This window comes from Phocoena phocoena, chromosome 11 (assembly GCF_963924675.1).
Source record: "Phocoena phocoena chromosome 11, mPhoPho1.1, whole genome shotgun sequence".
Taxonomy (NCBI): Eukaryota; Metazoa; Chordata; class Mammalia; order Artiodactyla; family Phocoenidae; genus Phocoena; species Phocoena phocoena.
In genome coordinates, this window is record NC_089229.1 from 87,768,886 (window position 1) to 87,840,974 (window position 72,089).

The window sequence follows — 72,089 nt, forward strand, 5'->3', positions numbered from 1 at the left end:
AGATCTACAAGTTGAGGAAAAGTTTGAGATTTAGACATTTTTGCCTAGGATCCTTAATAAACACTTGCTCCAATGTTTATTAAGTAAAATTAGACCTTTTTTCAATTGCATGGATCCAAACTATAAGGCACTTTGCTTCCCTGATAAGTGGGACTTGGGGGCTGGGGCCCATCTACTGCTCGACTGCAGTCTTACTAGAGAGGTTTAGATTTGGATTTCTTTGAGAGCAGACACAAGTGGTCAGTAACATTGCTGGGACTAGTGATAGGGGACAGCTTGGCTAGAAAACAGCAGCCCACCTGTTCCAGTTCCTTTGGGGGTATCCTTTGGGTGAAATGCTTGCCTAGGGCATTTAAGTCATTGCAGGGTAGAGTTCACAAGTCTCAAGGAAACAGGCCTCCACAGAGAGCTGCAGTACCCTAGAGGTTAAGAGTGTTAGGAGGTAGTCACACTCACCACCTACTATGTGCCTGTGTGAATTAACCAACTCAGGTCTTAGATTCTTCTCATGTAAAATGGGGTTACTACTAGTAGCAGCCTAATGATGAGAAGTTGTGTGTAAATCATCTAGCACAAGGTCCAGCCTGAAATAAGCACTTATATATGCTTGTAGTGATGACTTCACAAGAGCTGGACTATATAAGCTTGGGAGTCAAGCTTTTCCAGTTGATTCTTCGAAGACCGTGTTAGGTATCAGAAAAGCCTGGGGACTGGAGTAATTCTAGATTATTGTGTGTTTGGGGGGGATGGCTGTGGATCCAATAGTCCTTCATATGAGCTAGATTTTTGATATCTGTTGGTTTCATGGAACATCCAACCTTAATGTTACTTATTGAAATCTACCCGCTCAGGGTTGGTGTAGGACTGAACTGAGTTAGGTGAAGTATCATTCACAGAATGACTTTCATTTGCGTACCTTCTCCAGTTACAAAGAAAGTCAAAAGTCATTCCTGCACACACACACAAGCACACACACATACACAGCCTTAACCCTGGCCACCTCTATTAATACTTCTGGGGTGCCGCATTCTATAAAACCATTTTAGGTTCTAAAAGTGTTTCTGGCTTTATGATGGTCCTTACCATGAAATACATTTCCATCATCATTTTCTTGACTTACTGGTAAATATTCCTTGAATAAAATGATTTGGTAGACTTGTCCCTAATTTAAACCTGCATCTGGAACTCCCTGGAGGTCCAGTGGTTAGGACTCTGTGCTTTCACTGCCGAAGGCTCAGGTTCAATCCCTGGTCGGTGAACCAAGTTCCCGCAAGCTGTGTGATGTGACCAACCATCCCCCCCCCTCAAAAAACAAACAAACCCCCCCCCCAAAACTTGCATCTGCAAAGTGACAGGCATGTCTAGTGGCTTCTCAACTTTAGGCAAATAACCTCTGCCACCCTCCCTGCTCCCCCGAAACAAAGTAATCAGGTCAAGACAGTTACCACGAGCAAAAATCCTTTATATAATCCAGTTGCCTAACACACTTCTTGAATAAATGACGTATCCTAACTTAGGATACATCACCAGATTCAAGTCAGAGAGTATCCTCTGCCAGTCCATATGAGTGCGGGTCACTGGAAGATCTCTTCGTAGAATTCTTCTTAGGGCTTCGTTTGATAACTCCTGTAATTCTTCTAAGACTGCAGCTTGAAATTTATTCTCTTGCTCTTCCACAAGCCTCGTGAAATTTAGAGCCAGTTGAGCTTGGTTAACTACTTCCAAGCTTTCTTTCAGGTCCTTGGAGATTTCGACATGAAGGTTGACACATCTGAAGAAGTGAGCTTGCACAAAAATTCTCCCTGTTACCTGGGTTAGAAATGGATTGACTTGGAAAATCCATTTCGATTTCCAAAGGCCATTCCAGTAACCTCCTGTTTCGTAGCTGTGATCTTCAATGCAAGCGATCAAGAACTCTTTATTTTTCACCGTTTTTCTCAGCACATTGCAGTTTCCCTTTGGATAGTGGTCATTCACATACAGCTTTAAGGCACACAGAACAACAGTCCTCAGGTGCTCCGTCTCATTCAGAATGATGCCGTGACTTTGGATGTCTTTTAACTGGTTTTGAAGCAGGTCGAATTTGAAAGAAAGTTTGCTCTGGTAGTCAAAAAATCGGTAGTTACCCACTACGTTGTGGTGAGACAGGAGGACCGCATTCCCATCGATGGAGAGTGGGACATAATATTTTTGGCAGTGTTGGTGGCCTGCACACTCACCTAGATGGTGCATGAGTTTTTCATCATGGATAAGCAGACAGAGATCATCAAAGACATTTACAAATTCCCCTGGAGGAGCCTGCATTAACAGTCTGAGAATTACTTTTTCTTTCTCTTTCTTACTCAGATCGCTAAGTGACATGTTTGGTTGTAGCAGAAGCAGAGCTTCTGAAATAAACAGTGTTCAAAGATGAGAAAACATTCCATGGGACAACCTTCCCATCAAGGTGTTACACATTCAGCTTAAGATTACCATGTCTGACCATGAAAAAACAGGTTGTCTGGCAAACTCTGAGTCTCCTGATGAAGTCATAAAGAAGCTTTCTCTATGAGGTATGGAACTTTCAGTGATATCACATTAGGTGTTCAGACCAGAAGAAAAACATGATAGTCACCTGACAGCATGGTGCGTAGCCAACCAGCTATAAGAATTTTGAAGATTTTAAGAACTTAGCCTCCAGAACAGCCTTCTTCAAAAGTGGTGTGTCTCTGTGTGCATTGTATGTTGTCAGGGATCTAGAGAAGCAGCCCAGAGTTTCTAGAGTGTCTGGCAACCCCTTGCACCTTTTGGGGACCACAATGGCATTGATGTATAATCAGGCCCTCAGAATAACTGTCCCCAACCCAATGGAAGCATGCTATGCTGAAAGGTTTGAGGGGTTTAAACAAAACAGTAAAAATAAAATGAGGTACGATGGCAGTTCATGGGAAAATGCCAGACAGCAAGAGATGATGCCTCATTTATAAACATTGTGGGTTTGGAAATGGTCATAACATAAGCAAGAAACCAGAAAGTTTTAAGGGCAGTGAAGTGAAGAGACCACATGTTACGTATGGTTTCTGTGGGATTTAAGTGTTGAGCTAACTCCAAAGAACAAAGGCAACAAACCACTGTGTTTTCTGCTTTCTTTCTAGAAAAGGGGCAGTGGCATCAGTGGATGAGTTTCAAGAAATCCCTCTCCTGCAAAGGGGCAGAGTTAATTATATTTGGAACTTGTGGCAACTCATAATGGGGAGAAACTTCTAAGCGAGGAGAAACGGAACTACAGGTCATGAAAATATGGAGAACAAATATCCACTCAGAGTGCTTTCTGTTCCTCTTTCCTCTTTTGATTTATCCCCTTTCCTTGATTCTTTTCTCATTCTTTTTGAAGAGTCCTGAACTTAAGTTTCTCTCATTTAAGCAAAAACTGCTTCCTTCCCTTTCTGCCCTGAGCTTTTCTGAGTTTCCCTAGCTTCCTGTATCTTTTTCTTATAATAACATGAGCTTTGCTGTATTAAGTCATTGCCATTAGTTTGAAGGGTTTCCAGTTAGTTCTAACAATCTGAAATTGAGTGTGTTGTTGAACAATTTTTACCAATACCTTTCACGATTTTATAGATAGTCGTGTTAATTCTTCTTAACCTTAGTTTTTCAATTTGAAGTGTCCTAATTTTTGTAGTTTCTCTGTAGATAATAAGCAAGCTTGATTATTTTTGTCTTCTCTTTCATACTAAATAGACACCATGACATTTTTTTTTTTACTCTTTTTTATGGTCCTTAAAATGTTGCTTTTCTGGGGCATGCGTGTAGCCTGACATTTGGCTAATGTAGTGGTAATAATCATATCATAAATCATAAATGGTTTGAACTCATTTAATGCCCCCACCTTCTGGAAGTATTAATTTGACCACTTTTCAGATGAGGAAACTAATGCCGAGAGAGATCAAGTGTTGACGTTCAGCTGTCTCCCAAGTTCACGTCTTCAGAAGATAGACTGTATTTCCCAAGTAATAGCTTGATTTCTCAAATGTTAATTTTTATTGTTTTCCTGTAATTTTTATTGTGTTATACCCTTTCATACCTTTACCACAGAGTAGTGCCTACTTAGTTTTTTAAAAATATTATTTATCATAAAATTGTTTTCTCATTTAAGCCTGAGATAGACTCTCCTCTGAAAATAAAAACATTGATCTGAAGAGAGGTAAAATATTCTTTAGTCATTTTTTTTTTTTTTTTTTTTTTTTTTTTTTTTTTTTTTTTATGCGTTACGCGGGCCTCTCACTGTCGTGGCCTCTCCCGTTGCGGAGGACAGGCTCCGGACGCGCAGGCTCAGCGGCCATGGCTCACGGGCCCAGCCGCTCCGCGGCATGTGGGATCCTCCCAGACCGGGGCACGAACCCGCGTCCCCTGCATCGGCAGGCGGACTCTCAACCACTGCGCCACCAGGGAAGCCCTCTTTAGTCATTTTTAAGTACTTAATGACTTTCTGTGAGAATTTCCTTAACTTCCTTTTTTGGTGTCCTTTGTACATGGTTTTTGTCCATGGTTCGGGATGACTTTAAATATGGAAAAATTACCCTAGAAAAAACTCTGAAATTACTTGAAAAATTAGATATTCGGTGCAATACTATTCACGTGAAGTATATTTTTAAGGTGAGATAATATCCGCCCTCTGCACACCCCACCCTAGGAAGGACTTAATCCAATATTGGAAAATGTCGATAACTACTTGGATGCTTTCTGAAGAAAATACATATGAAAGATTAGTCTCTTAAGAATTAAAGCAATTAATTATGCTAAATATATTTATAATCAAGACAAAGAGTTTAGGTAAGAAGTAAAATGAATTGATGATAAAATTTGAAATCATGCCAGGTTATTAGTTTAGAACAGTCTGCTGAGAACGTGGGAATGTTCACATCAGATTAGGACTGGTCATCTGATTAGATCAAATCATATAAATGATGAAATGGTAAGTGGATTGGATGTTAGTGATTTATAGAAGGCATGGACAATCTTCAGAAAAATTGCATTTTTCTCACCTCAAAGCAGACAAGCCGTAAATTCTCTTTGTTTAAAGAAGAATTAGTAGGAAGGGAACCTGGATCAAGTCTGTCCCTAGAGGACAAAGGGAAAGATCATGAAAAAAAAAGAAAAAACCAAGTGATAGCTGAGTTTTGCACTAGGAAGATGGCAGATTTCTTGGCGAGTCAGGCAAGAACCCTAGACTGGCCAGCTCAGATAGTTAGGAAGATAGGCATCCTGAATATGATTTGGTTTCTTGAAAGTGAGTAGCCAGATAACACAATCTGGTTGAAATTGTTACCAACTAACACAAACCGGGAAGCTTGTGTTATCTTACCTGCGAGCTACTCAGTTAGCCTGATATAGTTTTAGGGATGTTGGCAGACGCAGGTTTCCAGTTCAGAGAAAAAAGCTTGGCACTCACAAAAATAGCACCTGCCAGCATATCAACATTTTGGTGCCATGTCTCCTAGCCCCGTTCCCAAAGTGTGATGTGAGGAGGGTCAGGTGACATGTGCGCGCGCGGTGGGTGGCATTACCTGAGAGGGACCTCAAGTTTAGAAAGCCAGAGCTTTTATTATGGGCTGTAGGCCTGTCTGATCTTTGCCCTGGAGGCTGTCATGATCATTATTATCCTGGACAGTAAACAAACCTGCAGTTTTCCTCTGGAGGGAGATACTATCTCTTCATTACATAAAACATCCTTGAAGAGCTAGTCCTGAAGAAAGGTGGTTGGTGCCTCTGCTTAGACAATAAGCAGAAACACACAGCAGACCCTACAAGCATTTTTCTCAATAAGATTTAGCCCTCATGTTTACGAACCATAAAGAGGAGGTTCGAAAAAGAAAAGCTGTACTTCTCAGGAGACTGCAGTAAAAGACAAAGAATTCAGAGCTGTTTCTATGAATCCAAGTAGCTTGTGCTGCAGTAAGCTATCAGAATTTTAATCAATTCATGTCTAATACCACAAGTGAAGAACACAAGTTTCTGTGAAAGACGTTTACACGTAGAATTTTCCCTCGGTGGTATTGCCCAAAGGGAGAAAGAGCTATCTGCTTTCTGGTTTAATGAAATTCACATTCAACACAATATAGAGGTAGTAATATGCTAAATCTGTATCAAATGTGAAATATTGAAAATCTTATTTAGTGATTATCAAGTTGCTTTGAATTATCTGCAAGATAGAGATAGCTGTTTGAAATCCACTTGAGTAAAATGCATGCCATATTGAAAAGCGTCATGTAGAATGCTAAACAGTTATAACAAGTAAATAAGTAGCTCATTAACTGAAATTTATGATTATTTGGACATAGCAGGATTGAAGGTCTATTTTGTTTAGCAAAACCTTTTTAAAGTAGCTATGAAAACAATGTTAATTATAGAAATTAGAGGGGCAGAGTTTGCTTAGAATACTTCAAAAAAAACCCTTTAAAATGAACTCAAATACTTTAGAAGCATAAATTACATATAAACAAGGCTGATGATTATGATAAACCATTCTCTTCTATTAAAATAATTCCCCTAGGCCCTCTAATAGAAAATACTCCTTTGCCTTAGGCTAAGTTGCTGTGTATGCATTAAAATGTTGATTAAGTAATATGCTCAGGGAAAATGTATTGGCTAACTGAATTTTCTGGAAAGGTGAAGACCAAGTTTAAACATCTGACTCTTTTGCTTTAACTTTTGTTGCTAATCTTTCCACACTTCAGGGTACACATTTTAGCCGGAGCAAATAAAATGAATCATAATGAATCTTTGTTTTTGGTGGCCACACACACACACAAAATGCTCAGCTGTTGTCATTAGCAAGCTCAATGGATGTGGAGATTGTTCAGTCTATTAGTTGTATAGTTGTATACATTTGTGCACAATTCTAGTTGTATAGTACTTGGCAAGCCAGAAATTTCTGAGCAAATGTCTTAACCTGCAGAATGGGGATACTAATCTAGTTATTTTGCAGGATGGTTCTGAATATTAAATAAGATATCATTTGTGAATGTACCTAGTACCAAGCTAGGCATAAAGTAGGCACTAGATAAATATTAGTTGAAGCTACTTGATGATCATTCAAAAAAATATAGAAAATTACAATACATTCATTGATTTCCTAAGAAGCTGACATAAATTCTGACATGAATTTATTTTCTAAGGTGAAATTTTATTATAAAATTTGAATAAAGAACATGTAAATTTATGACCCTGTCAAAATATTGTAAACTTCTTTTTACAGAATTAATTATTGAGTCATGGCTTGAGCAGCAGTTCTCTAAGTTTCTTTTTTATCCCTTTACTAAAATTTTTTTTGATTGCTTTATTATTATCTTTATAGCATGTCAGCTATTTTTAGGAAATATTATGTGCCATTTCAATACATATAGCTAGTCTTAGATTACACTCTTGATTTTTGCTGAGTATGAAATAGTATTGTCTTCAATTTCAAGAATTTTTATTATTATAGGACTAACCTTAAGTTTTCAAATTCTCTAAGCAGTTAGCAACCATTATTAAATCTACACTATGTGCATGGCACTCTGTTAGAAACAGCGGATTGTAAAAAATAAACTGTATGTCTCTTTTAAGGAGAAAAGAAATACAGAAATTATTGTTTCAGAAGTAGATTATAATAAATTTCCTAGTGCTATCAGGGAATCTGAGAAGACACAGACTCTAACTGGGGCTTTTATAAAAGATTCCATGGTGGGGGTGGCATTCTTGCTGGACCTTGAGGAGTGAAAAGCAATATGTGTAGATCACATTGCTAGAAATGGTTGAAGAATCAAAGGTAAGCAGCCATGTCTTGAGTGTAGGATGCTCCAATGGGAGTGGTGAGAAATAGCTGCAAACGCAAGTTATGGCCAGATGATAAAAATCCTGACTGGTAGGCCGTGGAATTTGGACTTGCTTTTGTAGGCAATGGGTAGCCATTGACATTTTTTGAGCAGGGAAATACTGCATATTTTAGGATAAATCTGGCAGCAGTATAGAATGGATTGGGAGTTAGAAGGCAGAGAGATGAGTTAGGATATTTCTCTGCTGCCTCTGCCCTACAAATCTGCAACTTGGGTCAATTGAGGCACTTACATTTGTGTTTTGTTCCACCTCGAGTTTATGATTTCCTACCTTAGTTGGTTCTCCAGAGTCTAAGTTTATTTTTAATCTTATCTGAAAAATAAATTGCACCATATCCTCTTCTAAATGTTACAGTCTCTCTTTTAGCAGATAAACTGAAAGAATCCTTTACATTTCTTCCTGCAACTTCTTCAGTGTTCCATTGCAATAAATTGTGCCTTCACACCTATTTTGAAAACCTCTTTATTTCAAAAATGCTAAATTCAATGGTTAGCTTCTCCATGCATTTTAGTTATCGCTCTTTTCTTAAACTTCTCTCTATTCTAACTCCTAAGACATAACTCTCTCCAAGTTTTTCTTTAAAATTTCATATCGTTCCTCCATCTGTCCTGTTAGCATTCCTCTCTGTTCTCCTCTTAAAGTTGAGTTCTTAATTTTCTTTCTTTTTACTTAACAAACTCTTCCTGAGCAATCTTAATGAGTCTTTCTCTGCCCCCACCGCCAATTTTATTGAGACATAATTGACATATAGTATTGTATTAGCTTTAGGTGTAACAGCACGATGATTTGATATATGTATATATTATGAAGTGATTACCATGATAAGTTTAGTAGACATTTATCTCTTCACATAGGTACAAAATTTTTTTCTTGTGATGAGAGCCTTTAAGAGTACTTTCTTAGCAACTCTCAAATATATGATATAGCAGTATTATCTATAGTTACTACACTGTACAGTACATCCCAGAATGATTTATCTTATGCCTGGAAGTTTGTACTTTTTGACCACCTTCATCCATCCTGCCCCTCTTCTACGCCCTAGCTGTTCTCATCCACTTCACCATAGCTAGAGAACCACTAATCTGTTCTCTAGCTATGAGTTCATTTTTTTTTTGATTCCATATGTACATAAGATCATACAGTATTTGTCTTTGCCCGTCTGGCTTATTTCACTTAGCCTAATGCCCTCAAGGTCCATGCATGACATCACAAATTACAGAATTTCCTTTTTTTTTTTTTTGTGGTACGTGGGCCTCTCACTGTTGTGGCCTCTCCCGTTGCGGAGTACAGGCTCCGGACGCGCAGGCTCAGCGGCCATGGCTCACGGGACCAGCCGCTCCGCGGTATGTGGGATCTTCCCGGACCGGGGCACGAACCTGTATCCCCTGCATCGGCAGGCGGACTGTCAACCACTGCGCCACCAGGGGAGCCCTCCTTTTTTATGGAAGAAAAATATTATATATATTTATATGATGTATACACACACACACATATATATCTCATACTCTCTTTATCCTTGTAGGTTGTTTCCATGCCTTGACTATTGTAAATAATGCTGCAATGAACACGGGGCGGTGCAGATAGCTTTTCAAGATAGTGATTTCGTTTCCTTTGAATGAGTGCCAAGAAGTGAACTTGTTGAATGATATGGTAGTTCTATTTTTAGTTTTTTGAGGAACTTCCATATTGTTTATGACCATTATTTCAACTCTTTATCAAGTAATTCACTTATTTATTTTAATAAGGTCTGTTTCTGGGGTTTTATCTTGTTCTTTTGTTTGGAACGTATTCCTCTGTTTCTTCATTTTCTTTACTCTCTGTCGGTTTCTGTGCCTTGGTTCTGGTTTGTCTCTCAACCTCTGTGATAGTGCAAGCAGCCTACTTCATTCTTAATGGCTCCCAGTCATTGAGGGTGTACCAGGACCTGGCAGTGTCTCATAACAGAGGATCAGGCAGCATCTAGATGCAGGCTGATTGGAAGCTGGACCCTCAGGCAGCAGCTTGTAAGGTGTGCAAATAGACATCTTTCAGGAAAAGACTGGAAGATGGGGGCATCAGTCCATCCCCTCTGACCGGAGCCCCAGAGGGACTGCCAGCCAAGGACTTTCTCTTTGTTTGGCAGGGTTCTGCTGAACCCGTGAACACAAGCCCCACTGGCGGCCAGAGCCAGGCTATCAAGGGGTGTGTCCTCTGGGAAACAGCTTGTGTGCACAAGCTCCTGGCCTTGGCGACAGTCTCCAAGGTATGGAAATAGGCCTTCTTCAGGAAAGACTGGGACTTGGGTGCCTCTGGCTGCTGTATCTGTGCAATAGAAGCAGAAGGAAACAGAAAAAAGAGAAAAAACCAAGTTTGCCAGGTAGTTTAAACAAGTATGTCAGAGTTTGGGAAGAAAGTTGCAAGTCATATGATTTCCTAGAATATATTCTGAATACTTTGTTTTTAGTGTAATTTCAGAGATAATTTTAAATGTTAAATTTTATTTTAAAATTTCTTGTTTTGATAGATCAGCTTTCTCATGTCATTTTTAAAGCAACATTTCATCTTTTTACTAACAAACTGAGCAATGGAGAATGGTGACAAAATGAAAAGGCTTAATTCTGTTTTCTAAAGTGTACTATCAGAATGACTAACAATAGAGTTATTTTAATATGTTCTTTTATCCTCCTGTATTCAGTCATTCATTTAAACATGTAATCACTAGCCTCCTACTTTAGGGTAGGTCCAGTACCAGGTACTGGGAATAAAAATAAGTATAAAATATCTACCTTCATGGGATTCATAGTCTTAAGGTAAAAGATACATTTTAAAATTATACATAAATAATGAAAGAGTTGTTTGGGAAAGTTCTTTTTGTAATGCTTGCAAAGAATAACCACTTAATGAGCTTCGTGGTTTTTCTTTTTTGTAAACAGGAGAAAGATGGCTTCATTACCCTTATTTTATGTTGTAAACTGTAAATGATTGATATGTAACATTTTTAAAAGCTATAGTATTTCCTGCAGTGGGGCCTGAGATTTTGCATATTTTCTGTAATATGTTTTTAAAAATAGTTTTCCTACACTCCCTAGCTTTAGGGAGATTTTTAGCTCCTTTATCCAATTAAATGAACATATTTCACCAGGATCATAAAATTGTTTAGGTGCTGGACCAAGTTCTGAAGACCTCAGTCAGACACTCTTATAAGTACTTAGGATACAAGAAACAGATGACAGACTTCCTGTCTGAGACAATTTGGCAATTCTAGAAGACAAGTAGAAAAAAAGGCTTTAATTCCAGTGTAATAAACCCTAGGAGAGAAGAAGGTACAGAATCGTATAAGAATCCTGAGTAGGACTCTCTAACATGGGCTGAGGAAGAGACACAGAGGGACATAAGGGTTGACTTCTAGAGAAGGACACTTTTTCAAGGATTAGTAGAAATTCGTAAGTTAAGAAGTACAATAAAAGAAGGGCATTCCAGACAGAAGAAACAGCCTTTACAATAGCAAGAGACAGCTTGATGTTTATACTGCAACTAATTCAGAGCACAGGCAGTGTGAAGTGCAAGGGAGAAGGTGAGGGAAGAAACCATCAGTGATGTCTTCAAGGGTCTTGGATTCCACACAATAGTTTGGATTTTGTCCTGAAGACAAAGGAGAAACACTGAGAAATTTAAGAGAGTTAAAGAGATCAGACTTGTATTTGACACAGTTTATTTCTGCACATATACTCTCAATACGTGCAATGGTGTATTGTTTTCTCTTTCCTCCCATTGCTTGTCCTTACTGTTTTGGAGTTAGTTCAGGTCCTGGTCTACCATGCCTGTGAGACTGGGGACAATTTACATAAGATTTTTGACCTTCAGTTCCCTCCTACAGGGGAGATATTAATACATTGGTACCCTACAAGTTGTGGCTGCTGTTACGTGCCTCAGTACTCAGATTTGAACCTTCCTTGCTTATCACTTTTCTTCTTCTTTCTTCCCTTCTGCTGACGCTCTGTCATCTTTCTTCTCCTTACTACTTACCCTTTGTTGCTTTCCTTTTCCTTTTCTCTTTCTATCAAAATTAGAACTTCCCATTTTCAGCGATACGATTCTCACCTCTTGTGTGTGGTTTTTCTTTTTTGGCAATTTGATTAATTTTTGACCCCTCATTTCCTTTGGGTTTGATCAATTATAGCAATTATTTGTATTTGGAATTTTGTTTCAACTTTATATCTCTAATTCTTTCTAGTATCAGATAACAACTTCAATCTCTAGGGAAAAACAAAACAGAACGAGTTACCAGAGGACATTTCAGATGGTCAAGTTTATATCCTGCTTGAAAGAAGCAGAATTTTCATTGCTTAGTGGATAAAGTATATCTTATTGTATGCCGCTATTCAGTAAGACAAAAGTTTTTAATTCATACAATTTTACATGACAAAATGTTTTGGGAATTACAGGCACACTTTGATTTTTATTGACTTGCTTAAGATCTTATGACAAATTATGAGCAAAATGGAGCTAAATTAAAAACAAAATTAATTCTGTAACATTGACTTATGTGGACCTCAAAATCCAGAATTTCAAAACAGTAAGTTGAACTTCATAGTCTACTGAGATTATTGATAATATGAATTATTTTTAAGATTTTGTAATTTTAGGGTGCTATTATTGTTTAATGAGCTCTGGAGACCCAACTTCTTATTTGACGACCACCGATTCCAACGTTCTTCCCAAGCTTATCACCGTCTCATTCCCAATGGGGCTCCATTCCAGCCCCTGCTTCTTCAAGCTGCTCTGTACGTGTAAATTAATGCTCCTCCTTGAACTAAGCTGGTGCTCTTCCTACTTGATTCCCAGCTCACACTGTTTCTTGGATTCCTCAGATCAAACTCTCCGGTAGCCACCAGTGAACTTTTCCTAAAAAAGTGAAGAGATCATTTCCAGCATGTTTATCCTCTGTTGTACCTTAGGGTTCTTTTATAGTTAAATTTGTCAAAAGATGAGACACTAGGCTGGAGGGTGTGAGGGAAACAGACATAGATGAGACCTAACAATACACTGATATCTCCATCCTCATAGCAACCTGTGACATAAGTAGTGCTATCTATCCCCATTTTGCAGATGAAGACTATGAAGCTCATAGTTTAATTTAGAAGTTCAAAATCCCACATACTTTGGAGCTAGAAATATAATGTCAGCTCAGACTGTCTACAGATTGTCAGCTTTTCACCACAATACAGTGGCCCTTTAACGGGAACTTTTTGTACTTAAGCTTAAGTACTTTGCAATGTATTGAGAAAATTAAAATATAAATGGTCTCTTTGGAAATTAAATGTCCTTCTAAGGTGCACTTCCTATACCTCAGTTTTTTATTTGTAAGTGATACTCTTAATTCTACTAGTTATTCTAACTCTCCCCAACTCCAGACTTTCTTGACTTCTCTCCCTCATGCATCTAAAATGTTAATGTGTTGAATCGTTCTGACTTCTCTCTTCATGATTTTACTGACACCTGTTCTTTAGTTTCTACTCACCACCTCCCACCTGGATGGCATCTTCTCTCTTCCCTTACCTGCAGTTCTCCTTCTCTTCCCATCAGTAATGCACAACTAATCACAACTAAACCTCTCCTATGCTAGTCATTTTCCTACTCAGAACCTCACAGTGATTCTGTTACTTTAAATAACTGGACCCAGCCCACTTTCCTGTCTCTTATCTCATAAAGTTCAAATGTGAATTTTCCAGAACAACCAGGTGAAGCTACTCTTTCTCATCGAAACTGACCTTGTTTGTCCCTCTCCCAGTTCCTTCAGTGATATGCAGATTCCACTTCCTCAAATTATTACCACCTATTGCAGCTTCTGTATTTACAGTGATCTTGAATGACTGATTTATTCTGACATTGATGGTGCAGGATGCCTATTGATGACATGGGGTTACATACTGTTTGGATGGTTTCAAGAAGCTACTCAAATAGAGTAGAATAGAAAAATGAAATGTGTAATTGAAAGATAACCTAGAATCCTCATCTTCTCCCATACTTCTTTCCATTCCAACTATGGCTATTGGGTTGTTTTTGTTTTGTTTTTTACAGAGAGGGTCTTCTTATTTCTGACCATTTATTTACAAACATCCACCCAGGAATAACTCCAGCATGTTCATCTCAAGCCTGTATCCCCCTCCAGATATTTAGATTCATATTTCTGACTCTGTAGGACACATGTCCCTGAAAGTTCCATGACCTCTCAGAGTCAACATTTCCCTCTGCAGTCCTGCACCCCTGCTGGATCACCTTTCCTTTCCCATTCAGACCGAGCAGATCTGAAACCACAGGTCTGTTTTCCCTTCATGATGGACCCATGTCCTAGATTTCAGTTTCCAAGTGCCCAAAACAAAGCTTTTCATTGAGGAAACCAACTAGGCAGGGACAAAACAACAGACTATAGTGAGCTCTATGGGATGGCATATGTTATCATCACAGTGAGGAGGAGGTCTGAGGTAAATCCTAATGGTTCTGGGATGTCCTAAGTCTGGAAGAATCTCTAGCAGCTTCGCCTGAATTCCGGCAAGTCTTTCCGGGTAAAGAACTGCGTAAGGGTTCTAACTCTCCCCAGGGGCAGGATACACTTCTTCACTTAAACTGGGCAGCTCTGGCCACTGGGTTTTAAGTGGTGATGATCCATTAACCTTTCCCCAACTTGGCACCATTTCATGCAGTTTTATGTATTTTATCTGAAATAAGAATCCAGTGTAACTTCTTTCCAGTATAAGTTGGTATATATGTTACACAAATACTCTAACGTCTTCATTTTGTGTATTTTTTCTGTTCACAATGTGAGCCCACCAGTCATTTTTTTTTAGTAGGATAATGACAGGCTGAAGCAAGGAAGAATCACCATAGAAGAATTTAGAACAATTTATCGAATTATTGCACACAGAGAAGAAATTATTGAGATTTTCAACACGTATTCTGAAAACCGGAAATTTCTTTTTGAAAAGAATCTGGCCCAGTTTTTGACACAAGAGCAGTATACACTTGACATTAATAAAAGTATTGCTTCTGAGATCATTCAAAAATATGAGCCTATTGAAGAAGGTATGCTTGTATTTCAAAGTTTTATCAAATATTTATATGCAAACTATTTTTTAAGATTTGCACTTATTAAATTCAAATTTTTGATTAGTTCAGATTTCTTATGGGTAATATTATATGTTGGCTGATTTAATTTCATATTTTACAGACAGCAGACGTATCTTTTAGAAAGCTTTGTTGTGTAACAGTGGCATTCTTTCATTGTCCTGTTCCTTTCTTTTAGCTGCTTCTGTATATCTCTCAAGTGTTCAGAGATTAGCTTACTCAGGAAAAGCAAAATGAGGATTCTGTTACAAGTACTGTAATGGAAGAAAGGGTCTTGATATTCATTAATAAGATAAAAACCCAGGTATAGGCACTTTTCCATTTTTATACACTATCTTATTGAAAAATATATGAATATTAAATTAGCTAAATGAAAACAATTCTAGGAAAGAATAAAACATTATAAAATCACTAATTTCCCTGTTGTTTATACACATAATTGTCTACAACATTTCATAAACATTAAAACATTTTTTCTTTTATTTTTTGAATGCAGTCATCTGGTTTAAGTTCAATGACCATTTTGGCTAGTGAGCTATTGTATAGTTTTTTGGTTTTTTTTTTTGTCATATAGTTTTTGATCTCTGTCTCATCTTTCATAGGCTAAAATATTTCAACTTTTTCCATTTATGTTTATTTTTAAATAAAATAATAATGTAATAAAATATGCACAAAAAACACTATTAAAGCATGCTGTTTAACCCTACAAAAATTAATAGAATAGCTCAAAATATTTATTAACAAGGGATATATGAAAGCCCAAGTTTTGCCTTTGAAAACTGGTTTATGGCCATCAATGCTTAACATATGATAATATGGGTCCTAACAAAACAAGACTTATTCCTTCATGGGCTCATACATTCATAATCTATTCAAATGTTTATCTGTGGCCACCGAGTATGGTTCTAGGAGCTGGGGATACAGTGGAGAACAAGGCAAACTAGGTTTCATATTCCTGATAGGGGTTGGAGGGAGATTGACAATAAATAACTAAACTTACAAATGGATAATTTCAGGGAGTGCTACGTACTGTGAAAAAAATAAAATAGAGAGTAGACAAGCATGAGGTCTAGCTCAAGTTGGTTGTTTTTTATTTTTTAAACATCTTTATTAGAGCATAATTGCTTTACAATGGTGTGTCAGTTTCTGCTTTATAACAAAGTGAATCAGTTATACATATGTCCCCATAGCTTGGTTGTTTAGGAGAGTCCTCGATGGGGATGCGATATTTGAGCTGAGACATAAGTGGTGAGAAAGAACTAGACATGTGACAAGAGAAGTGTTGGCCCTGAGTTGGAGAATCGAGGAACAAGAGGAGAACAGTGTGGTTGGAACCTGGAGAATGAGGGCTAACGGCGTTTGGACAGGGATTAAGTCATGTTGGTCTTGTTGGCCACAATTAAGATTTTGGCTCATGATTCAGTGCCACGTAAAGACCTTGGAGGCTTTTAAGTACCATGGTGGTAAGACTGAAGATAGTGCTAGTAAGAGTTTGGTCTGATCACGATTAAAACTTTGCAGGTTTGCAACAAGATAAAGAGCTTGCATCAGAACGTAAAAAAAGTACATCTCTAAGCACATCTGATGAGTCCAGCTGACTTCTTTCCTTTCAATAGCAAAGACTTTCTCTAAGAAAGTAGTGAATTGATTTAGGCTCTGGTTCAAGCCCTTTATGTCATTGCCACCTGGAAACAACCAGTTCACAAACAAGCGCTTTTAGTAGCATTATTCCAGTCAATATTCAAAAAAAAAAATTGCCACTGTTACCTGCAGGTGGTAAATTAAAAGATACAAAGGGATAATGGGATGGTGCCAGTGACATCTTGGAATTGTGTTTGTATTTTAACCATAATATTACAGTTCATCTATTTCATCTTTTGGGCCTTACGCTGCTTCCATTCAGATAGTTTCACACAGCCAAGACCTTGCATTTCATTTACATGGCTATTGATCACTTTAGAGACTTATTAAGGTCAATTTGAATTATGATCTTACAGTCCCAAATGCTGCCAAGTTTCTCAGTCTCATCCCACATTGATACTTGACATATGTCAATACCAAATAAGGAAAACCTCATTTTATTTTAAAAATAAAAATCCATGAGATTAATTCTTAGTCTGGTAGTTTTTAAAGGCATAAGTGGAGTTTGTTTTCTATTCCAGTACCAAAGATAGTTACTTAAATTAGTTAATAGTTCAAAAGGGCTATAGGCCAATCACTGCTAATTGCACTGGGAAGAAGAATAAATTCATGCAAATCATTACTATTAAAATACATGATGCCTTTGCCCCATACACTCACATGTTTCTAAATTTGCATAACTCTGAAATAGTTTGCATGACTGTAAACATCTTATGTATTTTCTTCTAGCTTTCATTTTTTTAAACCAAAATTGTAAGAGCATTTTGAATGCTGGCTTTTTCATTTTTATGGTGTCATAAACATTTACTTATGTCACTGTATATTTTTTTTCTGATACATTATTTGTAACGGCTGCTTAGTATTGTATCATAGCTTAAGATTTAATTTGTTTCCTCCCCTCATTTATTTTGCTTTTATAAATAATGCTAGTGTGAGCATTCTTGCACATCCATCTTTGTCTGAGGCTCTACTTCTGTAGTATAAATTCCCAGAAATAAAATTCTTTGCCAAGGATCAACACTCTCTATTCTAAAGTGAATACTCACACCAACTTTTAATTTGAGGCAAACTGAGTAATCAGCAACAAAAGCAACAGTAACTAACCTTTATAGAGCTAATATATAAAGTTAGTATGCAGGGATGGGTGTTATGATTACAGTAAGTCCCCTACATACGAACGAGTTCTGTTCTGAGAGCGAATTTGTTCGTAAGTCCAACAAAGTTAGCCTAGGTACCCAACTAACACAATCGGCTATATAGTACTGTACTGTAATAGGTTCATAATACTTTTCACACAAATAATACATAAAAAACAAACAAACACAAAAAATAAAGAGAACATTTTTAATCTTACAGCACATTACCTTGAAAAGTACAGTAGTACCAGCTACATCACTGCTGCTTTTACGCTTGCTTCTGGACATCCTGGGCTTGAAGTAAAGATACTGTACTACTTTATACAGTAATGTACAGTAAAGTATACAGAAGCACAACCACTTGTAGAGGATGCATGCACGTGACAGTGTACGCCAGACACATGAACTAACTTATGTGATTGGACATGCAAATGCAAGTTTGCATCTTTGAAAGTCGCAACTTGAAGATTTGTATGTAGGGGACTTACTGTACCACCATTCCAAAGATAGGGAGAAGTTAATTAACAGGCTCCTCATATAACAAATAAATGGATTTAACCCAAGCTGTCTCATTCCAGAGTCAGTGTTCTGCTTAAATAGATAATTTTGATTTATATGATACTGAGTATACAAGTTCAGAGATCATTTGCTAAAGATGGTAATATGCAAATGACTCAGCAATTGCATTTATAGGCATGCACCCAACAGAAACATGCAAGAATAGAATTGATAAACAAATTGTGGTGTACTCACACAATAGAAAGCTATATACAAATGGGAATAAAAAATGTCTAACTGTGTGCATCTACAAGAATAAATCTTATAAACAATGTCAAGCAAAATAAACCGGTCACAAAAAAATACATATTGTGTGAGTCCATTTATATAAAACACAAAAACCAGGGAAAATGGAATCTATGCTGCTAGAAGCCAGACCATTGAATACACTTGGGGGTGGGGTGTGGGTGGAGGAAGACTAGAAAGTTAGCAGGAGGCGGCCTTCTGGGGTGCTGCTCTGTTCTTTCACCTTGGTGCTGGTTACGTAGATGTTCAGCTTGTGGAAATGAATGGATCTATGACATATGTACTTTTCTTGTATGTACTTTTAAAATATTAAAAATCAGAGATTAAATAATATATAATCTACTTGAATGTTGATACAAAAGAACTAAATATAAGAACCTTAGAAAAATTTGCTTCCAAAGAAACATTAAAAATAGTATTAATATTAATTCTAAATGAATATTCTAGAAACAAACTCTGCTACTAAGTTTTAAAGTGAGATGTAATTTATATACTACTAATGATATTTCTGCATTCTTTTTATTTATTTTCATAGTTAAACAAGCACACCAGATGTCATTTGAAGGTTTTACAAGATACATGGATTCGTCTGAATGTCTACTATTTAATAATAAGTATGAAAGTGTTTATCAAGATATGACTCATCCACTGAGTGATTATTTTATTTCAAGTTCACATAATACGTACTTGATATCTGACCAATTAGTGGGACCAAGTGACCTTTGGGGATATGTAAGGTATTTCGATTTTTAAATCCATTATATTTTAAAGATGTTTGAAAGTTCCTGGTGGTGTCTACCTCAGTAGGTAATAATTCACAGTAAAAGAAGGCTATGCATGTTATAAAAACACATAGGGAAGAGGAATTTTGATTCGTGCATATCTTGGATATCCAATCTTTGGGTGGTTGTATAATTTATTCAATATATTATTATCATATACATCACTTCTAATCCTGTCTGCCAACCTCCTCTCCCCGGTTATTGGCCCTTGGAAGTTTCCTGAGCAATTTGGATACTTCGTATAGGAAAATATGTGAAGAAGACTTTAAAAATCTTATTTAGCTAATCAGAACATCTGGGGTTTCTAAAATAATATGGTTAAAATTAATTCTCAGACATCTCAGTGCTATAAGGAAAACCAACACATACATTATATAGTGTGGCATTTATAGATAATATATATACTTATATGTCAGACGGTTTACATAGATTAAAGGCAGTCTACGCCGCACCATTAATTTTGCGTTCTACAATGTGTCACACTGTTAATACCAGTTTAGTTTCAGCTTCAGTTTAGTCAGTCAGCTGAAGATACAGTGGTGAGCAAGATTTTCAAAGTTGCTACACTCATTTGTTCATGAGCACAGGCAGCTAATAAGCAGATAAACAAATCGATATTTCCAGGGACTGGTTCATATGGAGAAGATGAACTAAGGTAATTGTGGGGTGAAGGGTGTTACTTTAATTGAAGGGTCAGGAAAGGCTTCTCAAGAGGATATAGTTGTGGTCTGAGTGACGATAAAGAGGAAGTTTCAGGTCTAGTGGAAGGGCATGCTAAGTAGAAGAAATAATCAGTGCTTGGCATGTTCACATGAGAGAAAGACAGCAAGTGTGGGTGGAAACAAATAAATGGAGAATGAAGGGAGGTGAGCTTGAGGAGGTAGACAGGAGGGTCTTAGAGACCATGGAAAGGAGAATGGATTTATTCTAGTTGCATTGGAGGGAATTTCCTTGGGATAATATCATAATTTGATTTACTTTTTACTGTGGAGGAAAGACTGATGGTGCAAGAGTGGAGGTAGAAGATGCTTTGGGAAGACATAGTAGCAGTCCAGGTGATGACGATCATTTAGATGGTGAATTCATGAGGCAGCAGCTGAGATAGAGGGCTGAATGTGAAATTTTAGGGAGGCAGAGCCAACAAGGTGATGCACCCGGTGATTTGAAGAGAGGTATGAGGGAAAGAGAGTATCAGGATTTTGGACCTGATAACCTAGGATATGATGACATTATGGACAGAGGTGGTAAAGCCTGAGAGAGGAGGCCATTGTAGGTTGTGAGGCAAAAGCAAAAGTTCTGTGATGGCCATGTTCAATTTGAGATATCAATTAGTTATCAACGGGCTAGGTCAGATAGTCAGTTGAGTGTATGTGTCTGGGATTTAGAAGAAGTATCCAGACTGGAAAAATAGGATTGGAAGCCATTGGTATATAGGTGATATTCAAAGCTATGTGATTGGGTGATATTACTTAGGAAAAATCATAGAAAAGATATCTTATAGTCCCATGATAACATCAAACTTAGAAATTAATATTGCTTCTCCAGTTTAAAATCTAAGTAAATACATAAATCCACAAACTCAGAAATATATCTGTTTAGAATCCTGTAAAGATTGCCCCATTCATAGCTCTACTTTTATTACAGAAATTTCTATTCATACCTCATTATATTAATTTTTTAAAGAGAGAAACTACACATTTTAAACAGGTTGACTTAGAAATACAGAAAATTACTTTTGAATTCCAAGAAAGTGTTCCACCCATGTGAAAATTTAAAGTTAAGTTTAATTGTATTTCTTCCTCTATTTCCTTACACACCTGTGGAAGATACACTCAAAATGCAAGTCTTTCAAAATTTCTCTACTTATGAGAGGTGATGTAATGCAATGTTTACCTATTAATATTTAAGTTGCTGGTGCTAATCTTTCTTCCCTTTCTCTCGTTTGTTAATTATATGATAGATATAACATTTTTGTGTCTCAGTTTCCTCCTCTTTAAAAGAGGAAAACTAATATTAACTGCATTAAATATTTTAATCCACAAAAAGCCCCTTAAACTTATTTAAGTGGAGAATTTCTTTCCTGAGTGAGAGACAAATTTTCATTATTCGTTCCCACGTCATTATTCATTCATTTCACTCCGTGTGAGACAGTGAAAAGTGCCCTCCACACCACCGCTGGGGGAGAGACAACTTTCTTTTACATGCTTCTGAGTAAAAGGGTTGGCATGACACAGTACAATCCACTCAAAACATTTTTGCCGGGGACCAAACCGTGTAGTTAAAATAAGCAGCTTGGTAAAGGTTGGCTTGATCTAAGGATGTAATTAAACCTATCTAGAGATGTAGCAAGAATCAGTATTATTTAGGTTGTCCTCCATGAAAAATTTTTTTCCCACAAAACTATAGAGGGTTTTGATCTATTAGTAGGGAATGAAATTCATGTAGTATTTTGTTAAAGGTATAAACCATGATCTAGGAATGACCATTTATTTTGTTTAAATTTTACTAGTGCCCTTGTGAAAGGATGCCGTTGTCTGGAAATTGACTGCTGGGATGGATCACAAAATGAACCTGTTGTATACCATGGTTATACATTCACCAGCAAGCTTCTGTTTAAAACTGTTATCCGAGCGATACACAAATATGCATTCATAGTACGTGCATATCTTTGTTAAATTACAGTTATGTAAACATAAGATAATTTACTTGTTTCAAAATCCTATAACGCTTGACCTTAGTTTAGATCAGCAGTATTTCCAATTGTGGGTTATGATCCATTAGTTGGCAGTGAAATCCATGTAGTATATCATTAAAGGTAGATTTATCAAAGTTAATCTCAAGTAGTAAGGTACATGTGGTTTCATGGAACTTTTTTAAAAAATTAAAAAAATTTTGTATACAGCAGATTCTTATTATCTATTTTATGCACATTAGTGTATATATGTCAATCCCGATCTCCCAGTTCATCCCACCCCCCCCCATGCTTTTCCCCCTTGAGTTTCATGGAACTTTTTGTTTAATTATATAATATATATTGTGTGTGTTTATTTATGTGTGTACACGTGTGTATTGTGTCATAATATAAATTATATTTCTTACCATGAGTTAATGGCCAGAACGGTTTGAGAAACACTGGCCTATGTAATAGTAAATATTTTACCAAAATTTGAATATTTTACTTTCAAGACACAAATGTCAAAAATGTATTATCTCAACTTTTGGCATTTTTTCTACTATGATGTCAGCTACTTATACAGAAAAGAATGTTTAGAAGTTTACTTTGGATTTCAAAATTATTGTTAAATGAATTGTTGCAGATTCAAAGATTTAATTCTTTCTAGAGCTTCTTAATTCAGCTTAAAAATCCTCCTCTATAAATTGAGCCAGTTTTAACAGTCATTGAATTCTGAATAATACTTGATTCCATTGACAAGTTTGGCTAATTCAGTACCTTCCGACATTTTAAATTGTTTTTTTAAACTTAGTATATGTGATTTCTTTCTTAAGTACTTCAACCATAGTGCAATTGAAGAGATTTAATTAACAAAATTTTACTGAGTACTTAATGTATATCTAATAAATTAAACTTACAAATTTGAAAAACCTAAAGTACTCCTAAATAAGTCAATGTATTATCTGTAAACATAAGCATAACTTAAAATCACACAGTTAAATCAATTGCTCCATTATTTATTAGAAATAGAGTATAAAATACTAAATATTCACAAAATAAATATAAAATATTTAAAAATTTATCTTAGTATAAAACCTTGATATATGGCATTAATTCTCTTAAACAACTAATTTCTGATGATTTCTAAATTTATATCTCTATCCAAACTTCTCCCTTGAATTTTACACCAATATAGACAACTTCCGATTTGACATTTCCACTTGCATATTTAATAGGTATAATTAACATGTTTAGACTTGAGCTCCAGATAATATTCCTCTTTTTCCTAGTCCCACTTTTCCCGTGGTCCTTCCCATCTCAGTTAATGTTAACTTTTATGTGTTCGGCCTAAATCATTGTCAACGTTAACAGTCCCTTCTTTTCTCTCTAACCCCTCAGTAAGTCCTTCAGCAAATCCTCTTGACTCTACTTTCAAAATATACACTGAATTTCCCCATTCTAACTGTCACTGTACTGGTCAACTACCATCACCTCTCACTTGGATGATTACAATGGCTTCTTATCCAGGGTTCCTGCTTCTCTCCCTCCTCCCCTGTGGTTTCATCTCAATATATCAGCCAGAGTGACTTTTTGGTAAGTCAAGTCATGTCATTCCACTTTTCAAACCCTTCAATCCCACTCAAAATAGAAGCTAAGGTCCATACCTTGACTCCCAAGGCCCTACATATCCTGTTTTCCATTACCTCTCTGACCTCTCCCTTGTTCTTGTGACCATTCTGGCCTCCTTACCCTTTTTCAGACATATCTCAAAGCGTTTGCACTTGCTATTCCCTTCGTCTGAAATACTCTTCCCAAATATTTGAGTAGCAAACTCTCTCACTTCATTCAGGGTGGGTAACTGAGGGAATAAAAGGAAATAGAGACAATCTTAAAATGACTTGCAAGGATGGACAAACCCCTACAGCTTCTAAGACTCCAAAGAGTAAGCGATGGAAAAAAAAAGCCTTGAGCAACAGACTCAGTGAGACTTCTCAGTTGGATAACGTGACACAGTTTTACAGGAAAGATTAGATCAAAGGTTGAACTTTTTGCTCAATATAGTCACCATTAATTTGGGGAAGAGAGAACAATGAAATAAAATAGACTTGATAACTGTGGCTTGGAAAGAACTTTGGATATAGTTACTGACACATGTGACTTACTAGAAACAAACATATGAAACTGAAGTTTTTGAGAAAGTTGTATTGCTAAAAACTAAACCAAACATAACTCTGACTTGTTAGGTGAACCTTAAAACAACGCTTGGTCAGGAAGTGAGCTGCAAAGTGGCTTGGCTTTAAGGAAAGCCAACTCCTCAGCACATGCTTTAGATATGAACAAGGAGGATAACGCCAGAGGATCTTCCCAGAGGGTGGAGCCAAAGACCACAGAAGACAAAAAAAAAAAAATGAGTTCTTCCCAGTGAGTGAAGTCAGGGCCTAATCAAGAAATCCATTTGCTAGGCCTTCACTTTGCCTAGTCTCAAAATCACTTATTATATTTGGGAAAAGAATTTTACACTATTCTCTTAATATTAGACTGAGTCAATATATACGTACATGGGTATTTACGAGGTCATTTTTTAGGCTGAACCCCAAAGATATTAGGTTCTAATTCCTGGAAATTATAAATGTTACTTTATTTGGAAAAAGGGTCTTTGCAGGTGTGATGAAGTTAAGAATCTTGAGATGAGAGATTATCCTGAATTATCTGGGTGGGCCCTAAATGCCATCATATGTATCCTTATTAGTGGGAGGTAGAGGGAGATTTAATACACACAGAAGAGGAGGCAATGTGAAGATGAGGGGCAGAGATTGGAGTGATGTGGCCACAAGCCAAGGAACGCTGGCAACCACCAGCAGCTGGAAAAGGCAAAGAACAGATTTCCCCTAGAGCTGCTGAAATTTTAGCCAGTGAAACTGATTTCATTTTAACCAGTGAAACTGATTTCAAAATCTTGGCCTCCAGAATTATTAAAAGATGAATATCTGTTGTTTCATGTGACCAAGTTTATGACAATTTGTTACAACAGCCATAAGAAATTAATATACTCATACATTAATAAGGCATAGTATTATATGTGATATATGTAACATATGACATATATATCAAAGGTCTGTAATAATGCAGCAGACCTTGCAATTCCTTTTCTTATTATTCTAAATTGGTAAATTTGTGTCCTGATAATTATATGTGGAAACAAAATAAAGAAAATAATTTTGAATAAGATCCCAAAAGGAGTGCTGTTCACTATTTTGTGACAAATTTAAAAGTTACAGTGGTGACTAAGGACAGAAAATATCTTTGTAGAGTCACTTTTACTTACTAGATACTCTTTATTATTAAAGATTGGAAATACCTTTATCTTTGTTTTTAATTATAAAGCAATGAGTTTTGATTATAGAATTTAAAATTGAAAAAGTAGAAAATTAACCTTTTTTTAACTTACCAGGGTTAAAGTTTTTCCTAAAAATATCTAAACATATATATGTAGTTTTAAAAAAAATGTAGAATCTCTCTTTGGCAACTTGTTTTTCTTCATAAGACTAGATCATAGATAACTTTCTGTAGAGTATATATAGCTCTACCTCTTTTGTGACAGAGTTATATCATTCCTTTAAAAGGATATGCCATAATTTATTTAAACAAGTACCAACTGTTGGGTGCTTCAGTTTTTTTTCCTATACTTCTAATGCAAATAGTAATAATTTTCCTTTTTATACAGATTTAATGTTCCCTGTTTTGTCAGACTCAAAACTATTTTCAGTTTAAAGAAAACGTAATAATTTTGCGAAGGTACTGAACATTAGAAATGTTTTAAAATTAAGTGCTTCTATAAATTGCATTAAAGTTATTGAGGAGTTTTGATTAATAACTGTAGCAATGGTTAATTTTTTAGACATCTGACTACCCAGTGGTGCTCTCTTTAGAAAATCACTGCTCCCCTTCCCAACAAGAAGTGATGGCAGACAATTTGCAGTCTACTTTTGGCGACGCCTTGCTTTCTGATACTCTTGATGATTTTCCAGACAAATTACCTTCACCAGAGGTAACACTTTGTCTGAGAAGCTCAGGTTAAGAAAAAGAGAAAAAAACATGCTACTATTGTATTGGCCCATGAAACTGGGCTAGAGATCAATGACAAATGCTTAGTTTTGATTATTTATAGAGGTGTATCTTTGCAATGTGTTTCCGAGGAAATAGTCCCGTGAGCATGTAGGTGAGTACATTTTGATAAAGAGAATATATAGAGATACACCTAAAAATTCACATTTTAATTGTGCGTTATATCCCATGTGTCCAAAATTTCAAGTCAGTTAATATTAGACCACAGGAATTTGGTATGTTTTACAGGCCAAAGGCTAAGAAAGAGGCAAAGATCTAGGCTGTAAATAGAATTCATGCCCAGTACCTCAGCATCTGGGTGGCAGGTTCCCCCTTTTTTAATCTGCTCTTTTCAATGTCCCTGTCTCTACAGATGTCTTACCATCTTCAGTTGAGCATACTCAAGTATTTGGTTTAAAAAAAGCACCCACACCCTACCCTCAGGATTGCAGTTTCTACTCCAGCTATCTTTTTATTTTATTATTTCCTTTCTGAACCCAAATTTTCATTTCCTTGTCTCCTCACAACCTACCTAATCAGGCTTTCTCTTCCATGTGCACCAAGTAAGTATTTCAGTGTGCTCATCACTTTCCTACCAGTAAATTCTTTTTTTTTAATATTTATTTTCTTTATCTTTTTTTTTTTTTTGGCTGCATCGGGTCTTAATTGCAGCACGTGGGATCTTTGTTGAGGCTTGTGGGGTCTTTCACTGGCGCGCCTGGGCTTCTGGTCACATGGGCTCTGTAGCTGTGGCACTTAGTTGCCCCGCGTCATGTGGGATCTCAGTTTCCCAACCAGGGATTGAACCTATGTCCCCTGCATTGAAAGGCGGATTCTTTACCACTGGACCACCGTAGAAGTACCCACTACCAGTAAATTCTAACGGACCTATTTCAGCCTTCCTCTGACTTGTTGCCTTGACAACATTCAACACTATGGATGCCTCCTTCCTTTCCGTAAAACACTTCCTTCTGTAACACCACATTCTTCAGGCCTTCCTCATTCCTCTCTGGCCACTCTTCAGTTTCCTCTGCTGGTCCATTCTCCTCAACCCAAATTTTATCAGGTGATAAATGAACTTTTTTCTTTTTTGACACCCCTAACCAATAGTTTAATTTTGACATGTCATCATTTTGGTAGATATAGTATATATTTGTAATATTTGAATATCCGCCTTTATATTTTTCTTTATTTTATTTAGATGAGTAGAAAATTTAAAGATGAAAGTGTTACGACACTAAGGACAAGAGGTATAGGACTCACGATAGAATTAAGACAGAGAAAAATAAACTGAACAAATGGACAAACTGTGACTCTTTCACCTGATGAGAATGCTCACAGGCTAAATGTGTTCAATTATGACAGAAAAGAAATATTAAACAACTTGTGCAGAGTGCTGTAAACACATCATCAGAGATTAAATCTGAGAGTCATGGTCTAATTCAGGAAATTATAATAATAATTTCAGTTTTCTAGGAATAGAATTCCTCCTTATTATTTATAAGTCTGTTTTTTAGTACTCAGATATATAATTTCCATTAAAGCTTTTGCTTCCACACTAAAGTAAGGAGATGCTTTCCAATGAGTAAATGAGAAATTAGAGATAAAGTCATTTTCTCATACTGTGCTTAGCCCTCAGTATACAAAAGAATTGCCTGGAGACTTGTTAAAGAGACATAATTCTGTCCCACAATTCAAGATTCTGGTTCTCTAATTTTGAAGTAGATTGCAGAAATCTTTTCCTTTAACAAGCACCCCAGGTGATGCTTTTGACACTTGTGGTTGCAGAGTGCACTTTGGTAAACTCTGTATTAGTAACACGAGGGTCATGGTAAAAGAGAGGAGACCCAAGATGATGGAATAATTTGAGTGGGTACCTGAGGATGACAAAGAGAAGGGCAATCAAAGCTCCTCAAAGAAAAGAACTTTAGGGACTTCCCTGGTGGTCCAGTGGTAAGATCCCACATGCCGCGGGACAGCTAAGCCCACGTGCTACAACTACTGAGCCTGTGCGCCTCAACTAGAGAGCCTGCGTGCCACAAACTACAGAGCCCATGTGCTCTGGAGCCCATGCACCACAACTGCAGAGCCCACAGCTAGAGAGAAGCCCGTCTGCCGCAACCATAGGTCCCGCATGCTGCAACAATGATCCCGCGTGTCACAACTAAGACCCAACACAGCCAAAAATAAATAAATAAATACATACATAAAAACATTATAATAAGAAAAGAATTTTTCTTCATAGGGTAGATCCCAGTAACATTATATACAACGTACCAGGCACTTACTAAGTATGTTTGTTAAATTAATATTTGAAAAGGGCAGAAATAAGTAAGTGAAAGAAAGGAACCAGAAGGCTTTGGATTTAGAATGAGTGACCCAGATGGTGAATTTTGCCATGCTCCTAGTTTTGATGGGCAGGAAATATTAAGTTGACGATGCTCGTATGCAGTACAGTTGAAATGTGAAGATTTATAAATCTTTAGCTTAAATTTAGTCTTTACTAGATGTCAAATACTATAATAGGCATTTTTATATACCTGATCTCATATAATACTTTTAATGTTGGATAAGAGAGTGATGACCTGAAGCATTCACTACCAGAAGTTATAACATTCTAACTTCTGTAACATTGAAAATATGTATATATATAATTATATAAATAATAATTTATATAAAATTATATAATTTTAATGATAATCTATAGAAAATTATATATATATAATTTTCATGTATTTCAAATTTGTGCCTAGTAATAATTTATGGAATGTAGAAGAAATAGAAAAGAAAAGAAAGCCCCAATCATTACAGGTGTATTTTTTGGTGAATTTTGGTCAATACAATAATATCACTGGTTTCTATTAGGTTTTTAGGAATATGGAAAAAAGATGGAGCTTTTACATATCTTACTACTGTGGGCAAATTGAAAATATGATGAAAGACTTTTCGATGACAATGACAAGTGCAAATTTACCTGTGCATGTGTAATTGTATCTTTCTTTCGAATTGTTTCTGTAGGCATTAAAATTCAAAATATTAGTTAGAAACAAGAAAATAGGAACTTTAAGGGAAACCCGTGAAAGGAGAGGTTCTGATAAGCATGGTCAGGTAGAGGAATGTGAAGAAGAAGAGGAGGCAGAGCAAGAGGAGGAGGAAAATGAGGCCAAAGGACCAGAACCATCGGATGCTTTTCAAGATGATTTGGAAAAGGAGGCAGAGTCAAAAGGGGCAGTCGGAATTCCACTCTTCAAGAAAAAGGTGAGATGAGGCTTTGCGAAAGCCTTACAAGTGATTGAAAAGTTGTCTTATTGTTTTGTTGAGTAGTTTTAAAACATTTTGGAGGAAACATCTTTTTCCTACTTATAATAACTTCAGTCTGTTATTTTAAATTTGTTTGGAAAAAACTAGCAGTGGACAAGAAGTTTTAGAAGTCATCTCTTCCTGTATTAGCTGTTTGTGATTATTTTTTTCTCTACAGCTAACAAATATTATGCCTTCTTATGTATTAGACACTGTGCAGTGTACAAAAGATGGTGTATCTGCTCTGAAGGCGATCATACTGTCAGAGACAAGAAAAGCACTATTTATATTATATAGTATTTTAAGTATACAAGTTAGCATGACAAAGGAAGGTATACACGGTTGCAAGGGATACAAAACTAATTCAGCTGGTTTAAGTAAAATGTGAATTAATTCAGTTGGTCCACAGAAATGAAAAGTTTAGGGAAAGGGATTCTAATTTCAGGAATGACTTGGTTGAAGTGTATCAAACAAAGTCCACAGAAATTTCTTTCTCCAACTTTGGCCCTACTTTTCCTATATTGGTGCAAGCCTTTGCCAAGCTTCAGTTTTACATGCTTTCAGATTCAAATCCAATGGAAGGCCTATCTATCTCTCAGCTGACCAAGCAGATTCTTTTTGCACATTGGCTATGATCCAAGCTGTACACATCCTTGAGCCACTTACTGTGGGGAATGCAGAGCTCTGGTTAGCCAGGCCCAGTCCATGTTACCGACACTTACGCACATGGATTGAGCATGCGCAAGAAGTGTTTTCCAAAAAAAAAAAAGAAGAACACTTTGGAAGGGGCTAACAGAAGTGCAAAGGGTATAGATACTGGGCTAGAGAAGAGCAATAGAGTACTATACAACAGAAGTTATTCCAAAATGTTAGATCACATTGGAAATATATTTACTCATGACTAAAATTCTTGAATTTGTAGAATTCATGATACTAAACTAAGACCTTTGGGATAAAGGAAATAGAAATAATTGCCATCCTCAATACTTATTACATTAATTGGGATTTTAGGTTTAGGTTGTCTCATAATTGACATTAAATGTTGTCATAATAGAACATATTCACATTGACCCAATCCAAATAGTTTTTGAGGATATAATCTTATGAAAAGACTAAAATCATTGATTTGAAAGCGTATTTTCTTTATTGAAAAAATAATTTTTCAAATGATGAGTGCAAATATGAAATTATTGCCTTTTTTTTCACCGCAAAGTTAAAAATAGCTACGGCCCTATCTGATCTTGTTATTTATACTAAAATTGAGAAGTTCAGAAGTTTTCACCATTCAAGACTGTATCAACAATTTAATGAAAGTAACTCTATTGGGGAGTCACAAGCCCGAAAACTTTCAAAGTTGAGAGGTAAGTTCTTATGATTCACATAGATGAAGTGTTTAAACAAGTTATATTCACTTTTAAGGTGTCAAAATTGATCAATGATGTTTACAAAAACTATATTCTAGTACAATTTCAACATATTTAACATATTTAAAAAGGGTTATATGCCTCAGGTCGCATTAAGTTTTATTTCACAGAACTCAACCATTATTTTAAGTCATGAAATTTTGATTGAGAATGTCCAGTATGGACACTTTGTTGGGAGGGGCTGTGGTGAGCAGTTTACATGGGAGAGCAGTGAGTGACAAGGCTACAGAGGTAGGCAAAGCCAAATTACAAGGAACTTGGACTTTGTCCTACAATCCAAAGTGAGTAGGAAAAGATTGAAATCTCAGGAGTCACACGATCCCCTGTGTGTTTCTGAAAGATGCTTCTGTTAGTGCATAAGGGTGACACCGTCTGCAGGGAGGAGATGATAAAGGCTTATGGCAGGGAGACTGGAGCCAGGGTGAACTTTTTTTTTTTTTTTAAATTTTATTTATTTATGGCTGTGTTGGGTCTTCGTTTCTGTGCGAGGGCTTTCTCTAGTTGTGGCAAGTGCGGGCCACTCTTCATCACGGTGCACGGGCCTCTCACTATCGCGGCCTCTCCTGTTGCGGAGCACAGGCTCCAGATGTGCAGGCTCAGTAATTGTGGCTCACGGGCCTAGTCGCTCCGCGGCATGTGGGATCCTCCCAGACCAGGGCTCGAACCCGTGTCCCCTGCATTGGCAGGCAGACTCTCAACCACTGCGCCACCAGGGAAGCCCCCAGGGTGAACTTTGTGGACTCGGTGGGCACTAAGCGGTAGAGTTAAATAGACTGGGAGGCTGTATCTCTAAGGTGAAGAAGAGGGAAAAAATGGTACCCAGGGGCTTCCCTGGTGGCGCGGTGGTTGAGAGTCCGCCCGCCGGTGCAGGGGACACGGGTTCGTGCCCCGGTCTGGGAGGATCCCACATGCCGCGGAGCGGCTGGGCCCATGAGCCATGGCTGCTGAGCCTGCGCGTCCGGAGCCTGTGCTCCACAACGGGAGAGGCCACAACAGTGAGAGACCCGCATACTGCAAAAAAAAAAAAAAAAAAAAAAATGGTACCTAGGCCAGACTGCCAGATGGCTGTGTACCTGCAGAGGGACCATGTGTCTCTGCATCTTCTTTTCACTGTCTCCTGACTCTACATCTGAGGTGGGTTTATTCTGCTTGGTAGAGCCCGAGACACAACAGGGAAAGAGAATGGGAAGAAGACGCTACCTTCTTCTCAGACTTATATGGCAGGGAATATCATCAACTTAAAAAGGGATGGTCTGTCGGGAGGGGAAATTTTTTCCGTCTATTCTTCTTGAGTTCTTGTGGCTGGACTACTAATAAAACTGACGCAAGTCATATTGACAGGAGAAAAAGAAACAAAATTTAATTCATATAAATGGGAACTAAGAAGTGACCAATGTCAGCAGGTTTTATACTTTTTAGACAAAGAAATAATAAATTTGTGAGGAATTGACAGGACAAAGAAACTTAGGTTTTGGGTGACCAATTAGTGAAGAATTCAAACAGCGTTTGGGCTTGGGGTAGTAAATTAAAGAAGTCACAAAGTTTGTTTTCACAGTCTTCTCAGCCCTGAATTCCCTGTCTTTGGTGGGAAGGGTGTCCTACGTTCAGACGCAGGGAGTGCGTCTTTCACATGAGACATTTATTTCCTGCTTTGAAGGAGACAGAAAGGAGGGATAGAGCGTCCCTCTTGCATTGGCCATTTCTTAAGTCACTTTAATTCAAAATAATCAATATGCCACTGAAGCACATTTTAGGGGCAGCCTACCCTGTGCCTCAACAGTCAATTAACTTAATAATCCAAATCAGGTGACTCTCCATATCCTTTTTAAAATTGCAATCTACCGTCTTATGTAGAAGCGCTATGGCAGAGAAATCAGCACCTGCGACTGATTTGAGAAAAGCTGTTGGCTATTAGGAAATGCAGATTCTGGTATATTTGTTGGTTAACCTAATTTGTCTGGCCATTGGTACCCTAGGGTTTTTTTTTTTTGGCCTCTCCCGTTGCAGAGCATAGGCTCGGGATGCGCAGGCCCAGCGGCCATGGTTCACGGGCCCAGCCGCTCTGCGGCATGTGGGATCCTCCCGGACCGGGGCACGAACCTGCGTCCCCTGCATCAGAAGGCGGATGAACTCTCAACCACTGCGCCACTAGGGAAGCCCAACCCTAGGGTTTTGAGGCATGCTTTAGCTTATCTCCTCAAACTGCCTATTAGAAAGATCCTATATTATAGGGCTTTTTTTTTTTTTTTTAAATTGAGGCTTGTGACCGAAAGTCAATTCAGTAGATCTACATGACAGTTAAAAGAATAGAATAGAGTAGAATGGAATGGAATAGAACAAAATGGAATGGAATAGAACAAAATAATAGGATGGATAAGATGTATTGTAGGCAGGAAGAGTAAGTATTGTTTTGTGAAACAATTTTGTGTGTGTGTGTGTGGTGTTGGGTTGTGATTTTTACTGTGAACTATTGTCAACAGAGTTTGAATATGAATGACCTACTTTACTAGCCTCCATTGTTTCAAACTATCGGATGGTTTTTGTTGTTGTTGTTCATGGGGACAGGACGTCTGGGCACAGCAAAAGTCGTTATAATTCTCTCACTCTCATCATATTAAACACTTGCTCAAAATCTGAAAACGGACTGGGTAGTTCAGAGCAGAGTCATAAAATATAGCATCAGCATTTCTTTGGAAAGAGTATAGAATATTTTTCTTGTGCCAAAAGTTAATAGTAAATAACTAATGATTGGGCAAAGATGTTCTGCAAGGATGTCTATCATTAAAAACAATAAACATCATTAAGTTTATAATAGGGAAAAATCAGAAACAGAAATTTTCATGTGTGAATGCTTTTCAGTCATTTAAAAATAATGTCGTAGGTGAATATTACTGAAATGGAATGATTTTCGTGTTAGTAAGTTAAAAAATGGAAGTTTATAAAAGGGAATAAACAATAAGATTCAATTAAAAATATGTATATACATATGACAAAAGAATGGAAATATATATATACCAAGAGGTTATCAGGGCTGTTAATTGAGTGGTGAGATTATATGTTGTTTTCTTATGTTTTCTTATTTTTCACATTTCTCATGCTATGTGAAAAAATAGCATGTTTAATTTCTAAATCTCAGAAGTAACAAAATCATGTTAAGGGTCCATAGTGATCATTCATGTTTAGCACTTTGTAGATGAAAAAAATTAAGACCCAGAAGAGTACGTATTTTATCAACAGATAGACATCTAGTTTAGGACTGGATAAGGGACCATGACACTTGGGCACACAAAGTGCATTTGTACATGGGTAGCTTCAAAGTGAACTTTTCCTCAAGGAGAGGATAACTTCTAAAATTGAGAGTTAATTAAATTAACTGTAATTATTAACTTCAATAACTGTAAGTTTTTACCTGACAATGCTTCCTAAAGAACAGTTTTTAGGATGAGAGTGGCAATGATTCTGTTCTAGCCTGAAGAGCAAATAGAGTGGACATAGGCAATAACCATTTCTTCCATGACTGGTCACCATATTAGCAGAAATAGTAGTGGGAAAAGGATCTGCTTAGTGAAAGAATAAAAACCTTGGAGAAACATAAAATCTATGTTCAAAAATTTGAGGGGTGTCCAGTGGTAAATGGTGTAAATTAGTTTTGAATCTTAAGTGATTTAAATAGAATTACTAGAAATGTGTAAAAAAATACAAGTAGAAACATAAAGAATATGTATAGCAACTGAAACAGACTCAGTGTGTGTGTGGTGTGTGTGTGTGTGTGTGTGTGTGTGTGTGTGTGTGTGTGTGTGCTTCAAGTATAGACATTGTCTTCCTTTCCTTGTAAGGAAGACATTTGAAATAATCAGAAGTATTGGGAGGTAGCAAGTTCTCTTTTTTTTTTTTGAAGAACAAATACCTTTTATTTTATTTTTTAATAACTTTATTTATTTTTGGCTGCGTTGGGACTTTGTTGCTGCACGCTGGCTTTCTCTAGTTGCAGTGAGCATGGGCTACTTTTCTTTGCAGTGTGCGGGCTTCTCATTGCGGTGGCTTCTCTTGCTGAGGAGCATGGGCTCTAGGAGTGCGGGCTTCAGTAGTTGTGGCATGCAGGCTCAGTAGTTGTGGTGCATGGGCTGAGTTGCTCCACGGCATGTGTGATCTTCCTGGACCAGGTCTCGAACCAGTGTCCCCTGCATTGGCAGGTGGGTTCTTAACCACTGTGCCACCAGGGAAGTCCTTCAAGTTCTCTTTCAATGGAGGGATGCAAACAAATTGAATGAATTTTGGGGAAAGGTACTATGGTGGTTAGAAGGTCAGCTGGAAGCTGAGTTGAGTAACTTTAAGGTCCCTTTCAGCCCTGAGGATCTGTTAAATATTCAACTTGATTAACTTGGATGACATCACATAGTTTTATATGACTTCTGTGCAATTCTTTCCTAATATGAAAACTAAAGTGAAAAAAACCAAAATGGGTTAAGATACTTTTGTTTTCAAAAATGGATGCATTTTATTTTGGAATTTTATATACTCTATGTCAAAGTGAAATTAATTTGGATGTGAACAAAAAGAAATATATTATCCAATTGTTTCTTTCTTCGAGTGAATAATTACATAAAATTGTTTAATAAAAATTATTATTAACTTTTCGATAACAGTGAATTACACGGCCAAACAAAGGCATGAATTTATTTTGATTTACATGAATTGCAAATATTTCTGCCAGGACAATAGACATCAACATTATTGAAACTGTTGTAGAATTAAATAAATATATAGACATAGTAGTTTATTTGAAATCTTTGCAATGTTTTAATAAATTTCTTTTTTTTAGCCAATGAATTTATTCTTCACACCACAAAGTTCATTACCAGAATATATCCCAAAGCAACAAGAGCAGACTCTTCTAATTTTAATCCTCAAGAATTTTGGAATGTAGGTTGTCAAATGGGTATGTTACATAGGATATTGAGTTTTTTGCAAAAATAAAATAAAATAAATTCATTTTGTGAATTAATAAAAGATTCATGAAAAGAGCTTCCTTTGAAGAATTTTCGAGCCTGGGTGTTTTGGAGTCAAGCAATGATGAATCATTGGCTTCAAGAGTTGAAGTTATTCCTAAATAGGTTGAAAAGGGTAAATATAGGTGAGGGTAGAAGCATGGAGGTTAAATTCGTGAGGAGTTTGCATGGGAATTCTAGGAATAGGAAAAAGAAACCAAAAAGAGATGTAAGAGAACAGTGAAGATAGAGTCCTTTGCTTGAAAGATTTGCTAAGGGCCTCTTCAAATCGAGTGGCCTCTGCTTTTTGTACTTTAATCACTTCTGCATTCATAGTATTGAAAAGTAAGACTGCATAGCTTTATTTGTCCTTGACTGACTCTCCTTATTCCAGACTGATCAATTGGTGTACCAGTGGGACTAACCAGTCAGAAAGTGCCAGGTGTTAACCCTTCTGCTGCTGGATTGTGACAAGGCCCATAGGTTTTCAGAGAGGGAGGGGGTGGGATCAGGATGCGGGGGAGGGCAGTGGGGGGTAGATGGTGGTACTGCATATAGTGGCTGTTTACCAGCCTATACGGAGTTGTTTCTATTATTTTAACAACAATTATTGCTCTGCCTGTTCCTCGCTTTCTCCTCAAGTGATTACAGTACCTCTTTAGACCTGAAAGTTTATGATACGGTTGGTGTCTTCCCTTCCAGCATTTAATGACTGATTTTCTTTACTCTCATATTTCCTGAATGTTTTCTGACATGTACATTGCTCTTCTATAATCTATGCTGTAAGCCATTTTGATTTTTTAACTCAAAGCTGTAAAATAATTTGCAGATTAAATTTTGAAACTCACCATCATATGTTAACAAAGACATGGCAAAAAGAAAGGTTTAAAAATCATGACTTATTTGGCTAATGCTTGCTCTTACAATGTTCGAAGATATATAATCCATGATTAGGTTTCAGTAAACTGTTTAATTGTGTTTCTTTAGATATACCCTCTATTTCCTGACAATGTCAAAATACTCTTTTTCCCTCACAGTGGCCTTAAATTTCCAGACCCCTGGTCTGCCTATGGATCTTCAAAATGGGAAATTTTTGGATAATGGTGGTTCTGGATATATTTTGAAACCACACTTCCTAAGAGATAGTAAAACAAAGTTTAATCCAAATAAAGCACTAATGGACAGTAATCCAGTCATACTTATGATAAGGGTAAGATTCATTACTTTTTCTTTTACCTTTATTGGTTATGATATAAGCTAGATAGTATGCATTAATATTTTTAGTTCTATTGATTTTCTTTAATGCCTTTTAAATTTCTGTTAATCTTTTCAGGTAATGTAGGTGGGTGGTATTTCAGCATCCTTCCATATCTGAAAAATGTCTTTCTGTTGCCTTTTTGCATGAATGAAAAAAATTGCATAGTTCTAATTTAGAGGAACTAGTCTAGTTGTTCTAGTTGTTGTTCTAGTGAGAAGATGGGGTATTTCAGCCACTTTTTCAGATCCCTTCCTGATCCACACAAATCTCATTGATGTGCTTCTGTGGATTCCTTCTTTCCTTTTTAATCTATATGCAGGCGATTCTTTCTCACTTTCATTTGTGGGTGAGAAAGAATTTCTTAATCCTCATCTCAAACTAAACATCCTCCTTGTATTCTTTTATACACATTCACATTATACACATTCACTGTTTCAACCCCAAACAATGCTCAAATCTGACTTCATTTTTGGACTATAAAGGCTTGTTTTTAATAGCCTACTTAGACTCCTTACCAATATTTTGTCAAACTTAAAATATTAAAGCCTGAACATCCCTTCCTCATCAAATCTAGTTTATTTAAATCTCAGTGAACTGAGTCAAATTCCTTGACTCAGTTAATTCAGGCAAGAAAAGTGGAGCTATTCTTGTCTTCCACATCTCCGTCACTTCCCATGTCCTATCCATTTCTAAGTTCTGTAGATCTCACTTTAAATGTCTTCCTTATCCATCCCCTTGATCTGATGTCATTTGTTACTGTCTTCTTTTTAGGAATCTGTCATCACCTCCATTCCTTTGGCTTCCTAAGGGGTTTTCAGGGAGCCTTGTCTCAGTTGTCCTGGTCCATCTTCCACAAGTCAACCAGAGGGATTTTGCTGCAGTGCTAATCTTACCATGCCTACTTAATATTTATTTGTGTCTCCTGATCGTTTTCTTAGTCTGGCTTTGTCCTACTCCTCTAGCCTCATCTCTCACTTCTTCCAGCCTTTCAACCCATTCCGAAACTGTATGGAAGCCTTCTTTTTTGTCCATAATGACTCTTCTATGTATTGCATATGCTATTTCCTTTGATTGGACTACTCTTCCATCCTTCATCTGCCTATTGCATTCTGACTCATTTTTCAATACTTTAAGTGTCACTTCTTTTCGAAAGCTTTTTCCTGTGCTTCTTTTGAAGTTTTCTTCTGTTTTTCCATAACACCCTATACATGCATACATTATGGCACTTACCACACTGTAAATTATAATTACTTGTTATACTTGTCTTTCTCCCCCCACTTGTCTGAGGGTCCTTTAAGGATAAGGACTGTGTTTTGTTCAACCCTTATCCACAGTAACTGACACAAAGTATATGTTCAATACATGTAGGTTAATTGAATGAATGATTTCTTTTTCAAGTTGAGAATACTAAAGAGAATATATGTGCTCTTTTATTGAGAAAGTGAAGAAGGAGGATAGCTGGTATGCATAGGTGTTTACAAATGCCATGTTTGTATTCTGAGAGGTCTCATGTAGGGGTGTAAGTGACATGGTGTGAAAGAGGCAGGGTTGATGATTTTCCTAGGAAGCTGCTGCCATAGCCATGTGTGTCTTCCCCTCTTGTTCTGATTGTTCTAGGGAGCTTTGTGATTACATTATGACTTGCACAAATTGTGGAGAGCATGATTTGGGAATAAAAAGGCCTAGTTTTACCATTAGCTTTCTTATGTCCTTGATGAAGCCATGTAACATTTCTGGTTTACTCTTTGTCAACTATAAACAGAGAACTTTGGATTAAATCAGTTATTTTCAAGCTTATAAAAACTAAGGTATCATTTTCTAAGTTTAAAATCTCATGTATAAGACCAATAGATGAAAGCAGAACTATCTGGTTGACCACTAAGGGTTTTCTGTTTGACCTCCATCCTCTGCAGCGGCCCCTGGAAGGGCTTTGTGAATCAGAGTGTACAAATTATTTGAACAATAAATCTCTAAATTCTATTTCAGTATGCACCTTCTCCATACTGATATGGATTTGTTACCTGGAGGGCCTATATTCAGCTGATAGGCTCTGCTATCAGTGTACTAGTTTTTCACAGCCAATGTTGTTTCAAGTTACCTTGATATCTAATTATGCTTATTGATGAATGCCTGTTCCATTCTGGTTGTTAAATATTTGCACAGTTACTCTGGTTTCTAGCTGATGCCATAATTTGTGGATGTAGGAAGGAAAAAATTACACACTGGCACTTTTTTCTTTTCCTTCTTTCTTTTTTCACAACAATTATTTATTTGTTCCTCTTTATTATAATCTTCAGAAATTGAAATCATGTCTCAATTTTTTACATTAGTACACTCTATAAACTAGTACACTTCAAATACTGTTTTTTTTTTTAATTCGGACTTTGTTCCTTAAAGTAAAACAAATCTGTGCTTCAACAATTAGCTTGACTAATAGAAGACTAAATAAAACTATTATTAGTTACTTTGTTAAGCATTTTCTGCTATCCAGTCCCTAATATATATATATGAAATAATTGATTTTGTCAAACTCAGGTTACTTATGATAATATGGAAAGCAATGGGTAAGGTAAAATTTCATGATAAATTATCCAAACATATAAATTATACTGTCAGAGAATGCTATCATAGGAAATTATGTGGTGTTTTTTCTTATATTTCAGAAGTTGTATTTATAGTTTACAGTTTTTTTGTTGTATACATACAATATGAATTTGAAAAGAGTTCATGTTTTTGAAGCGGCTCAGCCTGAATTACAGTAGAAGGGAATCATAACAATGCTTTTAAAATAAAAATATTTGTTGGACCATCAATCTTGGAGAATGTGGATTCTATTATAATCACATATTGGTAAACTGGAATAATTTAGACATGTTCCTGGTGTTCATCTATTGATATTTGAGGATAAAAGAGTTAAAATTAATAATTGGCACTATTTTCTACTTTGTTTGCTTGTTTTCTTGGTGGGAGATGACTTAGTCAATCATGATTTTTGGAAAACCTATTTTATTTTGAAATTAAGCAGTGGTGCCGTTTGACATTCTGCTAAATTCTTGAATTCCCTTATTCTTCTGCAGCTCATCAGTGGGATCCAGTTGCCTCCCAGTTATCATTCATCATCTAACAAAGCTGACACATTCGTGATTATAGAAATTTTGGGAGTTCCAAATGATCAAATGAAACAGCAGAGTCGTGTAATTAAAAAAAATGGTGAGCTCCTAATATATCTTATCGAACATTTATTAGACTTCTTGTTGAAAAGCTTAAAACTTATATATCGATAGAGTTTTGATACATATTTATTACTCATAAGGAAAAGGTTTTGCATTATGTTCAAGATGACCAAAGTGTTATATGCAGCAAAAACAATTTGACAGTGACTTAATGTTGGCTAGATGTATTTTCAGATTACAGATACAAAAATGTATCTGACCTGAAAAATTAGTGGCTTTTCCATTTTTACTTCCTTTTTATGTTTCCTTGTATGACTGAATTAAGAGTGACATTTTGATAGCTGCAAATCTACTTAGCTTCTAGCCTCTGTGTAAAATAAAGAACTTATGATTTCTCTGATACCACATGTTACATAGTTTTACTTCACTACTTGAATTATTTTAGATCAGAGGTCTGTGGCTTCTGACTCAGGCTAAGGATGCCATAGAAACTTACTCGTACAGTATTTGGATAAAAAATTCAGTCATTTTTGCCAGAAGGGAAATGTAGGAATGGAAGAAATGACTTTGGTAAGATTTTCAGTGTTCCAGCATCCCATGATAGTTTAGGTAATACAGTACTGACATTGTTATTTCTTCTCTGAAGTTGAAATCATGAAGGAAATTAGAAAAGTATAGATTCTTGGGGTTGACTCTTAGAATCACCTGGGAAGAGAGCTTGCAACTGATCCTTTGAGTCTAGAATCTTCTATGAGTGGATATTCCCAAAATATAGTGGACTTCATTTCAGAGTCTGGAAATATGCTCCAGGCTAAATGGCACAGACAGAGAAGCAGGTGCAGTCTTAGTAGACTTCTTCTTCTTTGGTGATAATACCCCCCCCCCCCCGACAAATGTCCAACGTTCAACTCCTCCCAAATCCAGAATATTCCTCCAGCATGGCCCCTAGTGCAAAAGGCATGAAAAAAGGTTTGGGAAGTTTTGCTACCTCATCCTATGTTATCAGTGGGAAGGGATATTAGTGATGACTTCCTGCCTTATTTGGCACCCCTTAGAGTTGAAATGGCAGTGTCAAGAAATGGTAACTGCTATCAGGAAGCTTCTAGTAACCTATCCCTTGTTTTCTCCATCCTCTTACTTGAATCTTCATGACAAAATGCACAGAACATTTATTTATTCAATGCACCCCTTATATAATACTATGATTCTAGCTCTCGTTAGAAATTTGATTGCATCCCTGGGTTTTATGAGAATATCCCTACAGAAATTCAGTTTGGTTCATCAGACATTACTGGGCCCATTATATTAAAATCCTGGTTCTAAGTATCAAAAAAACTTCAAATCTCTGTTTATTAACTGCATTCTTATGTATGTCCCAACTAATTCTATTGTAGATAGTTTACAGTTCAGTGTGGAATATGAAATATAAGTAAAACTGTTATGAAAAAGTCATTAGTGCTTTAAAGAAAGTACAGAGAATTGTATGGAAGGGACAAATTTCGAGATGGTTCTGGCAAATGAGTAGAATTTTTATAGAGATTGAGGATAAGGGAACTTCTTTTCTTTTTCTTTTCTTTCTTTCTTTTTTTTTTTTTTTTTTTTTTTTGGCCATGCTGAGAGGCTTGCATGACCTTAGTTCCCTGATCAGGGATTGAACCTGGGCCATGGCAGTGAAAGAGCCAAATCCTAACCACTGGGCTGCCAGGGAATTCCCAAGGATAAGGAAATTTAAGGCAAAAGTAGTAATTTGAGTGCTAAAACATGGAGAAAACAAAATTCAAACATGTTAGGGAAGAGTAAAGAAGTTCAAATGCAATGTACTTAAGAAAGATTAGTGTGAGATAAAATGAGAAATTTACCTTGGGTATGGTCATGGAAAATAGTGAAAGCCATGATAAGGTAGTAGAAACTTTCTTTTCTGTATAAAATGAATAAAATTAAAACTTTTAAACAAGGATACAAAACACTAAGAGAGTTGAGCGTTCCAGAGATCATTTCTGCAGAGTAGAGAGGACGAAGTGTATGAGAGAGAGATGAGAAATACAGAATAGCGTTAGATGTGATCTCACGGTTAGAGCATGTAGAAGTCAGGTCCTAAACAAGGGCTGTGGCGTCAGAAAAGGAATGGAGGATGCATGTGAGGAAGACTAACAAGACTAAGGGTGTAGATAACTGGACAGGAGGGATTCTGAGATCACTTAGCTACTAGGGTAATCGTAGGGTAATGAAAGACATGAGAGTCTGGGAGGAAAACGATCGCATTTGGGTAAGGTGGGGAAGTGATTTTTAACTCTATTTGTAACTAAGCAAATTTGGTATTCTGGTTTATTTTTTATTTATTTATTTTATTTTGACACTAAAAGGACTTTCATATATGTCTATATATGATTGTGTGTGTGTGTGTGTGTGTGTGTGTATGAAAGAGTGAAAGAGAATATGGTGAAGGAGGGTTGGAGGAGGAAGAATAAATTAGTATAAGAATTTCGTGCAGACATTTTCAGTGTCTGTAAAGAACTGACTCTTAAACCTGCCCCTACACTCTGTTGAATTATTTCTTTTCTTAGGGCAAGGTAGGATGGTTATTATTTCAGTGTGAGTCAGTTTGTTTAATATTTTTACGGGCATAGACTGCATTCTGGATTGCTTCCTAGTAAATGTGCACTTGTGACTACAGATGCACCATAGAAAACATAGGTATGGTACAATTAGTCATAAATACTTCAATACTTCTTGAAATGTAACTCAAAGGACAGATCTATTGAAGTAGTAGGTGTAGCATTGCCTTTGTACAATGAAAAATAATACATTATTTTTCTCTGAACTTTTGAGTTTTTATTAAATAAGAGTGTATATTTGATCTGGATGTGAATTTCTTGATTCCATTCAATTATGCTTAATTTTTATCTGATTTGGGTCACATTGTGATACAATTTGGATTTCTTGTTTGGCAAGAGAGTGTTTGGGATAATCTGTTTTGCTAAGGACATAAATTACTCATCGACTTTGTATTTTTTTAACATCTTTATTGGAGTATAATTGCTTTACAATGGTGTGTTAGTTTCTGCTTTATAACAAAGTGAATCAGCTGTATGTATACATATATCCCCATATCTCTTCGCTCTTGGGTCTCCCTCCCTCACACCCTCCCTATCCCGCCCCTCTAGGTGGTCATAAAGCACCGAGCTGATCTCCCTGTGCTATGTGCCTTCCCACTAGCTATCTGCTTTACATTTGGTAGTGTATATATGTCCATGCCTCTCTCTCACTTCGTCCCAGCTTACCCTTCACCCTCCCTGTGTCCTCATCATCTTGTTTTGATGAAGCTCAATGAGTTGAAATTAAATAGAAGTAGTTCATGTTTATGGGGAGATTATATCAGACAGGTTGGGTTAGATCAAACAACCCATACAAAGATACCACAAATTTAGTTCTAACTCATGCTTACTCAGTGTCTTAGTTCAGGCTGCTTCAGCAGCAACAAAAACAGACTGGTTGGCTTAAAACATAGGAATTTATTTTCTCACAGTTCTAGAGGTTAGAAATCCACATTCAGCTGAGTCTTGACGTTGAGATGGAGATCCCTGGGAGATTTTTGCCGCTTAATATTAATGTGGAGCTGGGAGGTCTCTGGTGGACAATGTCCTGACCCTGGCTCTCACACCTCAGAGGCACAGGCCTGACACCCTGCCAGAGCACCAACCTGTCCACCACACGGCTCAGAATAAAAGGGAAAAAGAAAGAAAGAAAGAAAGAAAAATAAAATAAAATAAGGTTATTACAATAAAAAATAATTATTAAAAAAATTTAAAAAGTAATTAAAAAAAAGAAAAAAGAGAGCCACCAAACAAAAAACAAATCCCCCAGTGATAACAAGTGCTAAAAACTATACTAAGAAAAAAAAGAAAAAAAGAAAAAGGACAGACAGAACCCTAGGACAAATGGTAAAAGCAAAGCTATACAGACAAAGTCACACACAGACGCATACACATACACACTCACAAACAGAGAAAAAGAAAAAAAATAAAAACGTCATTGCTCCCAAAGTCCACCTCCTCAATTTGGGATGATTCGTTGTCTGTTCATGTATTCCACAGATGCAGGTACATCAAATTGATTGTGGAGCTTTAATCCGCTGCTCCTGAGGCTGCTGGGAGAGATTTCCCTTTCTCTTCTTTGTTCTCACAGCTCCTGGGGTTCAGCTTTGGATTTGGCCCCGCCTTTACATGTAGGTTGCCTGAGGGCGTCTGTTCCCTTTTGGGAGGTCTGAGTTCTGCCAGCGTTCAGTAGGTGTTCTGTATGGGTTGTTTCCACATGTAGATGTATTTCTGATATATTTGTGGGGAGGAAGGGGATCTCTAGTCTTACTCTTCTGCCATCTTGAAGCTCCTCCTTGACTTTGGATTTTAAAATGAGCAGTTAGTCAAAAGAAGGATCAGGAGCTGACTTGAGAGCAAACATTAGTGAGCTCTCATTCCAACAACTGTCTATAGAGCTCTTCTCATAATAGGACCTGATATAGAAAAATGATGTTATTTAACTTCCTCATGTCTCAGTTTCTTTGTTAATAAAATGCTGGAACTCAACAGTCATATTGTATAATAGTGAAACGTTTCCATTCTGAAATCAGACTCCATTTGTTTGACTCCCTGCCCAAGCACTTAATGGCTATTTATGTGAAACCCTTCAGAGCTTATGTAACATCTTTGTGGCTCAGTTTTCTCATCTGTAAATGTGCATAGAAATAACCCTGATAGGGTTTTTGTGAGGATTAAATGAGATTATCTGCTTAAAGTTTTTAGAATATTGCCCAGAAATTGTAGACACCTAATAAGTGTTATTATTGTCATTATTATTCCTTTGTCATTGGGTGCATTAAAAATTTGAGTGCTTTAAACCCCAAGCTTTTATTATTACTATTAAAAGTGTTGAAAATAAGAATTTTAGAGAACAGATATTATGCATTTTTCTCTAGGGATGGTGTTTGATTGTTTTTGGTTGTATCTCTTTCTTTATATTTCAGCTTTTAGTCCAAGATGGAATGAAACATTCACATTTATTATTCAGGTGCCAGAATTGGCATTGATACGTTTTGTTGTTGAAAATCAAGGTTTAATAGCTGGAAATGAATTTCTTGGGCAATATACTCTACCAGTTCTATGCATGAACAAAGGTAATATTCCTAAAAGTAAGATGATTGTGCTAATGTTTATATATAATTGGAGTTTACCAAAGACACGCTTTTATATACCAAATAGCTCTCTCCATGACAGTCAGATGTAAAGGAAAATTTATGTATTGACACATATTTTCTCCCAGTGGAATTACAGAAATGTGTTCTGATACAGAAGGTGGGGTTGGGGAGTGGGATTTCTAGGAAGACTAATTAGACAAACTTGGCTTGTATGAGAATTTCTCTACATGGACATAGCTCTCTTGTTTCAGTTAAGAGTAGGCATGACTACCGTGAAGGAATGAAGGATGGGAACTGCACAGAAGGGAGAAGCAGTGAGTCCTTCTTCCCACCTGAGGAGGTACTGGGAGCCCAAGGCTCTCTTTTCTTGAGTCTTTCCAGGGCTGCCTTGCAGTTACCTTTCAGGGGTGACTTACACTGTGCTCCCAATTCTATCCTTATTTTTACTTTTCTACCACCATCTGAGATATACCTAGGAAACAGTCTTTCTGAAGCAGAAGGGTGGTGGCTAATTTTGGAGACGCTGCACTTTGAGGGAGGAGAAGTGTGAGCTGTGTGGTGTTTAGTAGGAAGTCGGGATAGAAACGTCAGATATTTTACTTTGGGGGAAAATTAATATATGGGATGGAATATAACTACGTAGTCCTAGCTTTTATACGTGCTTACTGTATTATTTCTCAGGAGCACTACTGGGGCCACTGTCGATGAATTTATTTTTATCGTTCTCATCAAATGTGATTCTTTTTGCAGGTTACCGTCGTGTTCCTCTGTTTTCCAAAACGGGTGAGAGTCTTGAGCCTGCTTCCCTGTTTATCTATGTTTGGTATGTCAGGTAGCAACTAATGGTGCCGGACACGGTGTTAGCTGTACATCGCAATAAAACAGCCAGAATGGGTGTCCATATCTTTCCCCTTTTTTTTCTAACATAAAGCAAATTAATTATTTTGAGATGTTGAGCCAGTGCACTTTTAAATATGCAAAATAGAACAGTGGAAACAAAACAGAAACTTCAGTGGGTCCCGACAGTATGGCATTCTCGTCAGCCAAGTTCTCCTGCCCCTCTGTTGCTGAGGCTGCTCTTTCAACTTGCTTGTATCATGTTTAATTAGTAGAATTTACAAGATGCCAAAATATGTCTGATTGTATAAGATAGGTTGGCAAGTATTTGGCAGTATAAAAGAAATATGAAATCTAGGAGTGTTTTAATTTCTAGACACCCACTACTGCATACTGTAGTAGGAAGGAATTAGATTCCCAGGCGCTTGGTGCCCTTTTGAATCCTGGAGAGCAATTAGCCCCTGCATTCTCAGACTAGTTCTCAGATGCTGTGCACTGGATTGGGTACCCTGTAATTATACAGACATTCTTATGAGTGCATACGATTTTGATTTGCATTCAAACTGCCTCCAGACTCCGTATCTATAAAAAAGATCTACTGTGGGGACTTACATGCTTGGATCTCTGAATGAATTTTCCGTGTTTCTGAATCTGCACCAAATGCACATTGAAGGTTGCCTCTTGGTCAGAGATGAGATTCCTGTGCTGTTTCATATGCTGGGCTTCTCACCATCAGCAGGACTTTGCTTTACTAAATGTCATATGTAGAAGAATATGGTTCATTATTAACTGTTTTTCAAAAATCCAGGCATACTAATACTTGTTCTACCACATTGTTGCATGGTAGTGAGATGAAATCACCAGTACAATTTTTGACAAATTAGGGGGGCCTCATAGGTATTTGTTGAAATTAAATCTGAATTTATAACTAAAATAACAAAAATGATTCTTTGTTTGAGATGTTTACTAATGCATTACCAGTTGATGGCCGAAAAAATATACAAAAAAATCACATCTACTATGTTTTACTATTATCATGGTTTAGCCTCAGAACTAAATATTTAAAATAAAAATGCCACTGGGAATTCAAATATCCAAACCCATAAAGAGTCAGATGTCCCGGATTACTCAGTGCATAGTCATTCAGATCCTCACTCACGGGCTCTCTGGATTTAAGATTAGGGCACGGTCTCCCCGGGAGGGACACACAGCCAGTTCTCAGAGGCCTGCTTCTATTTTGCCAGATTACAGGAGGATCTTTACTTATTAATTTACTTATATTGCTTTTATTTTATGAAAAAGCTAATTTCAAATCTACATTAAAACTAAGCTGAATACAAACTCTTAGTGAAGGAGGCCTGGTGGTTCTGTTTACAAAAACGTGGCCACTGTCCTTTGCCCTTAAAACTTCAGGAAGGGCCCTTCAAACGGCTTCATGTTTGCATGTTTCAGTACCAGAGGGTAGGAATAGACTCTGGTGTCCACTGTCAGATGTTCACCAGCTACCAGAGCATCACGTCTCTTCAGCAGGTCATTCTTTGGTAAGGAAATTACTTCTGCAAAATCCCCATCTCCTGGCTTTGGCTTAGGCCTTACGTGTTCAGCATCATCTCCATTGATAGTTACTGTCACGATGTGTGTGGTACAATTTGACAAACCTGGATCCATACGTACAGGTGGAGAACATTCAGCAGCATCACCCTTATAGCCAGTTTCTTCCTCAAGCTCCCAAAGAGCAGCTGCTTCTGGGCTTTTGTTGTCATCGATGAGACCCCTGGGGAATTCAAGGCAGCAGCCTGCCCTTGGTGGTTGGAACTGCTTCACCAGAACGATACATTGGTAAACGAAGGGTTGTTTGCAGCACTGAAGCAACCACCACCCCATCAGCCGACTGTCCTTACATGGTCGTATGCTTACCAGTTTCCCAAGTTCTTGTTAGATCAGTAGGATCCCTATAAGTTTTTTTTTTAAGTGTGACCCATTTCAGAAGGATTTTATTTATAATATCTATGTTCAACCTAATAGCAGGTGGGATGTTCAACCCATTAACCCAAGGATTTAACCTTCTCTAAACCCCTAAAGCCTTTTGAAGATCTGGAATTTCATGAGGTTTAAAGACTTTGATCACATGAATTTTGCAAAAGAGTTCATTAATTCTTACAGCAGGAAAAACTTATTTCTCATTTATACTAATAAGATTTGAAATAAGGAAGGAAAAAGGTTGTATTTCCTTTTCTCATTTTTCTTCAGGTACCACTCAAACTCAGCTAACTGTGAAGACAAAATCTATCTTTTTTTTTAAATATTCCTAATTCACTTGTAGAAAAATAATAGTGTTGAGGAGCAGAAGAAAACATGAGAGACAGCTACAGTGAACCCTGGGCTGTGGTAACAGAAGATCTTTCAACAACGTCAGTTCCTCAGGGAAGCCGTCCATGATCTCCTAGATTAGGTTACATTCCTTGGTTTATGTTTCCATACAACTGATTAAAGTGACAGCTAGGAGGTGACTTTGTGCTCTCAGGGAGGCCTCGGTGTTGCTAAGAGCTGGCCTGACACTCACAGTCAGGCCGTGGTGTTCGCCTGCCAAACCTGAACAGTTTCACATCAGCACCCGACAAGGCCACTCTGTGACCACAATGGATAAGGAGAAAAACAGAACCAGTCTGTAATCATGACAGAGCATCTGACAAAAGCACGAATATTGTCCAAACACAAAAGTGCCAGACAGTCCCCAGGAAACATGAATGACTGTCGGATTCTTCACCTACTTAGTACCTTGAACCCTCTCCCAAATCATCTGACACAAGCCTGAATCCAACAGTAAGTCCTTTCCAACACCCCTTCACTGAGACACCCCATGGTTCTTCATTTGTGTGTCTCCCTCATTGCAATGAAGAATCGACCTCCTGTGTGTGTTTCTGGTGGTCTTTGGCTGGAAGGCATTAACATAAACCTGGACTCTTCCTTTTGTTACTCTCATTACCTTGTAGTGATTAGTGACAGGAAAGTTTTGTTATGTTGTTAATTTTGACCTTTACTTTTTTTCTGCTTCTGGTTGTTTAGAGCCTCAAATAGAAAACATGCAGAGTACAATCTAGACTTACCCTGACTTTTGTTTGGGGGATGGTGACCACGGGAGGCCACTGATGCTGATTGCTGAGACATAAAGTTGCCCTATTTTTGGAAAGAAGAGTGGAGAAACTCCCTGTAGCTGTATAAAGGAGGTATTTGTTTTAATTTTGGGTAGGGGAGCGTGTATGGTGTTTCTGAGGGATGCAGACACATGCACCCTAGATAGTGCCTCGAGGGGTTCCACTCAAAACCTTTATGCAAATTTCAGGGGTTATTTGGGAGCCACAATGGCAAAAAGCTCATGTTGTGGATTAGGATCCAGAAAATGGAATCGCTTACATTTAGTGAAGCCCTTATGGGCTTGAACAATGAACATTTTATTGGGAGAATATATGACCTGGATTCCGTTTTTCAGGAGTTATTAAAAGTCCATATCTTTGGATAGTGCATAAGCCTTTGTTGAATTACATTTCTTTCAAAGTAATAACCCTCTGGAAATATTTGTACCAGCAAAGAAAACATTCTTGTGATGCATTCTGGATTCTTAGGCCATGAAGTTTGAGCCCTCTGTAGTATTCAGAGTTAAGCTTTTTTTACCAGCCACTAGAAATTTTCATTTAAAACACCCAAGGGGTAGATTAAAGTGGAATTTGAGCTTATGAGATTGGTCTTCTCCATGTCTTGCATTCTTACACACCAGCTGGGCACGTGGTGGTGATGGTGGTAGTGGTGGGAGTCAGTGTTAAATTCCTTAAAAATCTACACAGTTTCAGGGACTAGTGCCCTCGTTCTGCTTCCCATCTGTATACAATTTAACTTTCACACTTTCAGTCACTATTCCTATTCTTCTCCCAGAACAGTCCCTTTTCTAACATGAGAGTTCCATCTCTGCCATATTAGCAGTGCCTAACATGTGCCTGATATTAAACAGAAATTAGGGAATTCCCTGGAAGTCCAGTGGTTAGGACTCCCCACTTTCACTGCTGAGGGCCCGACCGGGTCGAGGAGCTAAGATCCAGCAAGCTGCACGGCAGAGCCTAAATAAATAAACAAACAAATAAATAAACAAATAGAAAATAACCTAAATCCTTGCAGCAATCTTACATTTTATTGTGAATGTAACAGGCTCAGAAACATTGTGTTGCCTAAGGTCTATAGTAAATGACAGAAAAACAGTTATTGACCCAAGGCAATCAGGAAAAAAAAAAGTTGATTAAGTTACACAATATACAGAAATTAGCTCAAATGGATATTAGACTTAAATGTTGAATGATAGTGTTTACCAGTTTATTTGCTGTTTTTTGTGTAGGGATCGACCTTTGGAGTTTCCTACTCCATCATTTTTGCTGATGTCATTTTCCACCAATATTATTAACATATTCAATTAGTATAATACTTTTATTACAATGAATGAACCAATATTGCTACATTATTATTAACTGAAGTCCATACTTTATTCACATTTCCTTACCTTTTACCTAATGTCACTTTTCTGTTCCTGGGTCCCATCTACAATTCACGTTACACTTACTAGTCATATTTCCCGAGGCTGCTCTAGGTTGTGACAGTTTCTCACACATTCTTTGTTTGTGATGAACTCGATGGTTTTGAGAACTACTAGTCATGTATTTGGTAGAATGTCTGTCAGTTGGGTTTGAATAATGCTTTTCTCATGATTAGACCGAGGCTACAAGTTTTTGGAAGGAAGACCTCAGAGGTAAAGTGCCACGTTCATAAATCTTATCAAAGGTGCATCCTGTCAACATGACTTTTCACTGTTGATATGGACGTTTATTACCTGATTGAAGTAGAGTTTATCAAGTTTCTCCTCTGTAAAGTTCTGTTTTCCCTGCTTTTCATGCCATATTCTTTGGGAGGAAGAGTCACTGTGTGTAGCCCACACTTAAAGAGTTGATTGTTACGTTTTACCTTCTGGAAGGCAGAGTGTCTATATAAATTGTTTGGAATTCTTCTACATGGTAGATTCAAACCTCAGCCCCCCCATTTATTTATTTAATCAGTCATTTATATCAGTATGGGTTTATGGATAACTATTTTATACTTTGAATTATAATCTAATGCTCCTTTCCCAACTTGGTCCAGCCTTGATCAGTGAGAGCTCTTCCAGTTGTCACCTGTGTCCTAGGGAATATTTTTCGCCCCCATCACTTCATTTGTTTTACTTGAAGGATCACTGGCAGCATATTCCTTACCTGAAGTTGCAGTTGACATATGTGAACAGTTAGAGTCTAGCGATAATTAATATTTTTGCCATCTGATCTTCAAAACACTTTCATATCTCACTTTTAAAACTTCCCAAGTCTTGAATAGTATTTTCTTCAGTTAAAGTCTTTTTTTCTGATGACATGGAGTTAGGCTTTGGTGTTTTTTTCCCTCTCATTGTTTCCATATTCTTTTCAGGTCGTTTGAGCTGTGTTTCTGACTTTTTATTCAGCTTCATCTTTTGGTCTCTTTACTTCCATAGCTCACAGAGGATAACATTGTTTCCTGGACCTGAGTGCCTTTTTTACTTTTCCTTTCCCTTTGATCTCTGGCCCAGGCATTTGTTTTTCTTTCTGCTCTCAAAGTTTTGTCTTGAGAAAGATGAAGTCGGTGAATTCTATGTTTGTTCCACATCCCTTGTTCAAACAAGCCTTGACCATCTTGATCCTCTCGAGTAGGTTAGTCCCACCTCAAAGATAATATTCCCTTCAGACCACCGTTTGCTCCATACCAAGTCTTGACCTGTAACCATCCTGTCTGATTTCCCTTTAGTAAGTCCTCTCTTTGTTTCATTTTCCCTTAGAGTACCAGTTCCAGAGATTTTCGAAATATGTTTCCCTGGACCCCCTTGGCCATACTTCTGTTCCTTTGAAAGTTACATAATAATTTTTGGAGTCTTTTTCACCTGTTTTCCTGGGTTTCCCTCTCAAATATGACCAGATTTTCTTAATCACTCTGTCTCAGTTTTTAAGGGATGGTTTCCCAGTTGTTCTTACAAAATGCTGCTGCTTTATGAGGGATCTTTTAAATTTTTTCTAATTTTAGTTCTCTCCAGGATGTCATTATATCTGCTCTCCAAGGCCTTTACTCTTTTTATCTGATTGATTTTTTTAGGTACCCGTCCTCCCTTCTGAACTAGTAACAACTGAAATGTATTGCCCTTTTCTGTTACCTTTTTCAAGAGAAACTGGATTTAAGTCCATCACCTTTTTAACTTTGTAGTTCTTTCTCCTGGCTCTTAACATCTCATTTCCCCTTCATATCTGCCCAGCTTATGTTGTAAGATCCCAACATTTCTTTCAAGGAAATATCATTCTCATTACTACTCTGTTTGACGTCTTTAATTTTATTTTCCTTCTTCTACTACTTTTGTTCTGATGGTAAGAAATTCCAGTTCCTTCTTGATTCCTGGGGTAAATCAGAATTTCAGAGCCAGAGGCTGATGGGCACAAACCTTTAAATTACTTTCCCAGTTTTGGGGCATTTAATAATCTCAGTCAGTTATATTTTGACCTCAGCCTAGGAAGAGGGCATATTCTCTTTATAAAAAGAATCCCCATTCTTTTTGATTTAAATATTAATAAAATCCACATCCCTTCTATGAGTGAGGGTATGGTTCAAACCTCCAAACCCTAATAATTAGTTTCTTTAATTTTCAAATGCAGAGCCTCCTTGAGACTGTGTTGTTTCTGTAACTGAAGGCTGTGGACATGACACACGAATTCAAGTTTGGTCTGGTTTCCTCCACTGCTGTTAACCCTAAGGTCACTTCAAAATAACACACACACACACACACGCACACACACATGCACACAGTTTGAGAAAGTTGATAGCAGGCAAGCATACGTGTCTCTGGAGTTAAGAAGTTTAAGCTTTAACTTTACTACAGCTTGTAGCACACTTTGAATTCAGCCACTGTTCCAGATTTCTGGCCTAGTTGTTTTGAGATGTAGCTGAGAAATCCATTAAAAAAAGCAGCCGATTTTTTTTTATCACCTAATGCTTAAAAAGCTTATTTAAGAAAATTTTAAAAGGGTTATCTTTTTCTTATAGTCTAATTTGTTCTAAGGACTAAACCTTACGAGGTCTGTACTCATTAATGCCTAAGGTTTAATGTTACATCCCTTTAAGTGATAAAAAACAGTCAGTTGGTGCAATCTAAGTCATTATAACCAGGGTTAAATCCACCTGGCCCGTTCTTACCAAAGCCTAAGGTCTAAGCAGTGTCTCTTGGTCTGCTGAAACTTCTGTGTTAATGCTGTGCTTGCCCCAACATTGTTTTAGAAGAAGAAGCATTAGTTAGGTTTAATTGGTTTATCTAAAATATTTTGACAGCATACAGGATCCTATGCTAAGAAATAAAATATATCTTTTCTGTGACACGTGTTACAATGTGAGAGTTAAAGTGGCTGGGCAATTGCTTTAATCACTAGAATTTCTCCCATGTGCTATTAAATCTTCACTTTGGGCCTTGATAATGTGTCAATAGTGGTAGCTCTTCAATAATCCATTTCCTCTGGGAATCAAGTCCTGACCTTCAACCATATTTGCTAGAAATGAGTCTGTCACCACAACCCCTTGTTTGATAGCAGTAGCCACATCATATCTGTGATCCTCAGTTTCTTTTAGGCTGTGCTTTTTGAGATGTCCTAATTTTCTGTGGAAGTTTCTCAGGGATTTTGAAGATGAGAATGGAGGGGCGGGGATTGACGGGGTGACCAACTGTCCAATGCTTCCAGTCTCTCACATCTGCTTAACTTAAAAATCTCCCCTCCTCCCCGGATGTGTGTGTATACATTCCATTCAAGAACTCATCTGAGTGGAAAGTTTATGCTGCTAGGAGACATTTGAATGTTACTACTCTGTAAAACTGTAATAATCTCCCCTTTCCCCATCTTATTAGACTTCTTATAAAAAGCAACTAAAGTATAGATATAAAAAGGCTAAAAGAGCTGTAAAACATGATATGAACGAGAGTTAAGACTAGGAGCCTTGTTTTTCTTGTTCACCGGTGTGTCATTCAATCATTTGTTCAGGTATTAATTTATAAAGGCTTATTGAGCATCTACTACATACCAGATATTTGTCAGGGCTGGAACAACAAAACAAATGAAGATTCAGTGTTAAATTAGTTTGGTAAGGCTACCGAAACAAAGTACCACAAACTGGGTGACTTAAACAACAGAAATTTTTTTGTCTCACAGTTCTGGAGGCTAAAAGTCTGAAATTAAGGGGTTAGTTCCTTCTGACAATCTGTTCCATTCATCTCTCCTAGCTTTGGGTAGTTTGCTGGTGTTCCTTGGCTTATAGATGTATCACTTCAATCTCTATGTCATGTTTTCATATGGTGTTCCCTCTAGGTTCGGGTCTGTGTCCAAATTTCCTCCTTTCATAAGGACACCAGTCATATTGGATTAGGAGCCCACTCTAGTATGACCTCATCTTAACTAACTACATCTACAGTGACCCTATTTCCAAATAAAGTCACATTTTGAGGTTACAGGTGGTTAGGACTTATAAATTTGGAGGACACAGTTCAGTCCATAACACCTACATACCATCTGCCTAAATTTAAAAGCTATAAATAAAGCTAAGAAGCCATTAAATACAATATGATTTGTTCTCCTTCATAAACACCTCGAAGGACAGCTTTTAATTGAGAATTCTTGGATGTCTTGGAGATCCACGTTGGATTATGGTGACCTAAAGAGGGCTGTCTCCTCTCCTGGAGCGCTCTATATGCCCTGCTTTTTCTTCCCACCCCTGGGCCCTTCCTGCACTGTCAGTGGCCTCCTGCACGCTTGTGGACATGCCAGCTGACACATTTGAACTGCATGCGTATACACTGCAAGCAGCCTGCCCTCGGCCACCACTGGAGCCTAGGCATTGTTCTTCCCGGTGGTGGTGTCTGACTTCAGGTCAGCGAACCCTTAGAAGGCCTGCAAACGCTGTTCAGGCAGGGAATTCAGGGGTCATGTGTACCTAGAATGTGGTCTAGAATGAGGCTTTTGGGTGTGGCTGAGTCACAGCTGGAGGAAGTAGGATTCTCCAAGGAGAGGGCACCGGGGCAAGGACTCCTCTTGCCTGGATCCAATGCTGTACTGTCAGTGAACAAAACTTCTTTAGAGCCTTGTGTTTTAGTGAAAGAATACTAAACATAAATAATAAGCAAAAGAAATCAGTAAACCATATAGAATGTTCAAAGGTGATAAGTATATAAGAAAAAAAAGTAGAGCAGAGTGGGAAGGATCTGGCATGTGTCTGGGGACAGGGCAGGCTACAATATGACACAGAGTGGTCCAGGCAGGCCTGTCAGAGATGGAAACATTTGACCAAGACGTGAAAGAGGTGAGAGAATAGGCAAGTGGATGTATGGGGCAAAAGCACATTTTGGAAAGAAGGAGCTGTCTGATAAATATTTCAGGGAAGAAACATGCCTGGAATGGATGTTCATGGAATGGAAAGGAGACCACTGTTTCTTGAGTGTTTTGTGTATAGGAGGATATAATGGGAGTTAAAATCAGAGAGATGGCTGATGGGAGGCCAGATCACATCGGGCTTTTTAGGTTATTTTAAAGGTTTGCACTTTTACTTTGAGAGTAGAAGCCCCTGCAGCGTTTTGAGCAGAAGAGAGACAAGATCACTCCAATTTCTGTGTTGAGAATAGACAGTATGGGGGGCAGGGTAAACAAACAAGGAGAAGGCAATTGTAGTAATTTGGGATAAATTTAATAGGAGTACCTTGAACCAGAGAGGAAGCAGATGGAGAGTGGTAAGTGGTTGGATTTGGTAAAAGTTTTGAAGGCAGAGCTACAGGAGTTTCTTATGGGCTGAATTATACTCAGAGAAAGAGCAAGGAAGTGGGTATCAAGAATGACTTCAAGTTTTTTGCTATTTAAAACTGATCAGGAGTCTAGTTTTAAACATGCTGAGTTTGAGATAATAGATATTCGAGGGGAATGCTGTGTAGGTAGTTGGATATGGAACTCTAGAATTTGGGAGGGGTTCTGGGCTGGAGTTATTATTTTTAAATGATATTTATTTTAATGGTATTGTTTTCTTTCTAATTTTACAAGCAAAACATGTTCATTGTAGACAACTAGAAGTACATAGAAGTATGAAAATTAACAATCACCCGTAATCCCCAACCCACAGAGATAACCATTGTTAACATTTTGATGTATTTCCTTTTAGTGTCTACATACTTTTTTCAAATTGAGGTGTAATTGACCTAGATCTCTACGTTAGTTCCAGGTGCACAACATAGTGATTCGATCGATATTTCTGTACATTACAAAATGATCACCATGATATGTTTAGTTATCATCTGTCACTATACAGAGGTATTCCTCGTTCTGTACATTTCATACCGTGACTCATCTGTTTTGTGACTGGAAGTTTGTACCTTTTAATCTCCCTCACCTCTCTCATTCTTCTCACAACTTCCTCCCCTCTGGTAACTGCCTATTTGCTCTGTTTTTATGAGTTTGTTCTGTTTTGTTACGTTTGTTTGTTCATTTTCTTTGTTAGATTCCACATGTAAGTGAAAATCACACGGTATGGTATTTGTCTTTCTCTGTCTGACTTATTTCACTTAGTATAATACCCTCCAGGTCCATCCATGTTGTTGCAAATGGCAAGATTTCGTTATTTTTTTAGACTGAGTCATATTCCGTTGTAGGTATACACCACATCTTCTTTATTCATTCTCTGATTGGGCACCTAGGTTATTTCCGTATCTTGATTATTGTAAATAATGCTGAAATAAACATGGAGTGCATATATCTTTTCTAATTAGTGTTTTTGTTTTCTCTAGAAAATACCCAGAAGTGGAATCGATGGATTGTGTAGTTCTATTTTTAATTTTTTGAGGAACCTCCATACTGTTTTCCATAGTGACTGCACCAATTTACAGTCCCACCAACAGTCTACGAAGGTTCCCTTTTTCCACATCCTTGCCCACACTTATTATTCGTTGTCTTTTTGATAGTAACTATTCTGACACGTGTGAGGTGATACCCCTTTGTGGTTTTACTTTGAATTTCCCTGATGATTAGTGATGTTGAGCATCTTTTCATGTGTCTTTTGCCTATCTGTCTTCTTGGGGAAAACGTCTTTAAAAAAGTTCTTCTGACCATTTTTTAAATGGGTTTTTTGTTTTTTTGATGTTGACTTGTATGTGTTCTTTGTATATTTTGGATTTTAACCCCTTATCAGACATATCATTTGCAAATATCTTCTCCCATTCAGTAGGTGGCCTTTTTGTTCTGTTGATAGTTCCTTCACTGTGAAAAACTTTTTAATTTGATGTAGTCCCATTTGTTTACTTTTGCTTTTGTTTCCCTTGCCTCAGGAGACAGATTCAAAACAATAAGCCTAAGACCAATGTCAAAGAGCATACCACCTATGTTTTCTTCTAGGATATTTATGGTTTTAGGTCTTACACTAAGTCTTTAATTTTGAGTTTATCCTTGTACATGGTATGAGAAAGTAGTCCAGCTTTATTCTTTTGCATGTGGCTATCCAGTTTTCCCAACACCACTTATTGAAGAGGCTGTCTTTTCCCCATTGTATGTTCTTGCCTCCTTCATTGTAGATTAATTGCCCGTATAAGTGTGGGTTCATTTCAGGGCTCTCTATTCTGTTCCATTGATTGATGTGGGGGGTTTTTTTGTTTGTTTTTTTGAGTCACTACTACCATACTATTTTGATTACTGTAGCTTTGTAGAGCACGATACCTCCAGCTTTGTTCTTTTTTCTCAAGATTATTTTGGCTACTCAAGGTCTTTTATGTTTCCAAACAAGTTTTCAAATTATTTATTCTACTTCTGTGAAAAATGCCATTGGTATTTTGATAGGAATTGCATTGAATCTGTAGATTGCTTTGGGTAATATGGTTATTTTAACAATATTAAATCTTCCAATCCATGAGCACAGTATATTTTTCCATTTGTTTATGTCATCTTCACTTTCTTTCATCAATATCATATTGTTTTCTGAGTACAGGTCTTTTACATCCTTGGTAAGATTTATTCCTTGGTATTTTATTATTTTGATGCAATTGTAAATGGGATTGTCTTCTTAATTTCTCTTTCTGATAGTTCATTGTTAGTGTATAGAAATGCAACAGATCTCTATGTTAATTTTGTATCCTGCAACTTTAGAGAATCCATCTAATAGTTTTTTGATGGTATCTTTAGGATTTTCAATATACAGTATCATCTTAACTGCAAACCGTCACAGTTTTACTTCTTTCTTTCCAATTTGGATTCCTTTTATTTCTTTGTCTTTTCTAATTAGTTGTGGCTAGGACTTCCAATATTATGTTGAATAAAATGGTGAGAATGGGCATCCTTGTCTTGTTCCTGATCTTAGAAAAAATGCTTTCGGCTTTTACTGTAATGTTGGCTGTGGGCTTGTCATATACGGTCTTTATTATGTTGAGGTATGTTTCCTCTATACCCACTTTGTTGAACGTTTTTTATCATAAATGGATGTTGAATTGTGTCAAAAGCTTTTTCCACATCTACTGAGATGATCATATATTTTTATTCCTCAGTTTGTTAATGTGGTGTACCACATTGATTGAGTTCCACTACTCTGTCTTCCAGTTCATTGATTCGTGCCTCTGTATCATGTAATCTACTGTTGATTCCTCCTAGTGTATTTTTTGTTTCAATTATTGTATTCTTCAGTTCTGTTTAGTTTTTTACATTTTCTAACTCTTTGTTGAAATTCTTACTGTGTTCATCCATTCTTCACTTGAGTTGTTTATAATCATTACCTTGAACTCTTTATTGGGTTGATTACTTATCTCTACTTCACTTGGCTCTTCTTCTAAGGTTTTATCTTGTTCCCTCATTTCAAAAATATTCCTCTGCCACCTCACTTTGTCTGACTCTCTGTTTTATTTCTACAGATTCGGTAAGTCAGATATATTTCCTGGTCTTGGAAAAGTGGCCTTATGTAGGAGACATCCTATTGGGTCCAGAAGCACACTCCCCTCTATCACCAGAGCTATATACTCTAGGAGTGCCCCCTGTGAGGGCTAAGGCCCTTCTGTTGTTGTGGGGCCACCTACTGTGAGAGTTTTTGTGGGCATGACTGGCCCCCAGCCTGGTTGGTGCCAGCTCTGCCTAGTGCAGTGGCTGCCAGCTGCTGGTGGGTGGGTCCAGGTCCTGGTGCTAATAAGCTAGAGGAAGTATTCCAAAATGGCTCTTGCCAGCACCAGTGTCCTTGTGATAGTACAAACTCTCAAAGGCTGCCACCAGCATCTGTGTCCCCAGGATGAGTTCCAGTTATAGCTTGCCTTTCCAGGAGGCTCTCCAAGATCAACTGGTAGGTCTGACCTGGGATCCTTTCAAATCACTGCTTCAGCTCTAGGTCTCAGGGCATGTGAGAGTTTGTGTGGGCCCTTTAAGAGCAAAGTCTGTTTCCTACAGCCCTCCAATTCTCCTGAATACAAGTCCTGCTGGCCTTCAAAGTCAGATGTTTGGGGGGACTCATCTTCCCAGTGCAGGGCCCCTGGTCTGGGGAGCTTGATGTGGGGCTCAGACTCTTTGATCTTTGGAGGGAATGTCTACAACTGTGATTATCCTCCCACTTGTGGGTCACCTACCCATGGGTGTGGGTGTTGACTATACTGTGTGTCCATTCCTCCTATTCATCTCATTGTGATTCCTTCTTTATATCTCTAGTTGTAGATATTTTCTGCGAGTCTTCAGATTGTTCTCATTAATAGTTGCTCTGTATGTGGTTATAATTTTGGTGTGCCTGTGAGAGGAGTTGAGTTCAGAGTCTACCTACTCCACTATTTTGGCCACTCCTTGGGCTGAAGTTATAAAACTGGGAAACTGGGAATACTCAGCATACAGATGATATTTAAAGCCATCAAAATAGATGAGGTCACTAAGGAGTGAAAGCTGATGGAGAAGAGGACCAAGGAGTAAGTCCTGGACACTCCAACACTGGAGACTGTGGAAAAGGGGATCCTCCTTCACAGAAGACTGAGAGGGAGGGACTGATGTTATATAGAAGGAAAGCACAAAAGGGTGTTGTGTTCTGGAAGCCAAATGAAGAGTGTTGAGAAAGAGAGTTATTGATTGTGTCAAATACTGCTGATAGGTAAGCCCAGATCAGGGCTGGAAATTGACCTTTGGATTTAGCTATGTGGAGGTCAGAAGGGACCTTGACAAAAGCAGTTTTGTTGAAGTGTTTGGGACAAACACCTGCTTGGAATGGTCTGAGAGAAAATGAGAGGAGAGAAACTGGAGGCAGAGATTAGAGACAACAATTTTGAAGAGTTTTGCTATAAAGAAGATCAGGCCAATTGGATGAGTATTTGGAAGGGAGATGGAGGTGCCAAGAAGTTTTTTATGATGGTTGTACCATCATGTAACCATGTAACATCATGGTTGTATGCCAAAGTGAATTATCCAGTAGAGAATAAAGAAATGATGCTTTTGAATAGAGGAGGGTTTCAGTAATGTTTGTGAGTAGGTGAGAGGGGCTGGGATCAAATGTACAAGTTGAGAGATTGGTTTTGGGTAGAAGCTTGGTCATTTTTCCACGATAATAAGTAGGAAGGAGGAACATAGAATCTGCTGGGCAGGTAGATGTGCTAGTGGAATATGTAGAGGTTTTCTATTGACTGATTCCAATTTCCAAGTGAAGTAGGAAACAAAGTCATCAGCTGAGAGTGAGGATTACAGTAGAGGGTGATGAGGTTTCAGCAGAAAGAAGGGTGTGGAATCACTATCTGTTAGAAGAGGGAGAGTGAGTGGACCTGAAACATAGAACCATTGCCCAGAGCATTATGGCTTACTTGACTCACATGATCATGTGTTTGAAACGAGACTACATCAACCCATACCAGGCACTCAAATATTTTCAATGAGTAAGTGTACAGTCTTTTATATGTTTACATGGTTATGCAGATGACCATATAAAAAGAGTTAAATTACTTTTTTATCGACACACAGGAAAACACTGAGTAAAGCAAGGGTTTTAGTAATTTAATTGGAAGAAATTTTTAAAAAACAATTTGATTCTCTTAAAGAATGTGGCATAGTGCCTTGAGTTATACCTACTTTGCAGGTGGAAATCTGCAGGATTGTTTACTCTGGTCATGATGAATATGAAAGTAGGTTCAGAAGTAAGAAAACTTTTTGTTGTGCAGAGAATAGGTTTTGATCAGAGGGGAGAGTTGCAGAGTTTGAGATCTTTGAATTAGCAATAATGAAGTTTAAAATGTGATAATGCCTCTGTTTGGGTGAAATCCAGTGATGATGAATTGATTGGTGCTGAAGAGGGTGAAAAACTACAAAGTTTCTTCCAAAAAATTGGATTTAAGAATTTCAGGCATTTATGTTTGTATGCCTGAAATTGTATGTCTGACAGAAATTAATACAGCATTCTTCTAGAGCTTACTAATCCCCTCAATAAATAAGATTATAAGTGGATATGTAGGTATGTATATTTAATTCAAATTTTAAAAATTTGTTAACAGATATACTTAGGTCTTGAAGTAATTGATAAGATTTATTTATCGCTTGTCTTTTTTTGGAAAATACATTTAAAGTATTGCTTTTAACTGTAGGCACATAAAACGTGAACGCATGTTTGATTTGAAAGACCCATTAAATGTCCTTTTTTTATTTTATACATTGAATTTTACACAATCAATTGGAAAAAAGGTTCTAAGAAAACAATGAAACACAGGTAGAGAATAACTAACTATAAAAGACTGATTCTGATTTATTTTCTTTGTGTCCTTAGTACACCATCATGCTACTTCTTTTTTTTTTTAATTTATTTATTTTTGGCTGCGCTGGGTCTTCGTTGCTGCGAGAGGGCCTTCTCTAGTTGCTGCAAGCGGGGGCTACTCTTCGTCGTGGTGTGTGGGTTTCTCATTGCGGTGGCTTCTCTTTGCGGAGCACAGGCTCCAGACGCGCAGGCTTCAGTAACTGTGGTGCGTGGGTTTAGTTGCTCCGCGGCCTGTGGGAACTTCCCGGACCACGGATCAAACCCGTGTCCCCTGCATTGGCAGGTGGATTCTTAACCACTGCGCCGCCAGGGAAGTCCCCACCATGCTATCTTTGATAACAAAAATGTCCTGATCTTGTGATAGAGAGGCCCCAAAGTGAAAGAAATACGAGTAATGAATGCATATGTTCATAGCAATGCTTAAATTATACTGTTTCCTAGTGGATACCATTTTTCTTCCTTGAGTGGGACACTACAGAGTTGGATATTAATTGCTCCTACAAAGGTGGTTTTGCTCTTTACAATAAGCATTAAGACATGTCCTTGGAGCTCTGTGACTTCATCATATACTACCTAAAAAGGGAGAGAATAAAAGTCAGATACGCTTAAATGCATCTTTTAAAAAATACTGCTTTTAACAAAAATATTTGCACACTGATATCTTGTACCTTGGAATGGATAGGTTAATGTTAGAATCTTTCATTTCTAACTCTAATTCTGAAGAGCGAAAGGTTCTGCTAACATAAAGGAGTTTAACGACAGAATATTTCTCTAAGAAGCTTAGAATTTACTCTGATTCCATTAAAAATTGTCTATCCCAAATTTAATAAGACTGTAAATCATTCTCTAGGAATAAATTTAAATACCTGTCACCTTTCAACTGTCCTTGGATTTATTGTGCAACATGGGACCTTGAACACTGTCTGTCTTTGTTGAAGGCTAATGAGGAAAGCAGACCAATCTCCATGATGTCCGTGTGTTAATTTAATGTAGTACAGTATTTCCTTCTACATGTGAAGCAGTCGCTCTATGGTTACTTTATTTAAAATTGTTTAATTTTTAGTTATGAAAATATATGCTCATTAAATAAAATATGGGGATGAAACAAAAAAAGAAAAAAGAAAGGAAAAATTTCTATTTCTACCATTAGGAGATAATCATTTTGATGTGTTTTTTGTTTTCTATATATAATTACTTTTTAAGAATCTGAGCTGTAATTATGTTGTGTGTATAGTTTTGTATTTTTCTCTTTTTCACTTACTAGTCATGTAACTATTTTTAAAAAAGAGAGGTGTTCAGCTGTGTTTTATAATATCCAAGAAATAAGTCACAGGCATTACCACTGGGTGCCTGCAGTGGTAAAGAAGCTTTAAAAGTGTAGTACTATCAAGAAATTAGTTATACATCAAAGGAGGGGAGAGCTGTGTATAGATCCAACATGGTTGCCAAGGAAACTCCTTATAACACATTTGGAGGAGTTTCATATGATGATACAAACATGCTTGCTTTTTACAGCTAAACTACAAGATAGACAGAAGCGTTCTCTATATATGCAAAAAAGAATCAGAGGAAACAAATTGAAAGGCCTTGGAATCCACTGTGAGGCCTGCTCAGTGTGTATGGATGCAATTTCTAGCCCATCGTACTGCATTTGCCTACCATTTACGAACCCATCAATTTATCAGTGAAATTCCATTCAATATCAATCTGTTAGCTGCTCAGAACAATGATTTACTTATCAAGTAAATAATAATTCAATCAAGGGAATGAGATACAATATAATATGCTAATCCAGTCTACCCTGCTTCCTGCGACATCTCCTGGCTACCGACTCTTCCAGAATGCTGCTCCCATTCCAGACAGGAGATTACCTTTTAAATTTCTAGGAAAGCTTATTCAAATTATTCCATTTAATTTATTGAGTTCCCCTGGATAGTAAAGGATTTTAAGGGCTGCCTTAAAAATTTCAAAAGCCTACCAATGTAATTCATCTTTCATCGCAAAGGGATGCTCAACGTGGACTCCGTGAACCACTCTTGTCTCCTGAACGCTTATCTTCCCAGGACTTCAGAGTAAGCTCCTTTCCTTTTCTCTACAGTGGTTATTTTGAACTGTCTAAATTATCCTCCATTTTCCTCCCCACAACACGTTCGGCAGATGAACTTATCTCCTATTTTACAGAGAAAGTAGACGAAAGGGCCCTCAAAGTGTTAGTGTGTGTGAAGAAAAATGGAATAATTCTAAGCATTAGGCCTTTGGAAAAGTCTGGTTTAAGAACTCTGTGAATCATATAAATTAGTGCTAAAGATGTAACTTTCTAAGAAACATATCAGTATCAATGATTCATATTTATATAAATCTGTTGTCAACTCCAGTTCTTCCTCCATTTACAGTGGGGTTACATCCTGATAAACCTATGGTAAATTGAAAATACTGTAGCCGAAAATGCATTTAATATACCTAACCCACCAAACATCATAGCTTAGCCTAACTACCTTAAACGTGCTCAGAATGTCTCATGTAATTTATTGAATACTGTACTGAAAGTGAAAAACAGAATGGTTGTCTGGGTACCAAGTGGTTGTAAGCGTATTGGCTGTTTACTCTCGTGATTGCGTGGCTGACTGGGAGCTGTGGCTCAGCATCAGGAAAGAGTATCCTACCTGGGAAAAGAGCAAAATTCAAAACTTGTAGTATGGTTTCTACTGAATGTATATCTCTTTTCCACCATCGTAAAGTAAAAAAAGTTTGAGGTTGAGCCATCCTAAGTTGGGGGCCATCTGAATGTGTTTTCTCATTCGAATATGGTGATAATATTTACCTTCTGGCATTGTGAGAAGGAATAAATGAGATAATGAATATAAGCCTTATTACAAAGCCTGATACATAGTAAACACTAATGAATTACAGCTGAAAAAGATCCATCAAATACACAAAAAAAGAACAGCTGTTTCTTGGTATTTTGCCTTCCCTGACTGGAGATAACAGTTGTACACAATATTGAGTCTCCCAGGTATTTAACAAGCTGAAATTCTTTAATAAATGACAGGAATTAATTGCCTTCCTGGTTAAAATACAAACATTTGAACTCCTAAGCTTATATTGCTTTATGGATTTTTTTCCCTGTGCTTCATTATGCAGAAGCTATTTTCCTGAAAGTGACTGAGGTTTTATAAACATGTAATCATTGTACATTATAGAAGGTATATATATATCTGTTCTAATTGCTTTACTGCATCCATAATGTTTAAAAAAAATAAGTGCTTTTTTCTTCCAATGCAATGAATAATTAGTGGGTAATGCTAGAGAAGTACACAGATGATTATATTCTTTGAGTCTTTTCACCAAATGATTTAATATGTATTCTGCCTTAATATAAACAGAACCAAAAATGCACAGCTCTTTTAATTTCACTTTATAATACTTTTTACCCATAGGCATGTGTCAAGTCTTCATTGCCTTCTGACAAACATTGAATTTGTAGGTCTGAAACTGTCACATCAAGTAGAAAAACACTGTTTAGGGTAATTTAATTAAGTAGGATAATATCTAAGAAAGGAATACAATGTAAACTATTATATATAGAATGGATAAACAATAAGGTCCTACTGTATAGTACAGGGAACTATATTCAATATCATGTGATAAACCATAATGGAAAAGAATATGAAAAAAAGAATGTCTACATGTGTATAACTGAGTCACTTTGCTGTACAGCAGAGATTCGCAGAACATTGTAAACTGGCTATACTTCAATAGAAAAAAAGAAAGGAATACAATGTACAACATACATTGACTATAACAATATAATTCTGTTTTAAAATAGAATCTGTATTTCTAATGAATCATTAAAAAAATAATGGTTCGGGCTTCCCTGGTGGCGCGGCATGTGGGATCTTCCTGGACCGGGGCACGAACCCGTGTCCCCTGCAACGGAAGGTGGACTCTCAACCACTGCGCCACCAGGGAAGCCCTGAACTATTGTTTTTGAAACAATTTTAAATGTGTTCAGTGTATAAGCACTGTGTGTCCAAGCTACAAGTATGTGCTGATGGAGAAAAGTATTGCATTGATTTCTAATCAATGGGCCATGAATGTGTGAGGACTCAGAATTATTGCAAGCCGTGAGACAATTTATGGACACAGCAAGCATCATAAAATAATCTCCACACATGTGCATTTATAGTACATATAGCTTGAGATAAATAAAACACAAATTTATTTAAACTCCTGGATTGTTAGTGGCTTTTCATCATTATGTGTTTCCTTAGATACAAATGCTGAAGTACAGCATGCAGTCTGAGAAGTTTCTTTATATTGATGTAGGGGGGGTCTTATACCCAGAACGTATGGAAACTAGGGATATATAGTTGGGAGGTATATACCTCTAGTTGTTGACATCATGACAAATATAAAATGTCAAAATATATTTCCTTACTAAAGTATCTATTATTTGAATATGTATAAATGTTTGATAGTTTTTTAGTTTGATACATTTTATACATGTACACATAAAGTGTCATTTATAAAACTATCCCAAATATTTAATTCCACAGATCTTTTTAGAAGTAGCTAAGTTTCAAAGATACTAAGAAAGCTAAGACATTTTCCTTGTCCTCAAGAAGTTTTCAATGTACTAGAAGAAAAAAGTCTGTGTAGGAATAAATAAGAGATGGTAAATGTGGCCTAAGAGACAGGGAAGAGAGACTGGTTCACAGAGTACATATTTGAGGTAAACCTCAAAGTTGGCAGAGAAGGGCAGGAGAGTGAACAGCTACATGAGCTCTATCACAGAGGTCATAGGGATTATTCAGGGAATGACAAGCTGTCTGATGTGACTTGAGAATATGACTAAGTATGGGGCAATGGAAGGGCATGAGCAAACAAACGTTCCTTATTATTTTTGTCAAAGGTGCAAAAGACATTTAACATAGGAAGAATTGCTTTTTCAATAAATGGTGCTGAAATAACTGGCATTCATAGGCAAAAAAAGTGAACCTCAACCTAAACCTCACACTTTTTTCAAAAATCAACTAAAAATGAATAATGGACTTAGATGTAAAATGTAAAACTATAAAACATTTAGAAAAAATATAGGAGAAAATCTTTAGAACTTAGTGCTAGGTGAAGAGTTCTTAGACTTGCCACCAAATATGCAGTCTACAAAAGAAAAAAAAATTGATAAACTGGGTTTCATCAAAATTGAAAATTTTTACTCTGTGAAAAACCGTGAGAAAAGCAGGAAAAGTCAAACTACAGACTGGGAGAAAATATTTGCAAACCACACATCTGACAGAGGATCATTATCCATTGTATATAAAGAATCTCAAAAGTCAACAGTAAAAATGAGTAAAAATGCAAACTATCTAATTAGAAAATGAACAAAGGCATGAAGAGACATTTCATGAAAGAGGGTATGCAGATGGTAAAAAAGCACATGAAAAAAATTCAGCATCATTAGCTACTAGATAAATGCAAATTAAAACCACAATGAGCTATCACTCTATACCTTTCAAAAGAACTAAAATTAAATATAGTGATAACACTAAATGCTGGCAAAGATGTAGAGAAATTGGCACAAACATTGCTGGTGGGAGTGTAAAATGGTATAGAAAAGCAGTTTGACAGTCTCTTGAAAAACTATGTACAGCATTACCATATACCCTAGTAATTACATCTTGAGCATTTGCTTAGAGAAATTACAACTTATGTTTACACAAAAACCTATATATCAATGTGCACAGCAGCTTTTTTTTTTTTTTTGTGGTACACGGGCCTCTCACTGTTGTGGCCTCTCCCGTCACAGAGCACAGGCTCCGGACGCCCAGGCTCAGCGGCCCTGGCTCACGGGCCCAGTCGCTCCGCGGCTGTGGGATCTTCCCGGACCGGGGCACGAACCCGTGTCCCCTGCATTGGCAGGCGGACTCCCAACCACTGCGCCACCAGGGAAGCCCGCACACCAGCTTTGTGTGCAATAGCCCCAAGCCAGAAATAACCCAGATGTCCTTTAATTGGTAAACAGTTAAACTGTCATACCTCCATGCCATGACTACTACTTAGCAGTGAAAATGAACAAACTATTGATACATGCAGCTACCTGGATGGATCTCTAGGGAACTATGGTAAGTGAAAATGTAACAAACTGTATGATTCCATTTACATAACATTTGAAATGACAAAGTTATAGAGAATAGATTAATAGTTGCCAGGGTTTGGGGATGGGGCATTAGAGGGAGAAGAGTGTCTGCGGCTATAATAGGGTAGCACCAGGAATCACCGTGATGTAATGTTCTGTACCTTGACTGTGGGGATGACCACACCTACACGTGTGATATAAATGCACAGAACTAAACATGCACACATATACATAAGAACACATGTAAAGCTGGAGAAATCGGAATATGGACAGTGGATCGTATCAATGTCAATTTCCTGGTAGTGATATTGTCAGTACTCAGGCAAAGTGTTACCATTGCAGGAAAGTGGTTGAAGGGTATTTGAATTCTCTATATATTATTTCTTCCAACTGCTTGTGAATCTACAATTACCTCAAAACAAAAATTTTTTTGAAGAAGTATATAAGGATGATATTGCTCCAGAGACAGCTCAGGAAAATTACTGAGTCAAATTTGAAAGGCTGTGAATGCCACACTTGGGGTTTTGGATATTATTCAGTAGGCAATAAGGAACATTTGAAAAAAGGTAGGAGAATAATAAATATGAGTAGTTTTTGACATCTTAGATAGAAATTTGAATGATTTAATTGAAAAACACAAGATAGGAGGCTGATAGGTGTGGCTCTTATATTAGCCAAAGTTGCCAGGCCTTCAAACAAAGAAGTAGCAATGGGACATAGAGGAGAAGATGGATTGAAGAGGCAGGTGGCTGCACAAGTAGAACTGACAAAACTTGGGGATTAACTGGACTTGTGAGTGAGGGAGAGGGTGATGTCATTAGAAAGTTTCTTCCGAGGAGATGGCAAACAGAGGAGGAAAGCCTGATTTAAAAGTGTGTAGGAGGCATCCTAAAGGGGCTCTTTAATAGAAGTACAGGTTTAAAGCTTGGGAGAGAAGCCAGGGCTTGAGGAATAAATTCAGATGCAACCTACAGGTGATAATTGAAAATCTGTAGATACATAAGGTACTTCTGAGTGTATATATCAAGAGATGAGGGTAGGTCATGGAACTCCAGCAAATATTTTCAGAGGAAGAATGGCAATGAAGGAAAATGAGAGAGTGGTTAGAGAAGATAGAAGGGAATTAAGAAAAGGTAGAACTCAATGAATAAGTCTGAAAGAGAAAAACAAATACTGTATAATATTGCTTATATGTGGAATCTACAAAAATGGTACAGATGAACTTATTTGCAACGCAGAAATAGAGACACTGATGTAGAGAACAAACATATGGACACCAAGGGGGGTAAGGACAGGTGGGATGAACTGGGAGACTGGGACTGACATGTATACACTACTATGTCCAACTCCCTCCGACGAAAACTCCTCTCCTTTAACCGACCCCCCCGAATCTCTTGCTGCCCCCCCTTTACACCTCCCCCACCCTACCCCGAAGCGGTTCCCCCTTCCCCTGAAGCCGCTCCTCCCACTGCTCCCCCGCCACCGCCGTCAGCTCCTTTGCCCACATCCCTCCCCTCACCAATTAGCGCACACACACGTTCGCATGATTCTCAGGATCCTAACCTCCTCTGTCCACTGAGGGAGGTAGCAGGGGCAGAAGGACTGGTCCGAGTCCACGTCCCCTTCTCCCTCCAAGATCTCTCTCAAATAGAAAAACGATTGGGTTCCTCCTCTGCTGACTCTTCCCGCTACATTAAGGAGTTCCGCTATCTCTCTCAAGCTTATGATTTAACCTGGCATGATATCTTCGTGGTTCTGTCCTCTACCTTAACCCCAAACGAAAGGGAAAGAATTCAAACTGCTGCCCGAAACCATGCAGATCATGTCCACCTTACTGATAATCCTATGCCAGTCGGCGTAACCGCTGTACCGGGCACCGACCCAGGCTGGACTTATCAGGACGGCCAAGATGGTCGCCGTAAACGTGATCTCATGATTCAGTGCCTCCTAGCTGGCATGCAGGCTACTGCCCATAAGGTAGTCAATTTTGAAAAACTAAAAGAGATAACCCAAGGACCCAGCTATCTTTCTCAATCGCCTTACAGAGGCCTTAACTCTCTACACCCGGCTGGATCCCGACACACCGGCAGGGGCAGCGGTCCTAGCCACCCATTTTATTACCCAATCAGCCCCAGACATTCGGAAAAAATTAAAACGGGCAGAGGACGGCCCTCAAACCCCTATTCAAGACCTGGTAAAAATGGCCTTTAAAGTCTAAAATGGCCGTAAGGATTTGGCAGAATCCAGCCGACAGGCTCGGATGCACCAGAAGGTGGCTCTCCAAACCCAAGCTCTTGTGGCCGCCCTAAGGCCAGCCATCTCCCATGGATCACAGCATCCACGGGGTCTGCAGAAGGCAACCCCGCCAGGGGCCTGCTTCAAATGTGGAAAAGAAGGCCACTGGGCTCGCCAATGTCCCAATCCCCAACCTCCTTCTAAGCCCTGTCCCAGCTGCGGGCTAACGGGCCACTGGAAGAGTGACTGCCCTACGACTGGCCCTCCCTCAGTGTCTCCAGGCGGGGGGCAGGCCAACCCTGCGCCATTGCCACTCGAACTGCTGGGACTGGCTGACGACTGACGGTGCCCAGACTCGAAGTACCCCATCACCCTCGCCGAGCCCAGGATAACGCTACAGGTGGCGGGTAAGTCCATTTCATTTTTGGTGGACACGGGGGCCACCTAATCGGTTCTGCCTACCTATTCCGGGCCAGTTTCTCCTTCCCAGAACTCGGTTATGGGTATTGACGGCAAATCCTTCTCCCCATTTCAAACCGGTTTACTCCCATGTAATCTTGACGGGATGCCATTTACTCATTCCTTTTTAATCATGCCATTCTGCCCGGTTCCCCTCTTAGGCCGAGATATCCTCTCTTACTTAGGAGCCTCCCTCCAGCTGGTCAGACTTGACCCTAAAGTCCCCTCCTCCCAGCTCCTGCTTCCTCTTCTCGGTCTATCTCTAGAACCCTCTCCCTCCTGCCCTCCTTTTTCAACCACACCATACCCAATCAATCCCCAAGTTTGGGATACTTCTAAGCCTATAATAGCAACACACCATTCCCCTGTTCTCATCCGCCTAAAGGACCCCTCCAAGTTTCCGTCAAGGCCCCAATTTCCCATCTCCGAGACTCACCTTAGGGGCCTACAACCTATTATCACCAGACTCCTAAATCAGGGACTTCTTATCCCCACTGACTCTCCCTGCAACACCCCCATCCTGCCTGTCCGCAAAGCCTCTGGAGATTATCGCCTGGTCCAGGACCTCCGAATAATCAATGAGGCCATAATTCCTCTCCACCCGGTAGTACCGAACCCATACACCTTGCTCTCCCATATTGCCCCATCCATACATAACCCACTTTACGGTTTTGGATCTCAAGGATGCCTTCTTCATTATCCCCCTACATCCCGACTCCTATTTCCTCTTTGCCTTTACCTGGACGGATCCGGATACTCATACTTCCAGCCAGCTCACCTGGACAGTTCTTCCCCAGGGCTTGCGCGACAGCTCTCATCTCTTTGGTCAGGCGCTGGCACGGGACCTCACTTCCTGCTCCCTTACCCCCAGCATACTCCTCCAATATGTAGATGACCTCCTCCTTTGCAGCCCATCTCTTAACCTCTCTAGACAACATACCGCAGATCTCCTCAATTACCTTGGCTCTCGCGGTTATCGGGTCTCCCCAGCCAAGGCTCAGTTACCTGTATCTTCTGTAACCTACCTGGGCCTCCACCTTACCCCTACCACAAAAAGTCTAACAACCGACCGCACCCAGATTATCCGTGAACTCCAACGCAAACACCAACAGTCCACCTCCCCAATTCCCGATTGGTGGCAAT

At 37.8% G+C, this 72,089-nt stretch overlaps 3 protein-coding genes and 1 pseudogene across 4 annotated transcripts in view; 1 reads left to right on the forward strand and 3 right to left on the reverse strand.

Moving 5' to 3' along the window:
* Positions 1 to 1,444: 1,444 nt before the first annotated feature.
* CAPZA3 (capping actin protein of muscle Z-line subunit alpha 3) lies at positions 1,445 to 2,524 on the reverse strand. Its single transcript, XM_065887941.1, has one exon. It carries the CDS (start codon positions 2,359 to 2,361, stop codon positions 1,462 to 1,464), a length of 900 nt encoding a protein of 299 aa, XP_065744013.1. The 5' UTR covers positions 2,362 to 2,524; the 3' UTR covers positions 1,445 to 1,461.
* A 755-nt stretch (positions 2,525 to 3,279) lies between these two features.
* Positions 3,280 to 46,272, forward strand: PLCZ1 (phospholipase C zeta 1). The gene is made up of 13 exons (XM_065887345.1): positions 3,280 to 3,290; positions 4,512 to 4,635; positions 14,688 to 14,919; positions 19,078 to 19,279; positions 21,834 to 21,978; positions 25,897 to 26,046; positions 29,121 to 29,360; positions 30,616 to 30,763; positions 35,649 to 35,765; positions 36,852 to 37,024; positions 40,150 to 40,282; positions 45,266 to 45,415; positions 46,187 to 46,272. Exons 1-13 carry the CDS (start codon positions 3,280 to 3,282, stop codon positions 46,270 to 46,272), a joined length of 1,911 nt encoding a protein of 636 aa, XP_065743417.1.
* Positions 46,273 to 47,674: 1,402 nt separating this feature from the next.
* LOC136131442 (ADP-sugar pyrophosphatase pseudogene) lies at positions 47,675 to 51,809 on the reverse strand (annotated as a pseudogene).
* A 10,727-nt stretch (positions 51,810 to 62,536) lies between these two features.
* PIK3C2G (phosphatidylinositol-4-phosphate 3-kinase catalytic subunit type 2 gamma) overlaps positions 62,537 to 72,089 on the reverse strand; it is a 353,351-nt gene continuing 343,798 nt past the window's right edge. For both annotated transcript variants that reach the window (XM_065887110.1, XM_065887109.1), the window contains one exon: positions 62,537 to 62,689. In XM_065887110.1, the coding sequence (XP_065743182.1) occupies positions 62,537 to 62,689 (153 nt within the window). The remainder of the gene's footprint in view (positions 62,690 to 72,089) is intronic.

Excerpts from the sequence above, each read along its gene's own strand:
- PLCZ1 (XM_065887345.1), top strand. Across the intron at positions 14,920-19,077 it reads ATATGAGCCTATTGAAGAAG|TTAAACAAGCACACCAGATG; the intron begins GTATGCTTGTAT and ends TTATTTTCATAG. Across the intron at positions 29,361-30,615 it reads TTCCACTCTTCAAGAAAAAG|TTAAAAATAGCTACGGCCCT; the intron begins GTGAGATGAGGC and ends TTCACCGCAAAG.
- CAPZA3 (XM_065887941.1), bottom strand. The coding sequence starts at position 2,361 with ATGTCACTTAGCGATCTGAGTAAGAAAGAGAAAGAAAAAGTAATTCTC.